The following is a 72,089-nucleotide window of genomic DNA, read 5'->3' as shown; positions in this document are numbered from 1 at the left end:
TCTTTAAGTTTTATAAATTACATTATTTGATTTTATTTCTTAGTTTTTAAGACTGGGACTTATGTAGCCCATTGCTGGCTTGGAACTCATTATGTAGACCAGTGTCTGCCTGCCTTTGTGGTATGGGAAGTCCCTCAATATACAGTTTCTTTTATTGGTTAATGAATTAATATATAGAAAGAATAGACAAAGTCAGAGAGAAGCCATGTAGCTGCCACCAGAGACTGATGCCTCAAACTTCTGGGATTAAAGGCATATACCACAAAACCCAAGTATGAATTAAATCCATTAAGCTATCTGACAAATATTTAAGCGTCTATTGTAAGGACACCTAAGCACAGTGTCTCTCTCTATGTATTATCTATCTTAGTTATACATACTTTTTTCCTCTATGTCTTTTTGAATTTTGATGAAAATGGTTTTCTCTTGTGTAGCCAAGGATTTAATTTTACCCAAGTGGTGGTTCCTAAGTAGAAATCTCCCCAAGGGATTGGTAGCAACGCTGGACTGAATCTCCCCCCACTGTAGTTGATACACAAAGATTCCCAAGGGGAAGTTACCACTGCTCATAGATATCTTCTGAGCAGGCATGATTCAGGGCTGGCAGCAGTGTGGCTATGCTACTTTTATTCAGTCTCTGACAAGATACCATCTTCACTTACACACTTAGTGAATCAGCTTTTCTTGATCATGTGCCTATTGTTAACTAAGAAGTGGCAGGGGTACTAAATCAATATAAACTTCTTACACAGTAATTGGGATATGAACAGAGGACCTTAAAATGTCAGATCTTTTAATCCTTCCCAGCCATCACTAGGAATCTAGTTTAAGAAAAAATGAAGGGCACATGTATAGGATGATGGTGCATAACTATAGTTCTCATAGTTAGGAGACAGAGATAGAGAGATTAGAAGTAAAAGAAACTCAACAAGCACAAAGCAAGGTTGAGATCAGCCTGGAATACATGAAATACATTCACACATACACATGTGTCCACATGTGCACATATGTACACACCCAGAGAGACATGGAAAAAAGATATGGTTAATTCAATGATTAATATGTACAAATTTTACTTACAGCACAAAATATGTTAATCCACATTACAAAAAATAATGGAAATTTGATGTGCAATTTAAAAAGAATGTTAAAATAAATTTCTGTGACATTCAATGGTTGTTTTCAACAGATATGAAAAAACATTTTAAAAGAAATATTGGATTATAGCAAATTATCACAGCATAATTAATGGGAGGGGAAAAAGGCAAATCATCAAATATTCCATTATCTTCTGTCCTAATCTTATTTTATAAATTATCTCTCCCATGAAAGTCTGGAGAAAATTGTCAAAAATTGTGATGAGATGCTAACAGTTGCTTCCACTCTGCACAAAGATAACTACTCTTCTTTTTTCCTTTTCAATACTGTTAGATATTTCTGTCTGGTTCATGTATTGAAGAGCTACTAGGCTCTATTGCAAAGCAGCTGCCTAATTTTCCAACTCAGTAACTGTGTGTAAGATTTCTGGCCCCTTGGAATTCATAAAGACATCTTTAAATGTTCCTTGGCATTTTTCTTTTTAATATTTTGAGCAGTTTATGAGCAATTGGTATTGTTTCTTTAAATGTTGGGTAAATTGACCAGAAAAGTAACTGGGCTTCTGTTTTTTATTATTGCCAATTCAACCTTTTTATTGAGGATAAGTTAGCCTAGTTTGCTCCTAACTGCTTTGAGGAAACAACATGCCCACAAAGAACATGGGGAAAAAAGAACTTATTCCATGTTCTCAATGCAGGAACTGACGCAGGGGCCATGGTAGTGTGCTGCTTACTAGATTTCTCCTCGGGGTTTACGGCACCCAGGGTCACCAGAACAGGAATTAAACCACCCACAATGACGTGGGCCTTTCCTAATAAGTCATTAATCAAGAAAATGCCCTACAGAATTGTCTTCAGTCTATCTGATAGACGTGTTTTCTCAATTAGGTTTCTTTACCGAGATAACCCTAGTTTGTGCCAAGCTAATGGACAATTAATCAGAACAAAGTCTACTCAGAATTTCTATTTCTTCTCGGTGAGTTTGAGTGTGCATAACATGCATATGCATAAGTGTGACTGTATGTGTGTGAACGCTGTTGTTTGTGAACAACAGCTCCAGAAGAAAAGTGTTCTAACTTGTCAGGATGTCAGGTTATCCCTGAAAGTGTTACAACTCTGGAGAAAATGGTATCCTAACTTGTTGGGAAGTCCAGATATGCCTACAAGTGTTATAGATATGGAACTAAAGGTATCTTCACATCTCAGTCAGTCATGCTGTACCTACAGCTGTAAGGGATTGTGTTCTGGGTACATACAGCTATAAGAAGAAAGATATCTTGACTTGTAAGAAAGTCAGGCAATATGAACAGCTATGGAGGGAAATATCCTGTGTATGCCTACAGCTGTGAGGAGAAAGGTATCCTGATTTATGAGGAAGTGAGGCTATACCTACAGCTGTGAAGGGAAAGTATCCAGTCCTGATTTGTCAGGATGTCAGGCTATAACTGCAGCTGGGATCCAGTGTAGAATGGTCTAACAACAAAATATGGCAAGCCTGCTTTTCTCTGAGAGAGAGCCATTTACAGCTGATCTCTGCTTTGCTCCCAAGGGAGATTCACATCAGAAGTATCCTTTCATCTCAGCTACTGCCCAAGTTGTTACTTCTGCTTCACTCTGCTAAGAAGAATTTCCTGTGGAAATGTAGCAATCCACTGTGGTTATAGGAAAAAAGTTATTACTTCAGCTATGTTCCTGTGAAGGACCTGCCAAGAAGAGATTCTGATCTGTGTCAGCAAAAGAAAATCTTCACCCAAAATTATTTCAAGATTCATTAATCCAGGAATTTGAATGACTCTACAAGAGTGTAGAAGGAAAACTCTGAACTAAACAGACACAGAAACTTTTTTAGGGATCCTTAGGGGTAGAGTTTCTCCAGGGAGAAGATTTTCAGGGAGAGAACTGGTCTGGTTTCAATTTCCTTGATCTTAGACAAACTCAGTTATTGATGATTTCCCTGCTAAGAGAGTGTTTACTTTTATGTATTGTTGGTCAGAGGATTATTTGGTTCTAGTTCCAGTGTATTCTTTGGCTCAGATTTTAGGGTAAGGATGTGTTCTTTAGTTCTGGTTTCAGGGCTAGGGTGTATTTCTTTCACTGGTTCTGGTTTCAGGACCAGGGTTAGTTTATTTCACTGAATCAGGGCTCAGAGTTAGGGTGTTGTTTCATTCACTGGTTATGGTTTGAGTGTCAGGGTGGTTTTATTTCACTGGCACTGTGTTTAAAGTCAGGATGTCTCCCTTTTATCAACTCTGGATTCAAGGCCAGAGTGGGCTTTTTTCACTGGTTCTGGTGGCAAGGTTGGATTTTTCTGGTTCCAGGGCCAGGGATGGTTTCTTTCACTAATTCTTATTTTGGGGCCATAGTAGGGCTGCTGTTTTTTTTTTATTGGTCATTTCACTCTACATGCACCTTGACACATGTGTATAGGTCAAAGGACAAGCTTAGATGTGAATCTTTAACTTTCACCTTGTTTGAGATGTGGCCTCTTAGCTGTGTTCCTCTGCTACTTATCCCAAACATCCTGGCTGACCAGCTCTCAGGATCCTTCTGTGTCCACTTCCTAACTCCCTGGACAGACAGAAATTGGGGGTATAGACATGAGAAGTACAGTCAGGATTTTTAGTGTGGGTTTTGATAACTCATAGTTATGGACACTATATTTATTTGGCAAGTGCTTTGACCCATCGAGCCATGTCCACAGACCTTCTACACTTTTCTTTCTTGGTGTGAGGACTGAAGCTGAGTTCTCATTCTTACTTGGTAAGAACCTTCCTAATGATCTGTATGTCAAGCCCAGTTTTCTACTTTTTATTTGAGAAAGGCCCTAACTGATTCATTCAAGACTGTCTTATATTCACTCTGTAGCCCAGGAAGGTTTTTAAGATAGAATCCTCCTGCCTTCCAAAGCAGCAGATGTTGAAGATTTCTCTTGAGGCTTAAGCTTAAGAATTTGTTTGTGAGCCGGGCGGTGGTGGCACACGCCTTTAATCCCAGCACTTGGGAGGCAGAGGCAGGCGGATCTCTGTGAGTTCGAGACCAGCCTGGTCTACAAGAGCTAGTGCCAGGACAGGCTCCAAAACCACAGAGAAACCCTGTCTCGAAAAACCAAAAAAAAAAAAAGGAAGAATTTGTTTGTGTTTTGTGGTTGTTTTGTAGACCAGACCAATCTCGAACTCACAGGGATCCGCCTGCTGCTGTCTCCCAAGTGCTGGGATTAAAGGCCTGCGCCACCACCGCCTGGCGATCTTTTTTTTTTTGTTTGATTGTTTGTTTGTTTTTTGAGACAAGGTTTCTCTGTAGCTTTGGTGCCTGTCCCGGAACTAGCTCTTGTAGACCAGGCTGGCCTTGAACCTCGAACTCCTAGGGGTCTGCCTGCCTCCTCCTTCCGAGTGTTGGTATTAAAGGCCTGCGCCACCACCGCCCAGCTGGATTAGTGTGATCTTTTTGTTGTTGTTGTTGGTTTTTTTTTGTTTGTTTTTTATTGAAAAAAAAATTTCCCACTTCCTCCTCGCCTCCCATTTCCCTCCCCCTCCTCCCGCCCCTCTCCTTCTCCTCCCACTCCTCTTCTCCTCCCTCTCCAGTCCCAAGAGCAGTCAGGGTTCCCTGCCCTGTGGAAAGTCCAAGGTCCTCCCACCTCTATCCAGGTCTAGGAAGGTGACCATCCAAACTGTCTAGACTCCCACCAAGCCAGAACATGAAGTAGGATCAAAACCCCGTGCCATTCTCCTTGGCCTCTCGTCAGCTCTCATTGTCTGCCATGTTCAGAGAGTCCAGTTTTATCCCATGCTTTTTCAGTCGCAGTCCAGCTGGCCTTGGTGAGCTCCCAATAGATCAGCCCCACTGTCTCAGTGGGTGGGTGCACCCCTCATGGTCCTGACTTCCTTGTTCATGTTCTCCCTCCTTCTGCTCCTCATTAGAACCTTGGGAGCTCAGTTCGGTGCTCCAGTGTGGGTCTCTGTCTCTATCTCCATCCATCGCTAGATGAAGTTTCTATGGTGATATGCAAGATATTCATCAGTATGGTTATAGGATAGGTTCATTTCAGGTTCCCTATCCTCAGGTGCCCCAATGAACTAACTGGGGACATTGCCCTGGGCACCTGGTAACCATTCCAAGTTCAAGTCTCTTGCCAACCCTTAGGTGGCTCCCTTAACTAAGATATGAGTTTCCCTGCTCCCCTATCCAACCTTCCTTTATCCCCAATCACCCCGATTCCCCCAGTTCCCCGCATCCTCTCCTTCACACTTTTCTCTCCCCATCTCCCCTCACCCTCATCCAACCCCACCCCCAAGATTTCCATTTTTTGCCCAGCAATCTTGTCTATTTCCTATAGCTGGGAGGATATCTATATAGGAAGGAGATTGCTTCCTATGTATAACCCCAGCAGCACAGACATTAAGGGCAACATTGAATAAATGGAACCTCCTGAAACTAAGAAGCTTCTGTAAAGCAAAGGACACTGTCATTAAGACAAAAAGGCAACCTACTGACTGGGAGAAGATCTTCACCAACCCCGCAACAGACAAAGGTCTGTTCTCCAAAATATATAAAGAACTCAAGAAACTAGACTTTAAAATGATAATTAACCCAATTAAAAAATGGGGCACTGAACTGAACAGAGAATTCTCAACAGAAGAAGTTCAAATGGCCAAAAGATACTTAAGGTCATGCTCAACCTCCTTAGTGATAAGAGAAATGCAAATCAAAACAACTTTGAGATACCATCTTACACCTGTCAGAATGGCTAAAATCAGAAACGCCAAGGATAGCCTTTGCTGGAGAGGTTGTGGAGAAAGGGGTACCCTCATCCATTGCTGGTGGGACTGCAAACTTGTGCAACCACTTTGGAAATCAGTGTGGTGGTTTCTCAGAAAAATTGTGATCAACCTACCCCTGGACCCAGCAATACCACTCTTGGGAATATACCCAAGAGATGCCCTATCATATGACAAAAGCATTTGTTCAACTATGTTCATAGCAGCATTATTTGTAACAGCCAGAACCTGGAAGCAATCTAGATGTCCTTCAATGGAAGAATGGATGAAGAAAGTGTGGAATATATACACACTAGAGTACTACTCTGTGGTAAAAAACAATGACTTCTCGAATTTGGCATGCAAATGGATGGAAATAGAAAATACTATCCTGAGTGAGGTAACCCAGACCCAAAAAGAAGATCATGGGATGTACTCACTCATAATTGGTTTCTAGCCATGGATATGGGCCACTGAGTCTATAATTTGTGATCCTAAAGAAGCTAAACAAGAGGGTAAACCCAAGGAAAAACATATAGATATCCTCCCAGCTATGGGAAATAGACAAGATTGCCGGGCAAAAAATAGTGTGATCTTTAGAGTATAGTTGGAGGAAGTAGGTCACTGGAGATGTGCCATGTAAGTTATATATTTTCCTGGCCTTTCCTGTATTCCTTCTCTCTGCTTTCTAGTCCCCATGTCATAAAGAAACTTCTCAGTAACCTTTCCAGTCATTGTGAATTTCTGCCTAATGACACAGGACTAAAAAACTGTTAACAGTTGTTCCCAGAAGAACGCCACACCTATGCTGGGCCTTCTGCAAGAACAATCAATTGATTAGAACTTTTGTGATTGTGGAGAGGTTTGGATGATGTAGGTTTAGAGCATAATTATAGTGTGTCTTAGATTATCTTTAGCCCCTTTAATAGTTATTTGTCTTAGTGTTCTATTTTCTGTACTAAGGGATTTAAAGGACTTCTCAACATAGTTATTGATTTGCAATATGCAAAAAGAGTAATTTTGCATATTGAAACCACAGAATTTATACCCCATGATGCAGAATTGACTCCATTGTTTCTTCAGGTTCAAGATATAATAAGGAATTGGCTTTTTCTTATATACATAACACACATTAGATCCCACATGGGTCTGTCAGGTCCTCTAGCATAAGGAAATGTAGAAACTGAATAATTATGGTTTGGAAATGTGATGATGACATCAGGATTCATAAAAATATCATGTCAATAGCAGAGGATTGAAAAAATTCTTTTCTATTACATGGCAACAAGCTGTATAAACAAATACCACTGTGCTTGAGAACTAACATATGTCATGACTTTGTCTTTTTCTACTTCCCATATTAGATTCATGTATGCCTCTTTTAGGTTCCTCATATTGTCTAGATTCTCTGGAATTGTGAATTTTAGGGTGGTTTTTCTTCACTTTATGTCTAACCGTTACTTATGAGTGAGTACATACAATATTTCTTTCTGGGTCTGGGTTACCTCAACCAGTATAGTGTTTTCTAGATCCATCCATTTACCTGCAAATTTCAAGATTTCATTATTTTACTGTGTAGTACTCAGTTGTGTAAATGTACCACACTTTCCTTGTTCATTCTTTGGTCAAGGGACATATAAGTATTTTTCACTACCTGCTACCTAGTGATTTAGATGTAGCGCTCTCAGCTCTTTCTTTAGTACCAAGTCTGCATGCACACCACCATGCTTCCTATTGAAGTGAGAACCCACAAAAGTGTATTTAACAATTTATTCACGGTTCAAAGGAAAAATAAACTCAGAAATAGAGAACTAGGTAGAGGCCACTGTTATAGATGTTCCTGTCATGTAATTCTCCCAGGAGCTATGATGACCAACAGCCAGGATTGCACCAGCTCTGACTAACAAAGAGAGAACATAAACTTCTACTCCCTTTTTTGGTCATATTTACAGATAAAACCATACCCATGGTAAGTCATGCCCAATTGTCATAGGCTATCTAAAATATATCTCAGCTTGACCTTGAAAATATACCTACAAGATGGATTGTATTTGATGACTACTAATTTATATTTCATGATATTCTAATTAGTTGATAATAATAGCTTTTGAGGTGTACAAATTTGCATTAAATTGTTAAATAGGGTTTTTGGTACAATACTTTGATCGAGATTAGAAACATATATATATGTAATTTTCTAACGAAACAACTGTAAATTTGTATCAATTTACAAAAATCCATATCAATATAAACTGAGATTACCCAAGAACCACTGAAAATAGACCATCCAAAGGAAATGCTTAACATTCCAAAAGCTGTAGATAGGATCATCTGCCAGCACACACTCACCAGGACACCCCTAGGCAAATGTCAGCCAATCAAGGGTCCTGAAACTTAGAAACCCCTCACCCCCACATTTACGACTATAAAACCCCAACTCTAACTCAGCTCAGGCCTCTCCAGTTATTCCAATACGCTGGACATGCAGAGAGACCGAGTTTGTAAACTTGCATAAAATAAAGACTCTTTGCTTTTATATATAGGACTTGATCTCCTTGTTGGCTTTCTGGAGACTTTGCAGATTTGGGCATGACACATTTATGTATTTCAGCATACTTATTTACCCAAACTTAACAAGGTTGAAGATGGAGTAAAGAGATAAAAAATGATGTATTGTCTTTGATTAACAATTTTTAAAGATTAATTATGAATTAAAAAGAAGGGCTAGATAAATGGCCCAGCAATTAGAGCACTGGCTGTTTTCACAGAGGATCCTGTTTCCATTCTTCATCCCTGCATGCTAGCTCACCATTTGTTCTGATTCAAGTCCCAGGTATCTCATCCCTTCTTCTGCCCTCTATAGGTACTGTGCATAGACGCATGCAAGCAAAATACTATATATCTAAAGATTTTTTAAGGTTAGAAAAAAGAAAGATTGAAATTCTCTACAGTGATGTCCTGACCCTAAGACAGACAGCAAGCCAGGGCTAGTTAAAATGGGCTCCTTCTTATGTTTCTTGGAAGCAGCTGTGGCCTTCTGCCTTGCTACCCTGCTCAGAGCAAAAGCAGCTTTGCTCTGAGAGTAACAGAGATCATCATAACCATTCATCCAGGAGCACTATTTAGAGGGCTCTTAGGTGACTTTTCCTTGAAGTTTTCTGGTTTTGTGTTCTCTATCTTTTGTGTCTGTGAAATATATGGTGTTGGTACCGTTATCTTTTAGATCAAACATCAAGATTGACAATCAGCTTTTCACAGTGTCATCTACTCGATTTTCAAGTAAGACCTTATGGTAAAATATGAACATGCCAGAGACATTTCTTTCCATCATTTGTCTAATTTAAATATGTTCCTACAAGACTTCATGGTAAGAATGTCCCTAAATATCTGTTTTTACATTGTAATCATGTTCACTAGTGGATTTGTTAATTTATCATGCTTAAGGAAAGGGAGAATATTACATGAGCATGTTCAGACGTCCTAAGTAAAATCCCCATTCTTCCTTTGTTGAGGAAAAACACTATTTTGAAAATAACTCCAGGGCACTTTGTGCCTCCTTCAAGCTATAATTTTTTCTCATTTCTTTTGTCTTGGCTGTTATAATGGCTATTTTTGGTAGTCCAACTGACTACCTCTGGAATTAACTAATACACAATGGATTAATTATACCTGAAAGAGATTTTACTTAAAGGTTTTGTTTTTTGTTTTTGTTTTAAAGCCAGGGTTTCACATTTATTTTAATGGTTCAGAAAATATATATGCACATATATACACATACATACATGTCATATATACATAGGTGGAGATTAAGACACAAAGAAAGCATAATAAAACATTAAAATTGAGAATTGATGAACAGAATGTGGAAAAGTTCATTGTATTGCCTCACCACCTTTCTATAGCTTTTGGATTTTAAGCATACACACACATTCAGCAATCACACAAAGCTAACCTACACTGTCCACAAGTAGAACCACCGGCAGCAAAGTGAGAATTCAGAGCAATGTAATAGCTTACATGGAAGAGCATCACTGGAGCGTCTGACACTGCGAGTATCTCCATTGAGTATGAAGGCTAGTTTCCTTTCCAGTTATTAATTATATACTCCACACATTTTTTTCTGAGTATGTATTTCCAAACTGGAAAAGGTAAAAACAATGGAATGGCATATATAAAAATATTTTGAAGGAAAATCACTATACCTGATTTTATGTGCGTTTGTGTATAAAAATAAATGGTTTTGCTTTGTAAGATATGAGGGGGCTTTTGCTAAGGAAGTTACACACGTGAGGTCAGGTTATAAAAATGTACTCACTATGAGTTAATCATCTTAATTTTCCAAGAGATAGTTCTGTACAACCAGCAATTCTCAACACCGGATAGTTTGACATTAGATAATATGCTTTTCTAAACAATTTCCATAGATTGTACAACAGACCACAGGAAGTTTCCATACATATTCTGTATATGCAGCTCAAGTTTTATTGTGAAAACCTGAAAGTTTCTGTTATTCAAATGTTATAAATAATTTATACTGCTCATGCGTCAGCTCTGCCTGTTTTGGACAGCCTTTTCGGACTTCCACATTGGATGTCTCTGTGTCTGCCAACCCTCTGCAGTCGCCTCGGTGCTGTCAGGTCACCTAAGAGTCCCCATCTTCCCCATCTGAGTCAGTGCCAGCGTCTAAATCCTCGTCACTGTCTTCCTCCCCTCTGCAGCTTCGTCTACAGGTAGAACCTTGATTTTCAGTATTTTCTGGTTCTTTATTAAAGGGAATAACAATGTCTTCTTTCTTTCCAAATTTTGCTCAAACTTCAAGCTCACAGGCACATGGTCTACATATTATGTGATAAGAGTCCTTTACTGTCGTCTGTAAACATTTAACACACTTCTTAGGCTTTGACAGCGGTTTGTATTTGCTGTATTTTACACGCCACTCGAGAACTTCTTTGCAGCGCTGACATACTCCATCATGAAGTTTTGCATTAATTTTCTTGGTCTGAGCACACTTATCAAACTTGTCATTTTTGAAGGTGAACATATTCTGGTGTTTCTGAGGCCTGGAGCGAGCCACGTTGCCTTTCTGGGAACTCATCACCAAATCACAAGCCTACTTAAAGGTTTTGAAATGGGAAACTCTTCCATTAATCTGGATAGTTTGAGATAATTGGTCCCACCTTTAGCTGCTTGGTGGCCATGTACACTTTTAACACCATGACTCAGGAGCAAGAGGTGTGGTACCCTCATCCCTTATTATCAAAGGGCAAGAAGAAATTTCCTAGCAGAATGTTTTCTCAGGAAGATAGTGACCTTCCCCTCTCCCACCTGCAAGAGTTCAAGCAGAAGGTCACTTAGGTCAGCCCAGCCATCCACCTGGTACAGGCTGTTAAAGATGGCCTAACTCAAGAACAGTTTCCTTGCTCTAAGAACAAGGAGAAAGCTGACATAACAGAATGGGAGGGAGCAAAACTCCTTGTACCCATGCCAAAGCAGCATCAAAGATTCTCTTTGTAGTTATGCCTTTAAAAGCTTACCCCACAGAGGAGATACAACTCCTCTCTACCTTGCTGTAAGGGGATGGAGATGAGTTCCAAACATGCTTACATTATGCTGACTAAACCTTGCTTATTACAGTCTGGGCCTCTCTGGTGGTCTATCTCTCTGGGGGTCATAATCTGGGCACAACAAAAGGCACTGGGATTTTTTGAGTTTGAGACCAGTCTGGCCTACCGAACGAGTTCCACACCTACACAGAAAATATCCTGTCTTGAAATCACCAAAACAAGAAAATCTGAATCAAACAAGACTATGATCTAACTTTAACCTTCTCACCTTCTGGTAGCAGCAATTACATAGAAAGTATATTGAAGCAGAAAAGTCTCTTTTTTGTCACCTTGCTCTGGCTACCAAGCTCATTCCTTTACTAGTACTAGAGACTACTTCTTTTAAATTTTGGTGAATACTTAAAACCAGCTGAGACATCAAACCTCATCGGCTGAACAACTACTGGATTCTTCACTTAATCTTTGGGAAAAGGCTGAAAAGCAATCTACCGGATTCTTCAATTGTCATTTATAAGTAGGTATTTTTAGACAATCTGAAACACATCTTGTGAGACATTCTAATAAGCCCACTTTTTAAGTACATGTTGAGATTCATTCTATGTTTCCTGTTCATGTAGAGAATCTTGAATACCACAGTTGTATATTTTATCCACCATGGAGGAAGATGTGCTAGCTAACAATAACGCTCATGAAGACATTCCTTCTAGTTCCAATATTCTCTACATATTCACATTTCCATGAACAGTACTCTTTTTATTACTATTCATTTCCCTGGAGTTTGCTTTGAATTTCAGTAATAAAACCCATAAAGCAATGGAGCCATCATCCAGTCTTCTGATGGGGTAAAGACCTATCATTTTGTTTGAGATCTGGCTCCTGCTTTTCTCTTTTCTGTTGTGTGAATCCTTGTGAAAACCATGTAAAAAGTACCTTCAATTCATCTGACCTCAACATGAAACCACAGAACAAACATCTCACCTGTTGGGTAGCACTGCACTTCTAAACTGCAACATAGAAGAGGAGAATTGCTGATGCAAAGGATTCGCCAATGCCTTGGAAATAGTTTAGTCTCACATAGTAGAATTTAGCTGAGAGAAGACTGCCTCTAAATCACCCAAAAGATAAATGTATTTTAATCAGGGCTGTTAGAGTTTAGGATGCTAAGGTACACATTGTTCAACTGGATTGTCCAGATATTTGGCTACAAACCATTACAAAGAATCCACTGTTGATTTAAAACCAGACACCAGGCACAACCCCATAACAAAAAACAACCTCTATCAAGCCTTTCAAGGAGGCATTACAGTCTGGCACCGTAAGTGTGTGAAGTGATTTCTCAATACAAGTTATATTAATACTAGAACAGCTGTATTTCCATCCTGTTAGAAGAACAGTTTCTGAGACAAATTTTTTTTAATATTTATTTATTTATTATGTATACAATATTCTTTCTGTGTGTATGCCTGAAGGCCAGAAGAGGGCACCAGACCTCATTACAGATGGTTGTGAGCCACCATGTGGTTGCTGGGAATTGAACTCGGGACCTTTGGAAGAGCAGGCAATGCTCTTAACCACTGAGCCATCTCTCCAGCTCCCTGAGACAAGTTCTCTTATGTTGATTCAGGTGCCCTAGGTCTGCTGCTGCCCAGGGCAATGACCTTGCTGTCCTGTATATTACACTTTCAAAATTCCTATAAAAAATGACTGTACAACCTCACAGTTTTAAAATTATGCATGTGAGTCATGCAGTTGAAGATGCATTGCAGTACAGGGCAAGGATTTGCATATGGAGCATTCCTTCTGTCCTCAGACTACAATAGGAGGAAGAGTTTATTGAAGCTGGTGGAGACACAGTGCAGAAAAGGAGAGGCTGGACTGAGGGTGAAAACTTCCCCCTTCATAAGCAGTTGAGATTAGCTATGTGGATTCAGGTAGTCAATTGTAGATGTTCTATGAATGTCCTGATTGACCATTGTTGACAGTCCACAGACCAACGCAAAAAGGAATCTGGGAAGGGACTGACCATATTTACATTTTCCTTGCTGCTTCCAACCCCTAAGATCCCTGGATTGTTTTCTAATTCCTGGTCTGTTCTTCTTTAACAACAGTTACAAAGTAACCACAGTTACACAGTAAAAGTAGTTAATTTATGAATGTGACCTGTTTGTCTGCAGGATTTCCTGTCTCTGAACCAATGGGATGGCTGAACTGGAAAGTGGGTATGTAATGGAATGTGGACACAAAAGACCCTGTGCTTTAGATGAGGAAGAGGGTGTGCTCTAGTAGAGTGGAGAAATGTGTACTAAATACAAACTGTCTAAACTGGGGCCCTGTCTGCTGGGCTGGGAGGGCAGGACTGGAATGATTGTGCTGTCTGAGTCATTTGATCTCTGATCCTCCTGTAGAGGAGCTGCTAATATTGAGAGGACCAGCTGGGTGGCCCTAGCCAGTGAGGGATTCTGGGAAGGGTTAAAAATCAAGAGTACTAGTGGGAGACTGTTTGTGAGTTCATTTCATGATTCTCTTCTGTCTCTGCTGTATGGGGTGGTAAGAAAGACCATAAGCAATCCTGTAATAAGTGGGTGGGGGGTGTTCAGAGCAGGTCTGTTGAAATGTCATTTCTGCTGATCCTTGGAAGTACCATGAGCTAGACTGTAGTTTTGTTGGTCCATGTGGTTCATGTTGGCAGTGGCCCTTGTTCTCTGAGCCTCTTTGTGTATAGAAATACTGCAGCCCTGGAATAGAAGGAAATGATGCTGGTTGTATCTCTGTCCAGAGTACACACATGGGCGCTGCTTTTGTTCTGCATTGGGAAGAGAGATTAGAAAATTGAAGGTTTAGTTTCTAGAAGTTCTGAATATTGCATTTCAATTTCAGGTTTGTGTTATAAAGATTACAAATTGTTTAGGACCTGGTAGAGCAATAGTTGAGTAGAGTGCTTTTAACATGGTGTTACCACTAGCTGCAATGGTGTGATCCAGTGAAGCTTAGTTCCAGGGGACAAAAAGAGTTTCTGATGTGCAGAGATTTCTCAGTGTGCAATGTGTTAGACAGGTAGATAGGGCACAATCCACATATGCTGCTCTATGCCATGTAGCAGGAAGCAGATTTTAAATCATTTTTAGGTTGTTTTGATATTGAAAAAAATTAGTTAGTTTAACACTTCATCAGGCATCCTAAAATATGTGCTCAGTTAACAGAAAGGAGGAATTAAGACCACAGAGATAGGTTACACAATAGATTATTAACTTTTACAGTTTTAAATGCTAGTAAAAAGGAAACAGAAGCTGTGGGGAGACATTAGATAATAAAAAAGCCCTGCTCTATTAAACCAACCTGTATGCTTTAAAGATTCATTGCATTCAGAATAAAAACCACGATATGTATTAAATTGGGGAATAAAGTTATAGAGACCACTTCAATCCTTAAAGATTAGATTCAAACAAAAAGATCTTTTGAATAAAAGAGACAATAGTTTATCAGAGAGCATTATCATTCAATCTTAACTAACTCATAAGATTAACAGATGTTTTCCTTTTGATTAAATATAATTTCCAACAATAAATCCTCATAAAGTTAGTGTTACAGCAGAGTTTTGTTTTGTCTTTACAAAAGTATGAAAACATTGAACTAAAGAATCTAAAAACAACTAGACAACTGAGGTATCTAAAAAAATAACACATCGTCCAAATAAAATATACCCCTTCAAAAGAATAAATTGGTCTAACAGTAACTTATTATAATCATGTTAGGTGTGTTTTCAAGGTGAAACAAAAAGACATTTTGTTTCCTTTTTTAAAGACAGATTCCTCCATGTTGCTCTGGCTTTCATGGAACTCACTTTGCAGGTCAGGCTGGCCTCTAATTTAGTGAGATCTACCTGCCTCTGCTATAAAGTGATGGGATTAAGGGCATGCACCACTACAACCTGACAAAAAATTATTTTACATAGACAGGTAGTGTTGTTTCTTCATTTTAAATGTTGTTTGCTTTATACTTCCTGTTTACTCAGGTAATATTATATCTCTCTGAGTTCTCTGATGGAGCTAAAGACTCGATAATTATAATTATGCATGTTAACAAATTGAAAAAAATGAACTAAAAATGTATAAAAAGTAATTTATGTACAACACCTTGGGTTTACTAAGATAGGATAGATGATCAAACGTTTTCTCTAAATTTACCAGATGCAAATAGATTGGACATTATTAGTATAATTCTTTATTGTATATATTATATATAGTTATTGTATTTAGTGTATATAGCTTTACTGTGTTAGTTAAAACCTTCACTTTTTAATTAGACATATAGGGAAATGTGTGATATTTTGATTATATTCTGATAATAAACCTTCCTTAGGGTCATAGCAGAGTTAATCATTACTTGAGCAAAAATTACCATAGAGGTTTTCTGGAGGACTCTGGACAGATAGGAGTCAGGATTCCTAAGGCAGGCCCAAGAGAATATTAGCACTTTACTAACATGGAGAAACTGAAGAGGTGGTAGTCACTATTTGCTGGTTAACTGCTTCTCTGATCTTTCAGTTAGTTACCCTGCTCTCTGACTCCTCATTTCTTCTTGTTTAATATTAATTAGATTAGTGCTTCAGCATGGATAGAACTTTCTAAGCCCTTTGAAAATGAAGTCCATGTACCTGAGATAGAGCCACAGGATTTGTCATTTGCCCCACTAAATTTTTATCTTTCCTTGACCCACTTTTTAAAAATATTTATTTATTTATTTATTTATTTATTTATTATGTATACAATATTCTGTCTGTGTGTATGCCTGCAGGCCAAAAGAGTGCACCAGACCCCATTACCGATGGTTGTGGGCCACAACATGGTGGCTGGGAATTGAACTCAGGACTTTTGGAAGAGCAGGCAATGCTCTTAACCTTTGAGCCATATCTCCAGCCCCCCGTGACACACTCTTCCCTCAGTTTTTCTCATTCCTCTCTTTCATTTATCTTTTATTTAGTTTTTCATCCTGACTGCTGTGTTTCCTCCCACCGTTGCTGTCTGTACCAACCTTCCCCCAAATCTCTCTTCTTTGTTTAACTTTAGAGAAGAGCAGGTCTCTCATACATATCAACCAAACATGGTGTCTTAATTAGGGTTTCTGTTGTTGTGATGAAACACGATGAGCAAAACACAAGATTGGGAGAAAAGGGATAATTTGGCTTATACTGCCCTACTGTTGTTACCTATTAAAGGATGTCATGGTAGGAACTTAAAGAGGGAAGGATCCTGAATAGATTTCTGTATGCTGAACCACTCTTACTTCTCTGAGATGAAGCTGACTTCATCATGGTAGATGATTTTTTTGATGTGTTCTTGGATTTGATTTGCTAGTATTTTATTGAGTATTTTTGCATTTATGTTCATCAGTGAGATGGGTCTGGAATTCTCCTTGTTTGAATCTTTGTGTGGTTTGGTATAAGGGCAACTGTAGCTTCATAAAAGGGGTTTGGTAATCTTACTTCTGTTTCTATTATGTGGAACCCTTTGAGGAGTATAGTTATTACTTCTTGGTTCTGACAGAATTTTGAACTGAAACTGTCTTTCCATGGGCTTTTTTTGGTTGGAAGGCTTTTGATGACTTCTCTTTCCTTGCAGGTAATAAGCTGATTTGAATTGTTCATCTGGTCTTAATTTAATTTTGGTATTTTATTGACTTCAGCACTCAATTTGATTATTTCCTATCTTCTATTCCTCCTGGGTGAGTCTGCTTCTTTTTGTTCTAGAGCTTTCAGATGTGCTGGTAAGTCACTGGTGTGAGTTTTGTCCAGTTTCTTTATGTAGGCACTTAGTGCTATGAACTTTCATCTTAGCACTGCTTTCATAGTGTCCCATAGATTTGGGTATTCTGTCCCATCATTTTTGTTGAATTCTACAAAGTCTTTAATTTCTTTCTTTATTTCTTCCTTGACCTAGGGGTGGTTTAATAGAGCACTGTTCAATTTCCATGAGTTTTTAGGCTTTCTGTGATTAGTGTTGTTAAATCCTAACTTTAAAACATGGTGATCTGATAAGACACAGGGGGTTATTTTATTTTTGTGTGTGTTGAGGTTTGCTCTGTTACCATGTTTGTGGTACATGTTAGAAAGGTTCCGTGAGGTACTGAGAAGAAGGTATATTCTTTGGTGTTTTGATGGAATGTTCTGTAGATGTCTTTTGAGTCCATTTAAGTCAAGACATATGTTAGTTGTCTCATTTTTTTGTTTAGTTTCGGTCTGGATGAACTGCCCACTGGGGACAGTGGGTGTTGAAGTCCCCTACTATTCTTGTAAAGCGATTTAAGCTTTAGTAATGTTTCTTTTACATGTGTGAATATTCTTATATTTGGGGAATAGATGTTCAGGATTGAGCCGTCATCTTTTTTTTTTTTAAATATTTATTTATTATGTATACAATGGTCTATCTGTGTGTATGCCGAAGGCCAAAAGAGGGCACCAGACCTTATTACAGACAGTTATGAGCCACCATGTGGTTGCTGGGAATTGAACTCAGGACCTTTGGAAGAGAAGACAATGCTCTTAACCACTGAGCCATCTCTCCAGCCCGATGGATTGTTCTTGTTATGAGAATGAAATGTCCTTTTTCATCTATTCTTATCAGCGTTACTTTGAAGTCTATTTTGTTCACTATTAGAATACCTATACATGTGTGCTGCTTAGGTCCATTTGATTGGAAAATCTTTTTCCAACACTTTACTCTTCGGCAATGTTTGTCTTTGAGGTTTAGGTGTGTTTCTTGTATAAAGCAAAAGGATGGATCCTGCTTTTGTATCCATTTTCTTAGTCTGTGCCATTTTATAGGTTAATTGAGTCTATTGATATTAAGAGTTGTAAATAACGAGTGATTGCTAGTTCCTGGTATTTTTCAATAGTGCTGTTTGTGTGTTTCCCTTCTTTGGGGTTTGCGGATGTTAGGTTATCTGTTGCCTGTGTTTATAGTTAGCTTCCTTGGGTTGAAGTTTTTCCTGTAGTACTTTCTGTGTGACTGAATTTGTGGATAGGTATTATTTAAATCTGGTTTTGCCATGGAATATCTTGTTTTTTCCATTTATGGTGATTGAAAGCTTTGGTGGGTCTGGTGTCTGTGGTCTCTTAGCACATCTGTCCAGGGCCTTCTTGGTTTCATGGTTTTCATGGAGAATTCCATGGAGAATTCTGATAGGTCTGTCTTTATATTATACCTGACCATTATCTTTTGCAGCTCTTAATATTCTTTCTTCATTCTCTGTGTTTCGCATTTTGATAATTATACCTTGGTGAGCTTTTTTTGGTCTGCTCTATTTGGTGTTCTCTAAGCTTCTTGTTCCTTCATAGCAATATTCTTCTTTGGTTTGGGAAAGTTTTTTTCTATGATTTTTTTTGTTGTTGTTGAATACAGTTTCTGAGTCTTTGAGTTGGTGTTCTTCTCTTTCTTTTATTCCTATTGTTCTTAGGTTTTAATTTTTTTCATGGTGTCCCAGATTTCCAGGATGTTTTGTGTAAGGAATGTTGGATTTATTGGGTTTTTTTTTTGACCAATGATTCGATTTCCTCTATAGTATCTTCAGCACCTGGGATTCTCTCTTTTATCTCTTGTATTCTGTTGGTTATACATCCTGCTGTAGTTCCCGTTTATTTACTCAGATTTTCCATATACAGAATTCCCTTCATTCATGTTTTCTTTATTGCCTCTATTTCATCTTCGAGTCCTGAGCTGTTTGTTTCAGCTGTTTGACTGTTTTTTCTTGCTTTCTTTGAGAGATTTATTGATGTCTTTCAATTTTTTGTTTGTCTTTTCCTTAATTTCTTTAAGGGAATTTTTATTTCCTACATCCTCGTCCTATAGCTATATTTGGGACCCCATCATCCTCACAAAGATACATTGAAAATCATTTTCTTTGCTTCTCCTGGGTTAAGATGATTAAGTCTTCCTGTTGTATGACCACTGGGTTCTGGTGTTACTATGTTGCTTTCTATATTGTTGGATAAATTCTTGCATTGGCACCTACACATCTCATCCTTCAACTGGTGCCAGCAGTGTCTTTTCCTCTTGGTCCAATCCTTAAAGTGGTTGTTTGTGTCTTTGAGACCTGTTCTTGGCCAACCCTGTGTTCCAGAGAGCTGTGCCACTGAGGTCTGTCTTTGCACTCTCTCTTGGCCTGCTCTTTTGGTCTGCACTCCTGGGTCACTTTCTTGGTCCAGTGTGTGCAGTCACAGCATGTGCTTCAGGGTCCCTGTCTTGTTCCACCCTGTGAAGCTGCATCTTGTGTTTTAATGTTCCTCTGAAGTTGCAAGGGGCTGGGAGGTTTTGGGGGTGCAGTGAGACTTGTAGCTTTTAGGGTCTGATGGATGGTGTGGAGGTGTTTGAGCAACACACCTGGAGGAAACTTGCCTGTTGACTGGCTAGAGAACTGAATAGGTGGGGTTTGGTCTCAGGGTTTTGCCCCGGTATGGTGGTCCTAGAGAGGTTGTCCTTCTGGTCGGGTCATCACTTACCTCTTTGTCCTTTCTGTGTAATAGCAGACTGTGTTGCAGAGTTCCACTTAGGTTGTGGGTGCATGGATAGGAGGGCTTGGGGCAGAGTGGGACTTGTAGCTTTCAAGGTTCAATGGATGGTATGGGGGTATTGGAGCAGCCTACTTTCAGGAAACTCACAGGCTATCTGGCTAGGGAAGCTGAGGCCACTGGAGGGGTATCCTGGGATTTTGCTCTGGTATGGAGGGCATAGAGAGTGGGGTGTCCTGCTGCATGGGTAATCACTCACCTCTTGGTCCCCTCTGAGTAGTATCAGGCTGTGTTTCAGAGTTCCACTGAGGTTGTGGCAGGGGGTTTGTAGGGGTGTAATTGGAGATTTGGAGCAGAGTGGAACTTGTAGAATATAGGGTCCAATGGATCATGAATATATTTCTTAAACTTCAGTTTTTAAGTTTCTTCACTTATTGCTCATTTGTTTGCTTTTCACTTTCACAAGACTGGGGTTTCTGTATCTTTGAAGTCTTTTTTTTTTGTTTTTGGTGGTTTGGTTTTCTTTGTTTCTTTTTTTTTATTTTTCCATTCATAAAATTTACACTTCGTCCCTTTCTCTCCTTCCCCTCCCACTTCCCCCACCCTTTATTCCTTCCCCATCACTCATTAAGAGAGGGCAGGGAATCCTTCTGTGTGGGAAGTCCACCCCCCATCCAGTCCTAGAAAGCTTTGCATCCAAATAGACAAATGGGCTAGGATCCCAAAAAGCCAGTACATAGAGTAGAAACAAGTCCCAGTGCCTTTATCAATGGCTTCTCAGTCAGCCCCCATTTTTAGCCACTTTCAGAGAGTCTGGTTTGATCACATGCTCATTCAGTTCAGGTTCCTCTCAATTTGTTGAACTCCCATTAGAACAGTCACACTGTCTCAGTGGGTCGACCAACCCCTTGCAGTCCAACTTCCTTTCTCATCTTCTCCCTCCTTCTGCTCTTCAACTGGACCTTTGGGGCTCAGTCCATTGCTCTGATGAGGGACTTTGTCTCTATCTCCATCTGTTGCCAGATGATGACTCTTTCCGATGGGTCTTCTGGTATAGGATCTGTTTTTTTTTTTTTTTTTCCTTTGGTTTTTCAAGACAGGATTTTAGGTAGTTTTAGAGCCTGGCCTGTAACTAGCTCTTGTAGACCATGTTGGCCTCAAACTCACAGAGATACACCTGTCTCTGCTTCCCTGGTGCTGGGATTAAAGGTGTACATCACCCTTCTCTGGCCAACAAGGCTTTAGTGGGTTTTTCAAGATAGGGTTTCTCTGTATATCTGGCTCTGCTGGCACACAAAACATACAGCAGGTTGTTCTCAAACTCACAGAGATCTGCCTGTCTCTTCTTCCCAGGTGCAGGAGTTTAAAGCATGCACCACTATTTCCTGGCCAAACTTGTATTTCTTTATATCCTTTTTTGTGTGTGAAAATATGGTAATATTTTATTGTGTGATTTCATACAATAGAAACTATCTTTACACTTGCATAACCACACAGGAGAAATGGGTTCAATGCTGTACTAGCTATTCTAAGTAATTCATTCTGAATTAAAGAGGATGGTTTCCACTGACTGAGTTTTCAGATGTAATTTTGCATGAATTAGAATTAGTGTGTTCTCGTAAACTTCTTTATGAAACACAAAATCTAGGGAGAGTTGATGCACTGGTACTAGATTTGAAGAAAGTTTACAATCTTCCCATTCATTTCGTGTCTTTGCTGTCACTGTCTCATTCTATCACCATGGTGAATTCCTCTCAGCTTCCATTACATTTCCAAAGAAAATTTCAGGGAAAACTATGTGTCTTCTATGGAAAGGGACATATGGACATTCCCAATTGACTCCATTCTGTTTTTTTTTTTGAAATGTGTTTCTTTTTTTTAGTGTAATAGACAAAAATACTAATAAGAGTTTAAAAACCAAAATTCTGATCTCTTTGTATCAAGAACTAAGAGCAATTGACCAGGTCCCTTCAGGGACTATTATTTATACTTCTCTTGCTACTTTTTCTGCTAGACTGAAATCAGGTACAAGTATTTGATCATGTAACATGGGTACTTTTGAACTGTTCCTTACCTATTCCTTTGATTCTAAATTAGATGAAGTTTGCTGTGGGGCAATGGTCATAGACTTTTTAGTACAGGCGCTTTTTTTTCCCTTTGGTTTTTTGAGACAGGGTTTCTCTGTGGTTTTGGAGCCTGTCCTGGAACTAGCTCTTGTAGACCAGACTGGTCTCGAACTCACAGAGATCCGCCTGCCTCTGCCTCCCAAGTGCTGGGATTAAAGGCATGCGCTACCACCGCCCGGCTTGTCATGGACTTTTTAAAGATTTGTCAATTGTATTGTTTTAACAAAATGCTTATTGGCCATTAGCCATGCAGGAAGTATATGCTGGGTGACCAAGCAGGAAGTATAGGCAAGGCAGATCAGAGCAGGAGAATTCTGGGAAGAGGAAAGGTTCAGCCTGTAGTTATCACCTAGAGGCAGAGGACAAAAGATGAGATTGCCTTGCTGATTAAAGGTGCCAAGCCATGTGGCTGACACAGACAAGAATTATGGGTGATTGTAGGATGTAAGGGTTAATAGAAAGCATGATCTAATAGGCACACCAGTTTAAAATCAATATAGACCTCTGTATGTTTTGGGGGGACTGAATGGCTATAGAACCAGGTGAAACAGAAACCTCTGTTAACTAATGTTGTCAACATGGATAACTAAATCCAATTGAAACCTGAGAAAGCTTGGAAATTAATGCTAGACACAAAAGAACAGCGTTAAGCATGGTTTCTTGGTATCAGCATTTTCTTAGCTGGGCTCTGTTTGATAGAGGCAAGCATTTCTCATTTGAGAAGCTTCCTGATTCAGTTTTAGCTGTAAAAACCTTGCAGAACTTTTAAGAAGCACCACATCAAACACTTAAATGGTGTCATATGTACAGTCACCCTCATGCTTCTTGGTGGTGATAGGGACCTTGAAACTATAGAATTATGGCAATAAGAATGGCTCCTGCCAGTACCTCATCCATGAGGCTAGACTCTCAGAAATCTAAGAAATCAGGTGGATACAGCTGTCAAAGCCAAGGTTTTATCTGTAGCCATATTGCTTAGCAAATTATAGACTCATTTGGTCAGAAAAAGAGAGATATACATTAAAGATAAATTCAAATGAAAAAACCTTTAAATGGTTTCTTGTGTATTTAAAGATATATGTAGACTTGGGGTAGAAATAAAATGATAAAGTCCTAAAAAAAAGGAAGGGAGTAGTTGGTCATGGGGACAAATGGCTTCATATCCAATACTGGGTGGCAGAGATGATGGAGGAGTTAATTTCATTGCTTAAATAAAGAAACTGCCTAGGCCCATTTGATAGGCCAACCCTTAGGTGGGTGGAGTAAACAGAACAAAATGCTGGGAGAAAAGAAGCCGAGTCAGGAGTCGCCATGATTCTCCCACTCCAGACAGATGCAGGTTAAGATCTTTCCTGGTAAGCCAGCTCATGGTGCTACACAGAATATTAAAAATGAGTTAGATCAATATGTAAAAGCTTGCCAATAAGAGGTTATAACTAATGGGCCAGGCAGTGTTTTAAAGAATACAGTTTCCGTGTAATTAATTTGGGTAAAGCCGTGCGGGCGGCCAGGCATCAGGAACGCAGCCCGCAGCTCATATTACTACAGCAGAGGCAAGCAGACCTGATTCAAGAACAACCTGGTCTACAGAATGAGATCTATGACAGCCAGATATATACAGAGAAACCCTTTGTCAAAAAAAAATTAAAAAGGAAAAGTAAAAATAGAGTTTAAAATAAAACCACAAATAAAGATGAAAAATACACAGAGAGTCTGGATACTGTATGTTATTTTGTTGTCTTTCAATTGTTGGAATGCTGAGGAAGGAGCAACAACCGCTAAAAGACTTTTGATTATAAATGCTACAGGATTAATCCAAAATATATGTCGGCAATACCTTCCAGGAATTTTTAAAAGTCATTAGAAGCCCATAGTTGATCTCTCCTAATTTGTAACTTTTGGCATCAAATTTTTATAGGTGTATTTTATGTCCTAAATAGTTAATAGAATCTCTTTGTATATTTTCAGTACTAATTTGTAATAACCAAAGATATAAAATTTTCTTCACTTCATCTAACATTTTCTCTAAAGTATCTACATTTGAATCAGCTAATAAAATTCTGTGTAACTTCATAAATAGCTAACTTGAGTATAATTTCAATTGTAATAAATGACAAACTACTAACATGCAGTACTTTATACCCTAATTAGTTGATAATAATATCTTTCAAGGACTAGATATTTTCATTACATTGTTAAGTAAGTTGTATTAGGTACAATATCTTGAACAAGAATATAAATGTATAGACAGTATGTTTGAACAAAAATAATGTCAAATTTGTATGAAATGCAAAGATCCATATCAATGTAAAATATTTAAAATAAGTAGTTTTTAAAAGGAGATTTAACAATCTACCGTTTTGTCTCATAATATCTATGTCCCCCTTTTTTCTTGGTAGAGAAGATTCAATAATCTCCACTTTTGTTCTATCATTTCATTGGGTGCCTTTTTAGGTGGATGTTTCTGCCCCACCAAAAACTCCCAAATACACAACAGCCACTTCATAAACAATTGATCCAGAAGATTAATAAAACTTATGAATGTTTGTGCCATACCTTAGGCTCATTAACTCACTCTTAGACTAAATATTGACATCAAAACAATCATTCTACCCTTTAAAGCTTATTTTATTCATTTTTCTCTCATTCAATAATATGTCCTTTAAAATACATATTTCAACTGGAATTAGAGGTGTAAGGCTGTAATCACTTTACACAGGAGTGTGTGTGGGGCCAATCTCAGTGAGTTTGAGGGGTAGAGGCCATCTTATTCCTCATAATAAGTTCCTGGCATCCATGTTTATGTAGACATATCTATCTCAAAAAAGTCCCAGAAGAAAGCCTACTTCAAATTATGGAACCTTTCCTAATAAAATTTGGCTGGACTTAGACTGAATTCAACCATCTTTTTTTATCTTTACTCACATAGAGAGAGCTATCTTAGCAATGAAAATAAGAAGGAATATACAAATGCCATTCACATTCTGCCCATTGGATCCTTTGACAACCATCCAGAGGTGACTTTATCTTTCAAGTGATAAGAGACAGAAAGAAGAGTGGGTCACCTTCACCTTCAGCATTGTAATGACATCTGTGGGATCCAGAGAGTTGTCTCATGAGTACTGGTCTTCTTGGGTACCCATCTTTGATTCATAGCACACACCTCAGATTTGTCAGAACTCCCTGTAATTGTGGGTCTTGAAGATCTGGTACATTTTTTCTGGTCTTAGGGCACCAGAATGGCAAATGTTGAAGAAAAACATATGTAGGTGACTCTATGTTTTAAATAGGTTTTCTTCAAGTTTACATATTCTTTTTTTTTTTTTGGTTTTTTGAGACAGGGTTTCTCTGTGGCTTTGGAGCCTGTCTTGGAACTAGCTCTGTAGACCAGGCTGGTCTCAAACTCACAGAGATCCACCTGCCTCTGCCTCCCGAGTGCTGGGATTAAAGGCATGCGCCACCATTGCCCGGCCCCATATTCTTAATTATATTAAAAATACATAAATATTAATAAATACCCCTAACATAGTTTTAATAATGTTTTCTGTCAAAGGCAGTAGGACACTTAAGGATCAGAATCATGTTGCTCAATAACAAGTAAAACTTTACTTCAAGTGAGTGAATTAGCTTCAGACATGGCTGATCACCTTATTTGTGTTCAAATAAATATGCTCAGTCCTGAAAGCCTAACACACAACCAACAGAAATAGACCCAGCAGATTCTATTCACAAATTTGTCCATACTTATTAGTACATACTTAACAATGAAGGAATTGGAAGAGAAATATTTGGAAAGGGATAGAGAGACAACACAAGACGGGTAAAGAGATGTAATATATTTTAATTAAAATGTGTGAAAATAGATTTTTAATAAAAATGTGGCTTGAGAGATAGCTTAGAAATTAAGAGCAATGGTTGTTTTTGAAGACGGCAGAGGTTATGTTGCTAGACCTCCTGTAACTGAGGTTCAAGGGATCTGATTCCCTCTTCTGGCCTCTGCAGGTCTTGACACAGACACATTTGGGCAAACATCCATACGTATAAAATGAAGCTTAAAGAACAAAATCCTTTAGAGTAAATTTCACAGCCTTGAAACAGATAGTAGTGAGGGCTAGTTAAAATGAACTATTCTTGGTTCTTCTTACAAGTATGTCTGGTCTTCCTTTGAACCACCATTTTCAGTGTCAAAAGATGCCTTATTCTGAAGTTGAAAGAACTCAAAATAGCTGTTCATTTAAGGTAATCTTTTATAATGTGGACAAGACTTGCCCATATTTTTGTATTTGTGTTCTATTTCCTATGTATGTTGATATATCTTTTAAATATATCTTTTAGATCTTGCCTGATCAGAACAATAGATTTGCTCTGTAAATCTCCATCTGCCTACATGTTTAGACATGCCTTCTCCCGTCTCCCTCTCCTTTTTGTTGTTTTGATTTTCAAGACTCGGTTTCTCTGTAATTTTGAAGCCTGACCTGCAACTACCTCTTGTAGATGAGTCTGGCCTTGAACTCACAGAGGTCTGTCTGCCTCTGACTCCCTAGAGTTCAGATTAAAGATGTGTGCTACCACCACCTGACTTCTCCTGTCCCTTTTTATGTTTTTCACAGTATAACCTTTGTCCTGAACTAAAAAGAAACTTCATGATGACAGCTTATGTGGAATGCAAAATGTGTTCCAGGCTGGCTCCTTTTTTTAACATTAACCAATAGTAAATGCAGCCTGTTGCTACAGCAATTTATGTTAATTAAATATTTAAGTTTGTGGAAGATTTATTCCTGGGAAGGCATATTAATTCTAGAACATCAGTCTTGTAGAAAAATGTTTCTGAGACAAAAATTCTTTTGTTCGCTCAGGTAGCCTTAATCCCACGCCATTGCTCCCCAAGGAATTGACCTGGCTCTCCTGATGATTAAACTAAATAAATTTTTAGATTAAAGATCTCAGTCACCACCAAGTTGTGAAATTTCGAATTTTGTCATAAAGTCAATTGTTCATTTCAGTAACAGAAAAAGAATTTGTGTGGAGCATGGTTTTGGCCTTCAGACCTTAATAGTATAGACAAACTATGTATACTATAGGGGAATCACTAAAGGCAAACAGCTTTAAATTCTCCATTATGAAATAAGATATGATTGTACATGGATAAGTGATTTTGTAATTTCCTAGCATGTATTGATCCATGTCATGTAATGAAGGCAGGCCCAATTTGGGTGTCCCATGTTTGAAGGTTAATTGAGCCAATGAATGTTGAAATTCCAAAATGGAGCTCTCGTATACAGACATCAATCTTTTTTGTCATATTTGTATCCATTGGCTCTACCTGTGTTTGTCAGGTGACAGGTCCCAGCAGCTAACATTACATTTAAGGACAGGGTGGAATAATATCTTATTAATGCCATTTCCTCTGCCAGATAATGGTTTTGTGTTTTTCAAAGTCAATCTACCTATATGTTTTTTTCAGCTACATGGTTTTTAAAACAAATTATGAGTTTCAATTTTTAACTTAGAATTTCTTTAAATGCATCTTTGCTCTAATCTCTTATTTCTTCCTATTCCCCATTGTTTCCAGGTTATTAAGGATTTGTTTCTATATTTTATTGAGTCTGGTTTACTTATTTATGTTTAGAACAATATCTCCTGTAACTTGGGCTGGCCACACACTATGCCATTGAGAATTCCATTGGACACCTAATCCCACTTCTGCTTCCAAGTGCTGAAAAGTCATGCAACTGCTTCATGTCTGGGCCTTAACTGGTCAGTGAGAAAAAAATAGACTGGTAAATGGAAGCCCTCCTTCTTCTCTGGATTATAATGCAAAATTCCAAATGAAGATGGATTGTGTACAAATTGAGTTCAAGGACCAACTTTAAAGAATGCATAGTCCCAGCAGAGAAAGGGCTGGACAAGAAGAACCATGAAAACTTACTCAAGTAGTGCCCTTTAGAAATAAGTAGTAAGGTAATGCATTCTAGATGATTGTTGAAATGTGATCCTAATTAGTAGTATTAATAAAAACCCAGAGTCAGATATTGGGTAAAGATGACAGAACAGAGAAGCAACACATTATCCACATTCACTCTTGCCTCTCCAAATCCCCATGGATATGGGGAATAGAACTGAGATCATCCTTTTGGCAGTGAGTGATTTTATCCTCTCAGCGATCTCCCCAGCTCAAGGCTGAGGGCCTTAAAACCAATTAGAGCTTGACAAATGAGACAGATTTTGCTGGGCACATTGTTCCCCACCAATAATCCCAATACATTGAATATGGGGACAGGAGGATTTTGCCTTTCAGGTCCAGTTAGTATACATAGCAAAAACCTGTATCAAAAAAAAAAAAACCATTAAACAAACATCCTTCATGCTGATTTTGGTGGTTCGTACTTTAGATTTCATTCAGTACATAGCAAGTTGAGGCAGGAGTATCACCAATAGATGTAAACCAGGCTAAGGTGTCTTGTGAGACCCTGGTCAACAAAACTTCCCCTCCCCAAACCTTTCAACCTGCTTTTCTTTTTAATGTTTCCTAAACCTAACAAAGGTCTACCCATTTATTTGGGAATGTTGAAATCAATACCTAAAATAAAAACAGAGAACTGATTAACACTTATTGTAGATCCCAACTTCATAATTCTCAAGGGAAGAAATACTATCTAAGCACTTTTCCCTCTTTTAAATAAGTGAGCCTGTTAAAATAATCTGAAAATGTTTGTATTAAATAAACAATGATTTACTAGCTAGGGACTTGAGAAATTACGAGTAGAATCTATCTCAGAAAAAAATTTCAGATTGTTAATTCAACACATCAAATACAAAATATCAGTGGGTTTTACCTTGCTGTGGTTTAAGATTTAATAGTGGTATATTCCTTTCAAGCATCCATTTACTTAATTTTAAATTTTAATAGACTTGAATAAATGGCAGCAAGATAAAATTTAAAGATAAATAGAAAGAACAAGCACCTTCAACTTGATCAAAACAAATGATTAATTCTTGCCATAGATCTAATGGCTCATATTGTTTGATAAATTTTTCATCAGAAATAACACTCAATATTACACTTCATTTTTCCCATACTCTTTTGACTGTTACTGCATGAAAGGTTATTTTCTTCATATGCATATAATGTGATACTGAAGTATTTGGTAAAAGTGTTTCTGGTGTGTAATTATGGCATAAATAAAAAGCTGGGAACTAGAAGTTTAAAAATTATATTGACTAAAAATCACAGTATATTAGTCAGGGTTCTCTAGAGTAACAGAACTTAAGAACTAAATCTCTCTCTCTCTCCATCTATATATCTGTCTGTTGTCTGTCTGTCTAAGTGTGTGTGCATATCGCAATTTACTGAAATAACTTAAAGGCTGCACTCCAACAATTGCTGTCAGTGACTGGAAAGTGCAAGTTCTAGTAGTTATTCAGTCCCACAAGACTGGGTGTCTCAGGTGTTTAGTGTATATGCTGGAATCTCAAAGAAGTAGACTTCAATAATAATGAGTACATGTACTGACAAGGTAAGGGAAAGCAGAGAGAGAAATAACAGCCCACATTCCTTCTAGCAAAAGGTGTGACCCAGACTTAATTTTGATGGTATCCACAATTTTTCTACTCCTGGAATTAAGAGCAAAACACCTTCCTTAACGTAGCACATCTCCTGGCTTCCATTGAGAGGTCAGCACATCTTTGAAATAAATCAGTTGATTTAGTTCAGCAGACTTTTCCATTATCCAAAGTCTTTCTGCTGCTGTCATTCCTTTCTCTTTAGCATTAAGAAAATTCAAGGTTAGGGAGTGCGGTCCCCTGCTGCTGGGGCTGCAGGGTCTGCTGTGCTCTTCTGGACCTGCCCTGCCTGCCTCCTTCTTCCCTTGGTCCCTGGCTCTTTGGGCTACCAGGTGTCCCTGTGTAGGTGGTGAGAAGTTCCATCTGGACGGGTGAGTGTGTGCTATCCTGGGGCGGACTGTCCCGGAAGAGAGCACAAACCCCCTCCCCCCAGTTCCTGCTGCAGGGCTTTCTTTCCTACACATGCGCCCCCTCTCCCCCAAGCCTGCCTTGTCTGCAAGGTCCTTTGCTGAGGATCAGCTTCCTGCTCCTACACTAAGGTTACCCACCCAGAGCAGTGAGTACCTGACTAGCAGGCAGGCCTCAAGGTCCCCGCCAGGGAGTGCGGGGCCCCTGCTGCTGGGGCTGCAGGGTCTGCTGTGCTCTCCTGGACCTGCCCTGCCTACTCCTTCTTCCCTTGGTCCCTGGCTCTTTGGGCTACCAGGTGTCCCTGTGTAGGTGCTGAGAAGTTCCATCTGGACGGGTGAGTGTGTGCTATCCCGGGGCGGACTGTTCCAGAAGAGAGCACAACCCCCCTTCCCCCAGATCCTGCTGCAGGGCTTTCTTTCCTACATACACGCCCCCCTCCCCCAAAGCCTGCCTTGTCTGCAAGGTCCTTTGCTGAGGATCAGCTTCCTGCTCCTACACTAAGGTTACCCACCCAGAGCAGTGAGTGCCTGCCTACCGGGCAGGCCTCAACAACCCCAAAAGGGAGCACAGGCACCTCCAGCCTGTGCTGCAGGGTTGCCTGTGTTCTATTCAAACCTGACCTACCCCCTGCATTCGCTCTTTTGTCTGCGGGTCATTGGACTACCAGACGTTCATGTTTTGGTGTTGAGGAGTCCATCTGGAAGTGAATGGTTCCTGCCCCTACACTGAGGAGATACACCCAGAGAGTTAGTCACAGCAAAGACTGGACCAAGACACCAGTCCTCTCCTGGCTCCATTTGAAGGAAAAGATGGGCAGGCACCAATGCAAGAATTCCTCCAACAGCCTGAAAGGGAACGTGACATCACCAGAATCCAGGAATCCCGATATAAGAAGAATTGTACACCCTATTCCAGAAGAATTAGAAGAATTCGACCCAAAAGTGAATTATATGAAAATAATAGAGGACCTTAAACAGGAGGTGAAAAACTGCCATATTCAATTAGAGATTACAAACAAAAAGGTAGAGGAAATGAATAAATCTCTCAAAGATACCCAAGAAAACCAAGAGAAACAAGAAAAAGTAATCAAACAGGTAAGGGAAACGGTTCAAGACTTGAAGAATGAAGTGGAAGTAATAAAGAAAACACAAACCGAGGGAAGGATGGAGATGGAAAATCTGGATAAACGAACTGGAACTACAGAGACAAGTACTACCAACAGATTACAAGAAATAGAAGAAAGAATCTCAGACACTGAAGATACCATAGAGAAAATAAACACACTGATCAAAGAAAACAACAAAACCAACAAATTCTCATCACAAAACATTCAGGAAATCTGGGACACAATAAAAAGACCAAACCTAAGAATAATAGGGATGGAAGAAAGAGAAGAAGTACAGCTCAATGGTCCAGAAAATATGCTTAATAAAATTATAGAAGAAAATTTTCCCAACCTTAAAAAAGATATTCCTTTGAAGGTCCAAGAAGCATACAGAACACCGAATCGACTGGATCAAAAAAACACATCTCCTCATCATATAATAATCAAGACACAAAACATACAGAATAAAGAAAGAATATTAAGAGCTGCAAAGGAAAAAGGTCAAGTTACCTATAAAGGTAAACCTATCAGACTTACACCTGACTTCTCTATGGAAACCATGAAAGCCAGAAGGTCCTGGATAGATGTACTGCAGAAACTAAGAGACCATGGATGCAAGCCCAGACTACTATACCCAGCCAAGCTTTCATGCACTATAAATGGAGAAAACAAAATTTTCCAGGATAAAAACAAATTTAAACAATACATAGGCACAAATCCAGCCTTACAGAAAGTAATTGAAGGAAAATCACAACCCAAGGAGTCCAACAATGCCCACAATAACTCAGACATCTAATGACCCTTCACCAGCACAACTTGATGAAGGGAAACACACAAACCCTACTACGAAAAGAAAGAAAGAAAGAAAGAAAGAAAGAAAGAAAGAAAGAAAGAAAGAAGAAAGGAAAAATGACCAGAGTTAACAACCACTGGTCATTAATATCACTTAATATCAATGGACTCAACTCACCTATAAAGAGGCACAGGCTAAGAGATTGGATATGAAAACAGGATCCAACATTCTGCTGTTTACAAGAAACACACCTCAATTACAAAGACAGACATCTACTCAGAGTAAAGGGCTGAGAAAAGGTTTATCAAGCAAACGGACCTAAGAAACAAGCAGGTGTGGCCATACTAATTTCTAAGAAAGTTGACTTCAAACTAAAATCAATCAGAAGAGATGGAGAGGGACATTTTTTTACTCATAACAGGAACAATTCATCAGGATGAAGTCTCAATCCTGAATATCTATGTCCCTAATATAAAAGCACCCACTTATGTAAAAGAAACATTACTAAAACTCAAGGCAGTCATCAAACCACACACAATAATAGTAGGAGTTTTCAACACTCCTCTCTCACCAATGGACAGGTCAATCAGACAGAAACCTAACAGAGAAATAAGAGAATTAATGAAGGTAATGAATCAAATGGACTTAACAGACATCTATAGAACATTCCACTCAAATAGGAAAGAATATACCTTCTTCTCTGCAGCGCATGGAACCTTCTCGAAAATAGTCCACATACTCGGTAACAAAGCAAACTTACACAGTTACAAAAAAATATCAGTAACCACCTGTGTCTTATCAGATCACCATGGATTAAAGTTTGAATTCAACAACAATGCTATCTCCAGAAAGCCTACAAACTCATGGAAACTGGACAGTCAACTACTGAACCACACCTGGATCAAGGAAGAAATAAAGAAAGAAATTAAAGTCTTTCTTGAATTCAATGAAAACGAAGACTCAACATACTCAAACATATGGGACACTATGAAAGCAGTGCTAAAAGGAAAGTTCATAGCATTAAGCACCCACTTAAAGAAAACGGAGAAAGCACACATTGGAGACTTAATAGCCCACCTGAAAGCTCTAGAAAAAAAAGAAGCAGACTCACCTAGGAGAAGTAGAAGACTGGAAATAATCAAACTGAGGGCTGAAATCAACAAAATAGAAACACAGAAAACAATTCAAGAATCAATGAAACAAAAAGCTGGTTCTTGGAGAAAATCAATAAGATTGATAAACCCCTATCTAAACTAATCAAACAGCGGAGAGAGAATATGCAAATTAACAAGATCAGAAACGAAAAGAGAGACATAACCACAGACACAGAGGAAATTCAGAGAATCATTAGATCTTACTACAAAAACCTGTATGCCACAAAATTGGAAAATGTAAAAGAAAGGGACACGTTTTTAGATAAGTACCATATACCAAAGTTAAACCAGGACCAGGTGAACAACTTAAATAGACCTGTTAGTCGCGAAGAATTAGAAGTTGTTATAAAAAACCTCCCTACCATAAAAAGCCCAGGTCCAGACAGCTTCAATGAAGAATTCTACCAGAACTTCCAAGAAGACCTAATACCTATACTCCTTAAGGTATTTCACAATATAGAAACAAAGAAGTCATTGTCAAATTCCTTTTATGAAGCTGCAGTTACTCTGATACCAAAACCACACAAAGATACAACCAAGAAAGAGAACTGCAGGCCAATCTCACTCATGAACATCGACGCAAAGATACTCAATAAAATACTGGCAAACCAAATCCAAGAACATTTCAGAAAAATTATCCATTATGATCAAGTAGGCTTCATCCCAGAGATGCAGGGCTGGTTCAACATACGAAAATCTATCAATGTAATCCATCATATAAATAAACTGAAAGAAAAAAACCATATGATCATTTCATTAGATGCTGAAAAAGCATTTGACAAAATTCAACATTCCTTTATGATAAAGGTCTTAGAGAGATTAGGGATACAAGGGTCATACCTAAGTATAATAAAAGCTATTTATAGCAAGCTGACAGCTAACATCAAACTAAATGGACAGAAACTCAAAGCTATTCCACTAAAATCAGGAACATGACAAGGCTGTCCACTCTCTCCATACCTCTTTAATATAGTGCTTGAAATGCTTGCGATAGCAATAAGACAACATAAGGGGATCAAAGGGATTCAAATTGGAATGGAAGAAGTTAAACTTTCCTTATTTGCAGACGATATGATAGTGTACATAAGCGACCCCAAAAACTCCAGCAAAGAACTCCTACAGCTGATAAACACCTTTAGTAGCGTTGCAGGATACAAGATCAATTCCAAAAAATCAGTTGCCCACCTATACACAAAGGATAAGGAAGCAGAGAGGGAAATCAGAGAAGCATCACCCTTCACGATAGCCACAAATAGCCTAAAATATCTTGGGGTAACCCTAACCAAGGAAGTGAAAGATCTATTTGACAAGAACTTTAAATCTTTGAAGAAAGAAATTGAGGAGGATACCAGAAAATGGAAGGATCTCCCTTGCTCTTGGATTGGGAGGATCAACATAGTAAAAATGGCAATTCTACCAAGGGCAGTTTATAGATTCAATGCAATCTCCATTAAAATCCCAACTTTATATGGAAAAACAAAAAACCCAGGATAGCAAAACAATCTTATATAATAAAGGATTGTCTGGAGGCATTACCATCCCTGACTTCAAACTCTATTACAGAGCTTCAGTATTGAAAACAGCTTGGTATTGGCATAAAAACAGAGAAGTCGATCAATGGAACCAAGTAGAAGACCCTGATTTTAACCCACAAACATATGAACACCTGATTTTTGATAAAGGAGCTAAAAGTATTCAATGGAAAAAAGAGAGCATCTTCAACAAATGGTGCTGGCAGAACTGGTTGTCAACGTGTAGAAGAATGAAAATAGATCTATATCTATCGCCATGCACAAATCTCAAGTCCAAATGGATTAAAGACCTCAATATCAGTCTGAACACACTGAACCTGATAGAAGAAAAAGTGGGAAGTACTCTACAACATATGGGTACAGGAGATCACTTTCTTCGTTTATCCCCAGCAGCACAGACATTAAGGACAACATTGAATAAATGGGACCTCCTGAAAATGAGTAGCTTCTATAAAGCAAAGGACACTGTCACTAAGACAAAAAGGCATCCCAGTGACTGGGAGAAGATCTTCACCAACCCTGCAACAGACAAAGGTCTGATTTCCAAAATATATAAAGAACTCAAGAAACTAGACTTTAAAATGCTAATTAACCCAATTAAAAAATGGGGCACTGAGAAGCGCGGGATTTGCACCTCCGGAGGCCGGGTCCGGGTGAAGCCGTCCGCAGCATCCTTTCCGCGGGAGCTCCAGCCCGGAGTCCACCACCGGTGGTGACTCCGCCCGTGGTTCCCCGCCAGCGTGTGGGCCGAAAGGGGAGGGAAGACGAATTCCCGCTCCGTGTAGCCTCTTTAAGTGACTGCTGTGAGGTTCCTGTTTCAGAAACCATGACCGAGGAGCTGGATCTCCATGGACAGGACTCTGATGGGGGTAGTGAGGAGGTGGTCCTAACTCCTGCTGAGCTTATTGAAAGGCTGGAACAGGCGTGGATGAATGAGAAGTTTGCGCCTGAGCTACTGGAAAGCAAGTCTGAAATTGTTGAGTGTGTCATGGAACAGCTAGAGCACATGGAAGACAATCTCAGAAGAGCCCAAAGGGGGGATCTGAAGGTCAGCATTCATCGGATGGAGATGGAGAGGATCCGCTATGTCTTTAGCAGCTACTTGCGGTGTCGACTCATGAAGATAGAGAAGTTTTTCCCGCACATTCTAGAAAAGGAGAAAACTCGCTCTATGGGGGAGCCTTCCATCCTTTCTCCATAGGAGTTTGTCTTTGTCAAAGAGTATATGGATCACACAGAGACCCATCTTAGAAATGTTGCCTTAAAGCACATGCCTCCCAACCTGCAGAAAGTGGACCTCTTGAGGGCAGTTCCCAAACCAGACCTAGACTCATACGTGTTTCTGAGAGTGAAGCAGCGACAAGAAAACATCCTCATAGAACCAGAAGCAGATGAGCAGAGAGACTGTTATTTACTTGAAGGAGGGTTCACAGCACTTGATCCGGTACAAAACCATTGCACCTCTTGTTGCTTCTGGAGCCGTTCAGTTAATATAAAACAACTAACAAGCCTGAGGATGTGGAATCATGGACAATATTAGAAACCCCATTTCCTTTTGTGCCATGCTCCATACAATAGATTTTTCTTAGCAACATGCGGTCTACTTGGCCATGGAAAAGATCAGTGCGGGTTCCCTTCATCACCACAGCCTTCTCTAACACCCTGCTGTTCTAGCCAGCACCAGCAGATGGGGCGCTTGCTCTGTCTGGCTTCTCAGCAAATAAATGGACTGTCAGAAAAAAAATGAGGCACTGAACTGAACAGAGAATTCTCAACAAAAGAAATTCAAATGGCCAAAAGATACTGAAGGTCATGCTCAACCTCCTTAGCGATAAGGGAAATGCAAATTAAAACAACTTTGAGATACCATCTTACACCTGTCAGAATGGCTAAAATCAAAAACACCAATGATCACCTTTGCTGGAGAGGTTGTGGAGGAAGGGGCACACTCATTCATTGCTGGTGGGAATGCAAACTTGTGCAACCACTTTGGAAATCAGTGTGGCGATTTCTCAGGAAATTTGGGATCAACCTACCCCAAGATCCAGTAATACCACTCTTGGGAATATACCCAAGAGATGCCCTATCATATGACAAAAGTATCTGTTCATAGCAGCATTGTTTGTAATAGCCAGAACCTGGAAACAACCTAGATGCCCTTCAATGGAAGAATGAATGAAGAAAGTGTGGAATATATACATATTAGAGTACTACTCAGCAGTAAAAAACAATGACTTCTAGAATTTTGCATGCAAATGGATGGAAATAGAAAATACTATCCTGAGTGAGGTATCCCAGACCCAAAGAGAGGAACTTGGGATGTACTCACTCATAATTGGTTTCTAGCCATAAATAAAGGACATTGAGCATATAATTTGTGATCCTAGAGAAGCTAAATAAGAAAGTGAACCCAAAGAAAATCGTATACTCATCCGCCTGGAAAGGGGAAGTAGACAAGATTGCCGGGCAAAAACTGGGAACTAGCGGGTGAGGTGGCTTGGGGCTAATGGGAAACGGGATGAGAAACATGAGAAGGGGAGGATGGGAGGACCTTGAGGGATTGGGATGGTTAGGATACAGGAAGGATGAATACGGGAGCAGCGAAGTATATATCCTAACTAAGGGAGCCATCTTAGGGTTGGCAAGAGACTTGACTCTAGAGGGGCTTGCAGGTGTCCAGGGAGATGTCCCCAGCCGGTACCTTGGGCAACTGAGGAGAGGGAACCTGAAATGATCCTATCCTATACTGATGAATATCTTACATATCACTTTAGAACCTTCATCTGGCGATGAATCGAGATAGAGACAGAGACTCAATTTGGAGCAATGGTCTGAGTTCTTAAGGTCCAAATGAGGAGCAGAAGGAGGGAGAACATGAGCAAGGAAGTCAGGACCACGAAGGGTGCACCCACCCACTGTGACATTGGAACTGATTTATTGGGAGCCCACCAAGGCCAGCTGGACTGGGGCTGAATAAGCATGGGTTGAAACTGGACTCTCTGAACATGGCGGACAATGAAGGCTGATGAGAAGCCAAGGATAATGGCACTAGGTTTTGATCCTAATACATGAACTGGCTATGTGGGAGCTTAGCCTGTTTGGACGATCACCTTCCTGGACCTAGATAGAAGTGGGAGGACCTTGGTCTTCCCGCAGGGCAGGGAATTTGTACTGCTCTTCAGTATCGAGAGGGAGAGGGAATGGAGTGGGGGTAGGAGAAGAGGAGTGGGGATAGGGAAAGGGGAGTGGGGGGAGGGGCAATATCTGGGAGGAGGGGAGGGAAATGGGAAATGGGGACCGGTGGAAATTTTAATTAAAAAAGAATAAAAATAATAATAATAATAAAAAATTCAAGGTTAATAAAGCATTATGTAATCTATTACTGGGGATATTTTCGGTCCCTTTCTGTTTATTCAGCATATCCTTTATAGTATGATTTGAACTTTCTATAACTGCCTGACCTGTAGGATTATTTGGTATACCTGTAATGTGTTTTATATTATAATAATCAAAAAATGTTTCATTTTCTTAGATACATATGCTGGACCATTATCTGTCTTTATTTGTGCAGGTATACCCATGATGGCCATAACTTCCAATAAATGTGTGATTCCTGAATCAGCCTTTTCTGAGCTCAGGGCAGTAACCCATTGAAAACCTGAATACGTGTCTATGGTGTGGTGTACATATTTTAATTTACCAAATTCCATAAAGTGGAACACATCCATCTGCCAGATTTCATTTCTCTTAGTACCCTTTGGGTTACTCCCTGCAGGCAACAGTGTTTGATTATAGAAAGAACAAGTAGGACATCTCTTTATAATGTCCTTAGCTTGTTGCCATGTAATGGAAAATTGTTTCTTAAGCTTTTACTATTGACATGATGCCTTTCATGAAATTCTGAGGCCTGCAACACGCTTCCAATTAATAATTGATCAATCTCAGCGTTACCTTGTGCTAGAGGACCAGGCAGACCTGTATGGGACTGGATGTGTGTTATGTACATCGGACAAAGCCTGTTCCTGATTATGTTTTGTACCTGGATAAACAGTGAAGTCAACTCTGTGTCATCTGGTATAAATTCAGCAGTTTCAATATGCAAGATAACTCTTTCTGCACATTGTGGATCTGTAACTATATTAAGAGGTTCTTTAAAATCCCTTAGCACTATAAGAATGGCATATAATTCTGCCTTCTGGACAGAATTATAAGGGTTTTGTTCCACCTTACTCAATTCATCTGACTTGTAACCTGCTTTCCCTGATTTATTTGCATCAGCACAGAATGTATGGGCTTCAGTTATTGGAGCATCATGTACAATTCTAGGAAGAATCCAAGAAGTTCTCTTTATGAGGTCAAGTCTACCACTTTTGGGATAGTTGCTGTTAATTTCTCCCAAAAAATTAGCACAAGCTCTTTGCCATGGTTCATTGTCTTCCCATAACTTTTTTATTTCTTCAGTAGTAAAAGGCACTATAATTTCTGCTGGGTGTATACCTGCTAGTTGACGAAGTCTCAGCTTACCTTTTATAATTAATTCAGAGACTTTTTCCACATAAGTTTTTAATTTTTTACTTGGTTTATTAGGTATAAATATCCACTCTAAAATAATATCTTCCCTCTGCATTAGAATCCCTGTAGGAGAAATTCTGGAAGGCAATATGAGTAGGATGCAGCTAAGGTTTGGGTTCACCCTATCCACATGTGCGTCCTGTAATTTTTCCTCAATCATTGTCAGTTTCTTTTCTGCTTCAGCTGTCAGTTTTCTTGGACTATTCAAATTTTATCACTATCTAAGGTTTTGTTTAAATGAACCATTAGATCAGGTGTTATCCCAACATCTGGTCATAGACTGGAAATGTCTCCTAACAATCTTTGGAAATCATTAAGAGTCTTTAATCAGTCTCTCCTAATTTGTGCCTTTTGCATTTTAATTTTCTCTAACCCTATTCTGTAACCTAGGTAATTAATAGAATTTCCTCTTTGAATCTTTTCACAGCAATTTGAAACCCCCACCTAGGCAAGATGTTCTTTACTTCTTCAAACATCCTTTCCAAAGTATCTTTATTTGTTTCTTTCTTTTTTTTTTTTTTTTTTTTTTTTTTTTTTGGTTTTTCGAGACAGGGTTTCTCCATGGTTTTGGAGCCTATCCTGAGACTAGCTCTTAGACCAGGCTGGTCTCAAACTCACAGAGATCCGCCTGCCTCTGCCTCCCAATTGCTGGGATTAAAGGCGTGCGCCACCACCTCCTGGCAAAGTATCTATTTGAATCAGATAACAAGATGTCATTCATGTAATGATAAATTATGGACTTGGGGAATTGTTTACAAATTATTTCCAATGGCTTACTTACAAAATATTGGCACAATGTAGGACTAATGAGCATCCCCTGTGGAAGGATAGTCCATTGATATCTCCTATTAGGCTGAGAATTATTATAAGTAGCACTGTGAAGGCAAATTTTTCTCTATCCTTTTCTTGTAAAGGTATAGTGAAAAAACAATCTTTCAAATCAATAACTATAAGAGGCCATCCTTTTGGTAATAGAGAAGGCAAAGGAATTTCAGATTGTAGTGGGCCCATAGGTTGAATTACCTTGTTGACAGCTCTTAAATATGTCACCATTCTCCATTTACCAGATTTCTTTTTTATAATAAACACAGGAGAATTCCAAGGGCCGGTTGATTCTTCAATATGCTAAGCATCTAGTTGCTCTAGCACCAGCTGTTCCAATGCCTGTAATTTATCTACAGCTAGAGGCCACTGTTTGATCCATATTGGCTTCTCAGTTAGCCATTTTAAAGGTAGGGCTGTTGGAACTCTAAAGTTTTGGTATTTTCTGTATGTTCTTGTACTGCCTGAATGATTGCTGACCTTTTTCCATAATACCTCATCATATCCTTCCCAGCATTATGAGTTCCTGGAACTACAGGAATGTTAATCTGGGTATTCCAATGCTGTAGCAGGTCACGGCCGCATAAATTTATTGTAATTTTGGCTATATATGGCCTTAGTCTTCATATTTACCCTTCGGGCCCTATGCATTCAACCCACCTTGTGCTTTGTTTCACACGAGATAGGGTTCCAATTCTCAGGAACTAAACATCTACCTCTTGAAGAGGCCAATTCGGATGCCAAGATTCTGGAGTAGTGATACCTACATCCACACCAGTGTCTAATAAGCCTTCAATAAAAGTGCCATTTATACAGACTCTTAGCTTTGGTCTTTGATCGTTAATAGAAGTCTGCCAAAATATATGTTTACTCGTCTTACTGGGTTTTTTGACTCATCCTCCATGCATAATTCATTATTTAGACCAGTATTACTTTTTACAGCAGAAACTGGAGATTTTAATTTTCTTGGTGAGGCACGTTCTCCACTGTGACTGGGAATGTCTGTGCCACTGTTGGCTTGGGGGCCTGCGAGAGGCCCTTCAAGGAGTTTCCCGATGGTATCGGGTTGCCTTGTCTGTCTGTTGTTGACCTGTATTCGTTGGACCAATGTCGGCCTTTACCACATCTCCTACATATACCTGAAGGCTGAGGTCTCCTATTTTTGTCATTCCCAGAAGAAATATTATTCCTAGAAATTCTTTGCCTGCAATCCCTTTGCAAATGTCCTAATTTACCACAATTAAAACACCTGGCAGTTTGATGTCTCCTCATTGCTTTGGAAATCGCTTCTCCTACCCAAGATTCATCATTATAGCTAAACGTTTCAACATTCATCCCACGCTGAATCCATTCATCCATAAGTGCCGATCTAGACCTTAAATGCCCAATTATGTTTTTGCAATCTATGTTTGCATTTTCGAAAGCTAGAGATTCAAGAAGTATTTGTCTAGCCTCTGGGTCAGTTACCCCTATATCCAGAGCCTTAATTAATCTTTGCAAAAAATCAGTAAAGGGTTCTCTCTGTCCCTGCCTAATCCTGGTATATGATTCAACCCTTTTTGCTGGATCTTGTATTCTATTCCAAGCATTTAAAGCTGCTTGGTGACATAGACACAGTGCTTCATCATCATAAAGAGCTTGGACCTGTGGATCAGCGTATTCTCCTGCACCAAGAATTTGATCTTGGGAAACCTCCACACCTTTTGTTCTTCCTTGTTGTTCCATATGTTTGGATTCTTCTCTGAAATAGATTCCAAACACCAAGGAAAGTCCATCATCTAAAACTGCAGACAGTAACTGATGGAAATCATGGGGGTTAGCTCTAGCATTAGAAGCCCAAGTCCTTATCATTTCCTTAACATATGCAGAGTGCAAGCCAAAGGTAACAATAGCTTGCTTAATTTCTTTTAGATCATTCATTGCTATTGGCGTCCATCTAGCTTCTCTGACTCCCTTTGAGCCTTTAGAAGATGAGGCTTTGTCAGAATAAATTACAGGGTATGTCGCTAAAACCCTGGGTAAGCCAGTTCTAATAGCTGATGATGGCATTGTATCCTGTCCTTGTGCCTCCTTACTCTGTTCACCAGCTCCAATAATTTCTTCAATCATTTCAAATCTTTTTATTATTGTCTCTTTTGAATCCTGAATGTCCTGACCTGCATGAGTTTCTAGTAAAGATTGTATGGTTCTTAACTGCCTTCCAGCTTCAAGGTCTAGATTAAAGGCAGGAGTCATCCATCCTCAGTATCTGGATCAGAGTCATGTTTTCTTGCCTTAAGGTCCAGATCACAACTGTGTTCTCCTTTTTGGAATTATAGTTCATTCCAAATGTAGCAAAGTTAACAACCAAAAGCAGCTATCATAATCAATCACTTGTCAACTTGGCATAAATTATATCAACTTATTAATTACTAAATGAAAATTAATAACCAGGTTGTAATTATGCCTAAACATAAGTATATCAAATACAATTGCAAATGCAATTTTTAAAAGAATGGCAATGTCCCTTGGAGAATATTTTTCTATTATTTCAAAATTATTTCTAATACCACAGATATACTCATAATTGATATTGAAAATATGATTAAAAACTAAAAGAACATATCAATAACTGTACAAATGCATTGCCAACAAAACAACAGAAGCACTCACATCAGTTAAAGTTATCCTTTCTGCAATGGTCACACGGCCTTAGATGGTATTTAGAACTGCCATCTCTACTACACATTCTTTATTTCTTTCACCCTCTGCAAGCACCTCACATGGTCTTGTGCCTTTTCTGAGAGAAGTGACCTATCCCTTCATTCCTGATGAATATGTGACCTTTGTCATACTTATTGTATTAGATTGTTGTCATCTCCTACTAACTTTAGTCACAAGGCACAATTTCAGATAGAGACACCAAAAAGGATCTGCTGCATCCCAGACATAATCCTTGTTACTTCCCTCACATTGAGGTAATTCAATTTCCTCACAGTAATCTGGAAATACCACCCTGCCAAAGGTTGTTATTCCTTTCTTAGTCTGTTGGTTTAATATCATTTGAACCCATCCCCCCTTCTCACTTTTTTCTTCCCATCTCCCCTTACCCCAACCCCACTCCCACCCCCAAGTTTCCAATTTTTGCCTGGGAATCTTGTCTCCTTCCAATATCCAGGAGGATATCTATATGTTATTCTTTGGGTTCACTTTCTTATTTAGCTTCTCTAGGATCACAATTTATAGGCTCAATGCCCCTCATTTATGGCTAGACTCCACTTATAAGTGAGTACATACCATATTCATCTTTTTTTGGTCTGGGTTACCTCACTCAGGATAGTGTTTTCTATTTACATCCATTTGCATGCAAAATTCAAGATGTCATTGTTTTTTACCAGTGAGTAATACTCTAAAATGCATACATATTCCACATTTTCTTTATCCATTCTTCTATTGAGGGGCATCTAGGTTGTTTCCAAGTTCTGGCTGTTACAAATAATACTGCTATGAACATAGTTGAACAAATGCTTTTGTAGTATGATACAACATCTCTTGGGTATATTCCCAAGTGTGGTATTGTTGGATCCTGGGGTAGGTTGATCCCAAATTTTCTAAGAAACTGCCACACTGATTTCCAAAGTGGTTGCACAAGTTTGCATTCCCACCAGCAATGGATAAGTGTTCCCCTTACTCTACATTCTCTCCAGCAAAGGCTATCATTGGTGTTTTTGATTTTAGCCATTCTGACAGGTATAAGATGGTATCTCAAAGTTGTCTTGATTTGCATTTCCCTGATGGCTAAGGAGGTTGAGCATGACCTTAACTGTCTTTTGGCCATTTCAACTTCTGTTGAGAATTCTCTGTTCAGTTCAGTACCCCATTTTTAATTGGGTTAATTAGCATTTTAAGGTCTAGTTTCTTGGATAGAGTCCATCAATCAGTGTATAGTTGCACATTAGGCCATTTCTCCTAGCAAATAAAATTTATGAGAATGTTTACTGCCTGCTCTTCTGCCCACTGTGAAGGTTTCCCTTCACTAGTATCTTTCAGGGTTGTCCCAAAATGGGATTGAAATCCTGAAACTATCCAATACTTTTTTGTGCCAGGATGATGTGAAGGACCATCAGTCAGGGTCTAGCCTTCTCTTCCTCATTCAACCAGTCATAGTGAATAGGCTATAGATATATGCTTGGCAGCAGAAGTCATTGTAACAGGAGTAGAAACCTTTGGCATTTGGCCACTTTTTCATGTAGCTTCTTTGTACCTTCAGAAACTACTTGGTCCTGATCTCTTTTATGCCATTTCTTTTTGATAATAGATTGCTGCTGTGAATGTCCTAATTTATTACTTGATGGGTCTCATAATACCCAGTTCATGATGGGCCCATTGTACATTGTTCAGTTTGTCCCAGTGCCTGGAATTAATAGAACATGATTATCTGCTTGACTATATTTAGTTTAGGAAATGATTATTTGGGCACCAGTAGCAGACACTTAAGATGACTTCAAGAAAAATCTTGTTCCAATTCTCCAGGGCTCCTTTTCTTGTATATTATTCAGGTTTTTTTGTGTGTGTCTTTATGTTTGCATGTAGACTATGTAGCACAGGCTATAATGTGCATAGTGATCTTCCTGCCTCTGTGTCCAGATTACTGGCATGAAAAGAATTTACTACCACACACAGTATGGAAAATGAATTTTATGGTGCAAGTCTCCTCTTCTTACAGAAGCCAGGGAATCTGAGAGAAGGTCTCAGAACCCCTGATTTTGGAGGTAAAGATAGTATAAAGCTTCTGTATGTACTTGGGATGGAAGCTGGATGTTCTGAAAGAATACCTAGTGACCTTAACTGCAGGTAGAATACCTCTTAGCTGAGGTAATCTCTATCCTATGTTTTCTATTCTTGTTTATATTTCCTGTCCAAGGTTGCCTAGTCAGGATCTGAAACCTGAAGATGATTAAAAAGTACAATTCTTTTCCATTTGAGAGAATTAGCCAGAAGAAGGGAGTAGTTCCTTAATTGTTTATCCAATATGAGTAGTCAGTGCATTATATATACATATCCAACTAAAAACAGAAGCAGGAGGTTGTATTCATGTATTTCAGCATACTTATTCACCCATACTTGACAGGGGTGAAGTTGAAAGGTTTTGGGGGCAGGGATGGAATGAAGAGATGAAAGCAAAAAGTGATATAATATTTTTTAAATTAAGAATTCATGAGGATTACTTTTAAATTAAAATGGGGACTTGATAGGTGGCTCAGCAATTAGAGCACTGAGTTATTTTACAGAAGACCTTGATTCCATTCTTGGACCCTGCATTTTAGCTAGCCATTTGCTCTAATTTCAGCCCCAGGCATCTTCTCCCTTCTGCCATCTTTAGGTACTGTGCACAGGCACATTCAGTGAGAACACCAATTAACCAAATATTTTTAAAAGTTAGAAAACAGAATGAATGAAATTCTCTACACTGATGTCATACCCTTGAGACAAACTACAAGCCAGGGCTTGTTAAAAATGGACTGCTTCTTGTCTTGCATGGAAACAACTGTGGCCTTCTGCTTAGTAACCCTGCTCAGAACAAAAGCAGTTTGTACTCGAATTAATAGAGGTCATCATAACCGTTCATCCAAGAGCACTATATAGAGGGCTGTTAGGTAACTTTTCCTTGAAGTTTTCTGGTTTTTTTTATCTCTATCTTTTATGTCTGTGAGAATTATGATGTTGGCACATTTCTCTTTGGTCAAGCATCAAGATTGACAATCTACTTTTCACAGTGTCAATTACTTGATTTTCAACTAAGACCTTATGGTACAATATGAACAAAGAGACATTTCTTCCATTGTTTCTGTAATTTTCATATGTTCCTCCATGACTCTGATGTAAGAATGCCCCTAAATGACTCTACATTATGATCATGTGCAGAGGTACATTTGTTAACGGAGCATGCCAAAGAAAAGGAAGAACATTATATGAGCATGCTCAGACTCCCTAAGTAAAATCCCCATGCTCCATTGTCAAGGGAAAAAGCTGCTTTTGAAACAACTCCCATGCAGGAAAGAGGTTTTTCTCATTTCTTCTCACTTGGCAATTGAGATGGTTATATTTGGTAGTCAAACTGACTACCTCTGGGATTAATTCATACACACACAAAAATGGTTATATCTGAGTGGGGTTATACTTAATTGAAGTTTTTGAAATGGATAGACCTTTTATCATTCTAGATTATTTGACATGATAGGATCCACGCTTAGCTGCTTGGTGGCAGTGCACACCTTTAACACTATCACTGAAGAGGCAGAGCAAGTCTGGTCGACACAATGAGTTCCACAGCAAAATAGATAAATCCTGTGTTGAAAACAAAACAAAAAAATAATGAACCAAACAAAGACTACGATCCACCTTTAACCTGGATCTCACCTTCTCATGGCAGCAGACACATATAAAGGATATTAAAGAAGAAGGTTCTCTCTTTTTGCCTCCTTCCAGTAGCTCTGGCTACCATATTCATTCCATTACTAACATTAGAGCTGACTTCTTTGGAATAGTGGTGTATTCTGTAAACCAGCTTAGACATGGAGTCTCATGAACTGAACTGCTGCATTCTTCACTTGATCTTAGAGAAAAGACTGAGAAGCAATCTCCTGTACCCTTTAAATTTCCATTGCTTGGCAGCTATTTTTAGGTGACCCGGAACACAGCTTGGGAGACATTCTAATAAAACCACTTTGTACTTTAATGGTGAGATTCATTCTACCAGTCCTGTTCATGTGGAGAATCTTGAATAATGCAACTGCACATTTTTATGTAACAGTCCATGGAGGAAGATGTGCTGGCTAACAACAGTACACATAAAGTCATTCTTCCTGGCTCCATTATTTTCTACATATTCAAGTTTCCACATTGCTCTGCATTTCAGTATTAAACTTGAAACACCATGGAGCCATCATCCAGCCTTCAGATGGGGGTAAGATCTTGGTTGAGATCTGGTTCTTGCTTTTCTCTCATGGTTGTCTGAAATTGCTGATAACAGGTAAAAATTACCTTCAGTACATCCGATCTCAGCATGAAGCCACAGAACAAACATCTCCTTTTGTGACCTGAAAACTTCTTTGTTTGTTAATATTCAGTGTTTCCTTCCACCTGTTCTACAGGGAATAACTCCAGCCATGTAACAGAGTGCACTGTACAATCTAGCTAACCACATTTTGTCCAGGAGTAAAAATGGAAAGTTCTTATGGAGTGCAAGATTACAGAAGTGTCTGATTTAGAGTCAGGGGCAAGTGTTATTGAAATGCATATCTTGGGAGATCTGGAAAAGATCTTTGATGGGGGAGGGAATGGCAAGAAACCACTGTGCTGTGTTTTGAAGCACACTATACTGCCATGGGATAACTTATGTTCCTACATGACTTTCAGGTAAGAAGGTGCCTAAATGTCCCTGCTTTTATATTGTGATTATGTTTAGAAGTGGATTTGTTAATTGAGCATGTTTAAGAAAAGGGCAAATTCTGTATAATGTTGAAAACATAACTTGAGTATAATTTCAATTGTAATAAATAAACTATTAACACGCAGTACTTTATATCCTAATTGGCTTATAATAATAAGTTTCAAGGACTAGAAATTTTCATTACATGTTTAAGTGAGATGCATTAGATAAAATAGCTTGAGTAAGAATAGAAAATCATCAACAGTATTTTAACAAAAATAATGTCAAGTTTGGATTAAAAGAAAATTTCCATATCTATATCAATGTAAAATTATAAATAAGTGGTTACTTTTTAAATTAATTTTAATAACCTACCCATTTATCTCATCATACATATATATGCCCCTTTATTCTTTTTAGAGCAGATTCAGTAATCTACACTTTTATCCTATCATTTCCTTTGGTGCTTTTGTAGGTGGATGTATATTTATGAATATACAGAGATGGCTTTGTAGTTGGACATTGACACTGTCCCTCTATAAATATAAGCATGTTGTTAAAATAAAAATTCAGCACTTTGCTGGGCAGTGGTGGCACACACCTTTAATCTCAACACTAGGGAGGCAGAGGCAGGTGGATCTCTGTGAGTTCAAGACCAGCCTGGTTTAGAAGAGCTAGTTCCAGGACAGGAACCAAAAAAGCCACAGAGAAACCCTGTCTCGAAAAAAAAAATCAGCACTTTGTCTCATGTCAGGAGCATGGGATGGAAAGAAAAAAGAATTTAGAAAACTTTTCACTTTTCTCCATATCTATTTTTGTCTGACTTGTACATGCCATTGAATATATATGTCTGTATATGTCTATAGACTCAATGTTTAAGTTTAGCACAATGAACAATGAATTTTCCTGAAGTAATCTTTGAAATTTCCAGGAAGAAGTTGGGGTCCCACAACAACAACTCAACCTGGTTGATATGATGGCATGATGATGATAGTGCTACTATTAGACCTGTTTTGCGTACCAGCTGCTCAAGATGGTTCTGACTTGCTTAGCTGAAATGGTGCACTTTTTTACAACATTCTGGACAGACCTTCTAATAGGACGCTCAGAAAAACCTTACCAAATACTCAGAGACTATTTGCAATTATACTAGACAATAATCTTGGAACTTAAACATCATTTTATTTTCACAGGATCCCAGACAAAGAACATGGCCCCTATACAGCTGGAAGTATTTCTAAAAGACTATATCCTCTCTCCCAACAAAGTTTGTCCTCAGGGTTAGGGACATCATTTAAGGGTTGATTATAATTTTTATAGGATTTTGGGTTGGAGGTAAAATTTTAGAGGCTGAGGGATCTCTTTGGAAAAAAAAATGGGGCTGGGCGGTGGTGGCACATGCCTTTAATCCCAGCACTCGGGAGGCAGAGGCAAGTGAATCTCTGTGAGTTCGAGACCAGCATGGTTTACAAGAGCTAGTTCCAGAACAGGCTCCAAAACCACAGAGAAACCCTGTCTCGGAAAACCAAAAAAAAAAAAAAAAAAAAAAAAGAAAAGAAAAAAATATGGGAAAATTGGATGGAATAATAGATTAGTGTGAGTGGCTGTAGAGATGGCTCAGTGGTTAAGAGCATTGCCTGCTCTTCCAAAGGTACTGAGTTCAATTCCCAGCAACCACATGGTGGCTCACAACCATCTGTAATGAGGTCTGGTGCCCTCTTCTGGCCTGCAGGCAGACACACAAACTGAATATTGTATACATAATAAATAAATATTTTTTTTAAAAAAACTGCTACTTTGGCTCCGCACCCATAATGTTATTTCCCAGCAGAGGTGTCCCTTGTTTCTCCACTCTGCTCAACTAAAAAGAAATAGATTAGTGTGAGCTTACATACACTAATAATAATAGTGACTAACAGAGTGAATACTAACAGAGTGAGTTATAATTTATAGGCAATTGCATTGATATAGATTTTTGTATATTGATATAATGTTAAATTATATTGAATGTTGTGTGCATTCATGCTTCTACATCTGCTTAAAATATTTTATATATTACCCTGTCTCGAAAAAAAAAATTTTATATATTGATAAATATATTTATCAAATTGCAATGTACATTTCTACCACTGATCAAGATACATATTCATTGGTTTCATTTTGAACCCATTGTCTCATTTGTTGTGCAGTTGTTTATTGTACAATATTCTAATATGAAGTCTTAGTCTTTAAGTTATATAGGTATTAAGAATTATAGATCAATAGTCATCTATGTTTGTCATAGTTGGAATAATCAGGTCCTTTAGATACATCAAGAACATATTTTGCATAGATAGGTAATCTTCAACCACTTCAAAGAGCTGTAAAATATGGAATTTAAATAACAGTGTATTGTTGAAGTGAGACGTGATTACTACTGGTAGCATTGATCTATTTCCCAGTGAATGTTAAGCACCAAAGACACTCAGAGCTTGTTTTCTTGTTGTCAAAACTGACCTTTGGGCAAAGACATGGTCATGTCTCAACCACTGACAAGATACATGGTATAAAAAAATGGATAATTAAATTTGTGAAATCTTGACAAGACAGTGTAAGATGGTTTTGAAAAGATTCCTACCTCTGAAAATGGTCTGTCGGTTATTCTAGGTCTTAGCCAAAGTTGGTTGCTTCATTGTTGCAAATGAGAATTTGGATGATTGCCCAGGTAGCCAGTTGCCTCTGTAATTTGCACATTTTGAAAGTTGCTTGATTAAACTTTCTGCTTGCTCAAGTAATATTATGTCCTTTCTCAGATCGTCGATGGGGTTGAAGACTAGATAGTTACAGTAAATTTTCTCTCATGACTTGGCCAAGTTATTTATTATACAAGACTTAAACTAGTTAGGATAGGATAATTATTGAATATATTTTTCTTATTGTATATAATTGTGTATTGGGCTTAGAACTCTTCTTTAAACAAAAGGAGGGGTGCTGTAGGAAGTCTTACAGCAAGTGGTTTCCCACCCATTGGTGCATGGCCTCATATACTATATATGCCAATGTAGAGCATGAGTCTGGCCTCTTTTCTGGCTGTGTGATTTGGTTTTTGATCTCTGTTCAAGCATAGGATTCTGCTTTGTGAGTCTACCACTAAATAAATAAACATCCATTTCTCAATTCTGAGCAGGTGTTGGGTTTCTTTTAACCACCCTTCTTCAAGCATCATTAAATGTGAATCATTGCAATGACTAAATGTATTTTTTCCATTGTTGACCATGAGCCAATAGTGACTGGGTTCAGAATGTACTTGACTGAATGAACAACCTCCCAGAAATGATCATGTATTTGAACAAATTTCTTTCCTTAGTGGTTTGCTTTCAATTTTCTGTGGATCTTCAGTAGGAGAAGCCTTTCTAGATGAAATTCCTCATTATATACTATGAGTCTCAATACCCTCAAGTAATTTTCCGACATTTAAATCTACCGTGTTGTGCATGATATTAGTCAGCCATCTTTCTACTTATACTGAAATGCTTTTACCATCATTATAGGCTCAATCTCTAAATCACACAAGATATAGCAGAAACAGTTGTTGTTCAGTGCTCAGGAGTTTGGTAACCTACTGTTTTAATTGTTTTGTTTGCTTATCTGAGTCATTGTGTGGCTCTAAATTTCTGAAAGTAAAGGGAGGCATCATTCCTGGGTGTATATGTTTTTATGTTATAGGATGATGGCCCTGAAATGCAGGTATTTTTGTGCCAAGTATATGCTGCTGTGCTGAGCTTCATGCTTATCTTGAATTTTAAAATTTGACAGAGAGTATCACTCAGATTGCTAGGATGCCATTCCATGGATTGATAACATTAATACTGCCTGAGTATTTTGAGTCAATAAATTGCAGCTGGATGAACATCTTCTTGCTTGTTATGCTTGCTTTAGTTTTTTTTTAAATCAATATGACTGTTCTATATGTCTGCATGGATATGTACTATATGGATATCTGGTCATGAGAGTGATCAAAAGATATCAGAAATCCTAACCCTGGAAAAATGGAAAGTTGTAATTCCCATAAGAACTGGCAAATGTGTCCACCTCCATTGAAGATCAGCAAGAGCGCTGTATTACTCTGCCCTCTCTCCAGCTCTGTGTTGATTATTTATGACCAACATTTATATTTCTAGTGCTTTCATCTGTCCACTTGTAACTGTATTATACACGCAGTTCTTTTTCTACAAAATGTTATTGGTATTCTAGTTTGTGTTAGGGTAATTCAGGTTTCACGAAGATGAATACAGACGTGGAGTGAAAACAATTCTTTGTAGGGACTTCAATAAAAGCATCTTATTTTTTCTATGACATTGTTTGTTTCACTGAAGTTTGCAATGGAGACAGGGTCTTAATGTGTACTTCTACCACTTCTGGACCTGATTGCATAGACTTGACTGTCATTCATCTCAGAGACAAATATACCCACCTCTGTTTTCTGAGTGTTGTGGTTATAGGCAAAATACATCAATGCACCATGTTTGTCCATCTACTTTTTCTTTCTGTAGTCATTAATTTTCTATATAAGTTTCTCATGCATACAATGTACTGTTGATCTTTTCTCTTTTTCTCCCCCTGTGAATAGATATTACTCTTACAAGGTGGTATCCTATACAAAGGGTATAGAAATAACAGAACTGATTCTCCTTTTCAAATTCCTTCTAAAGTGGCTGTCTATGTTATGGAATAATAATGGGAAACACCAGAATCATAAAACTATACTTTCATAGAAGTATAAATTTAACTGTCATGCTTACACTGTAAACATGTGTGGTATATTTTTGAAGGCAGTGACCTATGATGATGTGCATATCAACTTCACTCAGGAAGAGTGGGATTTGCTGAATCCTTCCCAGAAAAATCTCTACAAAGATATGATGCTGGAGACCTATAGGAACATCACTGCTGCAGGTAAAAATGAATTTCCTTCATGTTTCAAAATATGGAGACAACTGTTCCTTGGTTTATGATTTTGTTCTGTAATTTGTTTTAGATAAAGAAGAATGAGGTGAATAATACAGTTATAGTTCTTAGGTGCACTTAAGATACATTAATTGTTGCACAATTTTAAATAATATAACATAAATATTCTGATACTGTATTTTAGGAAACATTTGGGAAGACCTTAACACCAATGAACATTGTCAATGTTCTAGAAGACATGCAAGGTAATTTTCTTGTGCAAGTTCATAACAATTTCCCTTGAATAGTTTGTAATCTATTGTGGAACTTTTAAACAAAAGCAACAGTGTAAATAAGCACAGCTTTAAATGCATTGATGGTTATTAAATTCTCACAAATCCATATACCTCAATTTCATGTATGTCAATTGCATCTGCAAAGCCTTCATTTAAGAAAAAGTCTAGGAAGCAATGCCTAAACAGATATCACCATTTGATTCATAGCACCATGAGAGCTATGTTGTAGAACTGCTGGTTCAATTGTTTCATGACAGAAAATGTATACATATTTCAGTGATGATGAGTATAGCCACAAAACTTTCTACTAATTCAATAGCCCATGGTAAGCCTTTTATTACCCTTATACTTTTGGTGACTATGCTAAATTTAATGAGAACAGGTGAGTCAAGGTTCAAGGGGCAGTTGTTGTAGAAAAACCTTAAGATCTATACCACAAGTCTCTGAAAGTCAAACCTTGAGGATTCATTGTGGAAAGCTTTTATTAACTATTCTTCCTTTCATATGTCACTCCTGACACAAGTGTATGAGCATACGGTTATGAAAAGATTTAGCATACTTCTCCTTAAGAACAATTAAGAAGAAAAACTGTAGTTCTCATGTAGAGTGTACATATTCAATTTTATCCAAAAATACAAAGTTAATTTATTTTCTATCCTCATGGCTAATACATAAATACAAACTTACATTACAAAAAAAATGAGTTCTAGGTCTATGCAAATACTTCCAGATGTCTCAGTTCACTTACCATATGTATAATGATTCATAGTATAGTAGAATTATGAAGCAGTAAAGTTGGTAAAGCACTAGTGTATGCAGTTCTCTTAAAAATGTAAAAAATGTCCTAGAAAAAATACAGGTATAGTTATAGATGAAAAGATAAACCATGGCACAATGAAATTTATCATCACAAATATTTTTCTTGACGCAAAATGACTCCTAATGAGAGAACAAAACATGATTTTAAACAAAGTTATAAAACCTTGATATTTGATTCCTTTTTACAATTGGAAAAAATATGAAACTAATTCATATAGATATGAGGTTCAACAGTGTACTGAATGTGGTAAAGATTTTACATGTGTAAATTATCTTTGCAGGATTGAAAGAAATCAAATTGCAGAGAAGTTTTCAGTATATTCTCAATGTGCTAAAGCCTTGTCTTATAACATTCATCTTCTAAGGAATGAAGAAACACATAGCAGAGAAAAATGCTGTGAAATTAAGCAATGGGATGAAGTCTTTTCTTATTACAATCATCTTGAAATGCATAAAATAACACACACTGGAGAGAAACCCTATGAATGTAATCAGTGTGGTAAGGCCTTTGCTCGACCCAGTACCCTTCAAATACATAAAAGAACACATACTGGGGAAAAACCGTATGAATGTAATCAGTGTGGTAAGGTCTTTGCTGAAAACAGTACTCTTCAAAAGCATAAAAGAACACATACTGGAGAGAAACCCTATGAATGTAATCACTGTGGTAAGGACTTTGCACGTCATGATTGTCTTAACGTGCATAAAAGAACACATACTGGAGAGAAACCCTATGTATGTAATCAGTGTGGTAAGGCCTTTGCTTCTCACAGTGCTCTTCATTTGCATAAAAGAACACATACTGGAGAGAAACCCTATGAATGTAATCAGTGTGGTAAAGCATTTGCTCTACAAGGTACTCTTCAAAACCATAAAAGAACACATACTGGAGAGAAACCCTATGAATGTAATCAGTGTGGTAAAGCATTTGCTCTACAAGGTACTCTTCAAAACCATAAAAGAACACATACTGGAGAGAAACCTTATGAATGTAATCAGTGTGGTAAGGCCTTCGCTCGTCATGATTATTTTCAAGTGCATAAAAGAACACATACTGGAGAGAAACTCTATGAATGTAATCACTGTGGTAAGGCCTTTGTAACTCAGACTAATCTTCAAAATCATAAGAGAACACATACTGGAGAGAAACCCTATGAATGTAATCAGTGTGGTAAAACATTTACTCTCCAAGGTACCCTTCAAAACCATAAAAGAACACATACTGGAGAGAAACCTTATGAATGTATTCAGTGTGGTAAGGCCTTTACACAACACAGTACTCTTCAAAGCCATAAGTGAACACATACCGTAGAGAAACTATGAATGTAATCAATATGGTAAGGCCTTTGCATATCAAAATAGTCTTCTCTGTAATAAAAGACAAGATATTGGAGAGAATGAAACCCTATGAATGTAATCACTGTGTTAAGGCCTTTGTAACTCAGACTAATCTTCAAAATCATAAAAGAACACATACTGGAGAGAAACCCTATGAATGTAACCAGTGTGATAAGGGCTTTGCATGTCATTGTCACCTTCAGTACCACATAGGAACACATACCAGAGAGAATCCCTGTGAATGTAATCAGTGTGGTAAAGCCTTTGCTCATCACAGTCATCTTCAAAATCATAAAAGAACACATAATGGAGAGAAACCCCATGAATGTATTCAGTGTGGTAAGGCCTTTGCACAACATGGTTCTCTTCAAATATATAGAAGAACACATACTTGAAAGAAACCAGATGAACGAAATCAGTGTGATAAGGCCTTTGAAGACCCACGTACTCTTACAAAGCTTAAAAGGAAACATACATTAGAGATACCCGTGAGTGGAATCTGTGGTAAATCCTTTTTTACAATCATCTCCAAATACACAATATGAGCCCTCCTGTAGAGAAATTCTGAAGTTAATTAGTATATTCTTCAAAAACATGAGAAAAAATCATACTGTAGTGTGACGGAACAAGGTCAATGGTTAAATAAAGAAACTGCCTTGGCCCTGATAGGGCAGAAAATTAGGTAGGCAGAGTAGACAGAAGAGAATACTGGGAAGAAGGGAAGTGAGCTCAGGCGCCATGCTGCTGCTCTCCAGGACAGACATGATGATGCAAGACGCCAGGTCAGACATGATGAATCTTTCCCAGTAAGACTGGTGCTACACAGACTACTAAATATGGGTTTAGGCAAGATGTTAGAGTTAGCCAGAAGAGGCTAGATATAATGGGCCAGGCAGTGTTTATATGAATACAGTTTGTGTGTTGTTATTTTGGGACCTCCAATCTAGGCTATCAACTCTCAAATGCTGTTTGCAGGTCTCTTCTGGGGGATAGGACAAGAGGTGAAGTGGACATAAGTTCAGATATGTTTGCAAGTGCATAGTCTACAGGTCTTTTGGAGAGCCACTGATAAACATTAGCCATTTAAAGGTTTCAAGAATTCCCACAGTAAAGACCCTTATTTCTCATTCAGGATTGGCTCTGTATGATTCTTCAGTCTGCATATTCATACTTCCATAAATACCCTCTTAGGGATATCATCCTCACCATTCACATGGATGTGCTGTAACCTACTGAAGATGAAGAGATTGTCCCCAAGTCACAGAATATGTTTCCATGTTGGAAAAGACCTTAACAATTTTTTTGTTGTCAATACCCTGCATCCTCTGTCCTTTTACTCTACTGTGTATCCAGGCATAACTCTGTGTTATGTAGCTCAGAGGCAGGACAAAAGTCTCTGCATTTATCTCAAAGGAATTTTCTGACTACTCATCCCTGGAGCACCTACTCTTTCTTCTGTGCTCAGTTATGTACCTGGTGACCCTGCTTGGAACACTGCCTTCATGGCCATGTGCATGCTGGATCTTTGCCTACACACACCCATATACAATTTCTGAGTAATATTTCCATTTAGAGAATCTGCTACACATCTCCTTTGTGCCTCTGATGCTGTTCCACATTCTCTAATCCCAGAAGACCATCTTCTCTAATGGCTGTGACATCCAGATACATCTGAGACATTCCACAGGCTCCACAGAGTACCTGCTGCTTGTCATCATGGACTGTGATCACTACCTTGCTATTTGTCAGCAACTCAAGTACCCGTGCACATGAGCCAAAGCTTTTTCTTCATGCCTCCAAGAGTTCTCTGAGTACTCTACCTCTTCGGGTTGTTTACAGAAACAGTCATTGTCATGAGACTGCCATTGTATGGCCAAAAAGTATTCAGACACTTCACCTGCAAGGTCCTGGATGTGCTGAAGCTGGCCTGTGGTGATACATCAGTCAGGAATGACTTTGTCCTCGTGGGTGCCATCCTTCTGCTGCCTCTACTCAAGTAACTCATTTGCCTTTCCGACATGCCAAACCTGGTCACATTCCTAAAGGTGCCCTCAGCCAGCAGGCCATGTAAATGCTTTTCCACCTGCTTGGAGCACCTTGCTGTGGTCCTATTTTTCTATAGCATCATCATGTTCATGTACATGAAACCCATGAACACAAAGGGCTATATCTCTAACATGGTCTTCACAGTCCTATTTTGGTTCCATAATAAGTTCTTTTTTCCCAGGTCTTGAGTCCCTAGTCTGTTGATGCTACAAATGTGCACTCACTATGCTTACCAATTTTTAATATGATATTTTGTTCTTGTTCAGACAAATAAATCTTGCCTGGATATTAGAGGGCAGAGCTAACAATCACTAGTTGACCACAGGATCAAGCAGGAAGTGGATCAGGACTTTAATCCCAGCATTTGGGAGATGAAAAAAGAATCTAGTCCCCCATTTGGTTTGAGGATTTGGGGAGGTAAGAGGTAAATGTGGCTGCTGTGTTGCTTATCTGTTCTGTCATGTTTACCCCAAAATCTGACTCTGGGATTTTATTAATAATACTAATTAGAATAACACTCCAAACAATCATCATTTTATTTGAATAATGATTTCTTTATTTTTATTTTTTAAAAAGAAAACAAACTATCTTTATCCATTATACATATCAATCCAAGTTTCCACTCCCTCCCCTCCTCTCATTTTCTCCAGTTATCCTCCCACCCAATCCCATATTCATTTCACATAGAGTAGGCACATTGCTTTGTAAAAGGTCCAAGGCCCTCCCTACTATATCAAGGCTGAGCAAGGCATCCATCCAAAGAGTATGGACACTGGATTTTTGACAAAGTAGCTAAAGTTATACAATTACAACCTCTGTCTTCTTCAAAAAACACACATTGCTCATAATTGCTAAGCTATCTCTAGCCACATTTTTATTAAAAATTATTCTTATACATTTTAAGTAGAATATATTCCATTACATTACCCCTTCCTTGTCCTATCTACATGCCTTTCCAAATTCTTCTTTCAATTTCTTCCTTGTTAAGTGTGAGCAAATAGTAGGTTTTAAAAAGTGAGTAATACACAGATAGAGAGAGATCATCCATGCATGTGGATAAATCATCCACTTGCAGCAGAATTCTTAACTTTATTGACCAACAGGAGTTTGAGCTTTATGTTATCTAGACTGCCTTTGACAGAAAACATTAGTAAGAATAGGAAACTTGGAAGAGTGATTACCTAAGCCAACACTCCCTGATGCCATGCCCTTGAAGTTGTGCAGCCTCAGAGAAGACTATGGACATTGTCCTCCACCAATCACAGTATCTCCATGTCCCAATGGGGATTTTATTAGGAAAATTCCACATAGCCGGGGATTTCAATAATTCATGATGGGGAACAAGTTGACCTCAGACTTACTGAGATGGGCCCCACGCATACTCCTGTGTGGTATGATATAGCCATTCACCTCTAAGTCCAGCTGAAATAGGTGTTTTTAATGGACTTATTATTGAATCAGAGAAAGAAATAAAATAAGATTTAGAGGGAGCACCATTGTTTACATGAATAGGAAGGTTTATTTAAATTCTATAATTTTAATAGCCAAATCATTTCATATGTTCTCAATAATGGGTTATTTTCTTTGCATTGTTAATTCCATCCATTTAAAAATAAAGTGTGGCAGTGTGAATACACCTGTGCCATGATGTGTATGTAGCACTGAGAGGAAAACTAACAGGGGTCTATGATCTGCTTCCACTTTGTGAGTTCTAGTGATTTTACCTGGGGAAACATTTGGCTGCAAGTGACCTTAATGGCACTTCTTTGTATTTCAAAATTATTCACAAATGAGCTCATATAGAAGTGTACACATGGAACCACCCAAATGAAAATATGAGAAACACCTGTAGAAGTATTATTGGTAACACAGAGATGGAACTCAGGTTCTCAGAATTAGCAGCAATGAACATTACTAAATGAGGCAATTCTCTGAAGAATTAAATTCTTATTTTTTTTTAATATTTATATACTATGGATACAATATTCTGTCTGTGTGTATGTCTGCAAGCCAGAAGAGGGCACCAGACCTCATTAAAGAAGATTGTAAGCCACGAAGTGGTTACCGGGAATTGAACTCAGGACCTTTGGAAGAGCAGGCAATGCTCTTAACCACTGAGTCTTCTCTCCAGCCCACAATTCTTATGTGTTAAGAAAGTGTTATAAATAAATATTTAGCCCTCAGAATGAACAAATTAGATATGTATGATGGTGTAAATATTTTTTCTATGCAAAGAAGATTTATTATTCAAGATGTCCTGGGTCCTTATACTTTGAAAAAATTTACATTTACAATCTGAAAAAAGACAATAATTTACTGATGTACTATTTCTTCAAATCAAATTTGATCATCACTGATACAGTTCTGTGGGAAGAAACTGTTGTATACTAGGCAAGAAACCTAACCTTAATTCTGGTAGAACATCAAGTTATGGTATGAAATACACAACTGATTGCTGATTATCTTATTTTATTTTATTAATATCACATAAATGAAAACATTTTTTGAATACACACATGAGGTATTTAATGTTTCTTATAATTACATTTTCAGTCATTTTAACATTAACATTGTTAAATTATGTTGAGAAAACAGAACACATTGGGAGTTCCTCATCTACCCTTGAGCTTGTGCTTAGGTGGCAGACATATGAACAAATGTATCTCTAAATCATTCCTGACATTCAAGCCAGGATGAATAACAAACAACAAAACAACAAGGGATTTTGTGAAAAGATGAAAAACAAAACCATGAACAACAACTGACCACCCTTTCACTGACACCCTTACTTGAAAAGAATAAGACATGTTCTAATATTTTAATAACCAATGGGACACTTCAATGAGGGAAGGCCATGCTAAATATTACATCAGAAAAATACTTATTACTGGGTAAAGACACAATAGAAACTGAACAAAAGCCATAGAAGGAATAAAATGACTACAAAATAAATTTTAGTAAATGGAGTTGCCACAATGTAAAACTTTAGTACCTACCTCAAATGTTTCAAAATAGAAACCAAAATGCAATAATTTCCAGCATCAATCTTGAGTGAACATGTTACATAATTTACTTTCTCCAAGGCTATGATGAAAAATAATTTTTCTTCAAGCTGAAGACAACTTTGATGGCTAAAATCACTTTCTGCTTTATGAGTTTGTTCCTATTTCCAAAATTAAATGAGATATAAATAGATTTTAAAATATTTATAGCACTAGAGTCATAGCTAGATGACTAAGAAATCTTCATTCCAAGGACTCAGGTCAGATTTTTAATAGTTATCTGTAATTTCTGCTACAAGAAGATCTAAGGTGTTTAACTTTTCCAGGATTCAGAATGCACATTTACATTCCCCCCCCACACACATCACATCATTACAATAAAAGAAATTTTTAAAGCAATTTTCCACTCATGAAAATTTTTCTCTTGTAAGCATTTGTTAATGTAAAATAGAAGGAGAGGCATCTTACAGCTCACTTACAGAGTTTTCTTCATGAAGTATTGGTTCATGTAAAGAGAAAGCAAATTTAAACTTGAAGTAAGAGAAAATAATCCTTTTAAGTTAATGGTATCATTTGGGAAGATTTAGGCTACCAGAATTTACATCCATACACCAGTTCCAACACTCTGCTTCATGTGGAAGATTACAGCTGTGAGTTCTTAAGTTCCAACTTTAGTGCCATGTCTGACACTTTTTGTCGTGGCTCTTTCATGGTGATCCTGTTACCTCTAGAAACATGGCCTGAATAAAATGCTTTTATATTGTGAAATAGACATCATATCACAACCAAAAAGGAGGCAGTACACATCCATAAATATTTGCACCTGAATTACATATTCCATGCAGTTGAAGAGAAGTATAAAATCTAAGGGTTACATTATTGTTCAAATTCATCCTGCTAGTCTTAAAACACTGAAAGGAAGGATATATTGACTACCAAAAATTAGGCAATACCAACAACTGTGAAAAAAAGTTTGCCCCACTAGATGTAGCAATTCTGTTCCTCTCTGAGAGACAGTCATTACAGCTGGGCTCTGTTCCATTCTTCTATGAAAGCTTCCCAGCAGAAATGTCTGTTGCTTATTTGCTCCACTCTCCTAAGGGAGTCTCCCTTAAGAGGTCTCCATTGCGTCTGTGCTCTCCTGGGCTAAGTGAGTTTCCAAACAGTGGTGTCAACTGCATCTCAGTTCACCTCCACTAGGGATTTCCAGATCCATTCCAGTGAAAGAGGGTGTTCATATAAATCTCAGTCAAGAGATTTATTTGGGAGGGACGAATTCAGAGTGTGACTTCTTCAGCAAGGCTGGAAAGGGGAAGCTGCCAACTGAAGGAGCATATGACTCATATAGAGCTGCTTGGAGCCAGACTGCTTCTAAGGAGATTTAGAAGGCTGGAATTGGTCAGATTTAAATGCCTGGATTTGAATAACCTCAGAGAATGGCTGGATTTTGTGCTCTGGGATTGGTTTTGAGCTCAGAGAGACAAGGGTAAATTGTATTTCATTGGAACTGGTTTGAGAGCCAAAGCAGATTTCTTTCACTGATCATTTTTGATTTTTGACTGTGTTTTCAAGGTGATGTTGTATCTTTCACTAGTTCTGGATTTAGGGGCAAAGTGTTTTCCTTTGTATCTCATTTCAGTACCAGGTTGCGATTCTTATCCTGGCTCTATCTCCTTCCCATAAGACTTCATAAAATCACAAATTAGGTTTTGTCCATCAGTTTCCTGGTGCAAATAAAATAAAAGCTGGTATTGTTATTATTTTTTATGCGGGGTTGTTGTTCGGGAGGGGGAGACACGAGACACGCGGGGTTGGGGAAGGAGAGACGAGACACGCGGGGTCCCACGTGGGTAAACTTTAATGGGGGAGGGTAACATACAAGGAGCGGGAGTGAAGAGATGGAAGGGAAAGGAGAGGGGGGGGAGAGCGAGAGAGGGGGCGGGTTGGAACGCCCATTTTTAAAGGGCTCTGGGCATTCTGGGAGGAAATGTCCTGCACGTGCGTGGTTTTCCACTGTACCACTGGGGTTTGTAGTCCACTTGGAGACTGTATTTTCTGCGCATGCGTGGCCTTGTCTCCAAAAGAACAGCATTCCACCCTTTTGGTTTTATTAAAAAAAAAATTGAAGGGGGGGTTGAGGGTCTTAACGGGTAGGGAATAGGGGCGTAGCCCGGTCTCTCATGACTGCTTCCTGCTGACTTTGGGTGTCAGGGGTCCGGGGAGCGTCCTATTGTCCTGATGATGTCCTATCGATGGTTTGTCCGCTGGCATCAAGTGGCTGATTGAAGAAATCGCATCTGTCTGGAGATCGCATCTGCCTGGAGATTGTATCTGTCTGGCTCTTGAGTAGCTGGGTCACCCTTAGGATGCTGGAAAACAAAAGTCGCATTAGTAGAGAGAAAAAAGTTAGAGGGGAAATTTGGGGTGGAGGGGGTTGGGGTGGAGGGAGGGCTTTAGGAGGCCAGGGGTTAAGAATAAGAATAAAAAAGGTAAATGATACTTATTCCGTTAATTGAATGATACTTATTCCGTTCTGCTTGTGTCTGCTTTGTCCAGGTGGGTCAGGCTGGTGTCTTGGAGCTTAAAGAAAATGTCTCAAAAGAAATAGATTTTAATCATATATTCCTTAACATTTTAGGAGTCACTGCTGCAGTCAGTGACAAACCTGTTATGTCAGGAACTTGGTTAAGCATTTGCTTATCACCTGAACCTCTTGGCTCTGTGTTTGATGATGATTCCTGTAGAGACAACTGGATGGTTATTTAGGAATTTAGAAAAGGGAGGGTGTATTAGCACAGGAGGAAAAAATGAAAAATGAGACCATTGTTTTCCTTAGGGTGGAGTAGAGGGGGTTGGACCTGTTGTCCTTTGAAACTTGAGGGAACATGGTCCCGTCTGAGTTACCGTGTAAGGAGGAGTGTTTTGAGCTGTGGGGATGAACGGTTTCAGATGTGACAGGTGAATCCAGTGAGGAATTCCCTCGAGCTTGGCAGCTGTGGGAGTTAGAAGAATTACCCTGAGGGGACCCTGCCATTTAGGGGAAAGGGGTGAGGGACGTTGACCTGGAGGTGAGAATAAAACCTTATCTCCTATTTTAACCGGTGGTGGACATGTGTTAACACATGGTTGAGGTAGTGAGTGATCCGTGAAGTCCCACAGCAGTGAACGTAGGTGGAAAAGGAGGGGAGTGAGCAGGTGATCAGGAAGGGGAGAGGTTCCCGATGGGAGGCCAGGGGTTAAAACCGGCCGCCCATACATGAGTTCAAAGGGTGAAATGAAAAGAGGGCCCTTTGGGAGAGCCCGAAGCCTGAGAAGGGCCAGAGGCAGAAGCCTTACCCAGTCGAGGTGAAGTTCTTGTGACATCTTAATGAGGGCATCCTTTAAAGAGCGGTTAGTCCGTTCTACCTTACCTGAAGACTGGGGGTGGTATGGTATATGAAAATTCCAGGGGATTCCAAGTGCCCTAGACAGATTCTGAGAAATCTGGGAAGTAAACTCTGGGCCGTTATCTGACTGAAGAGAAGTTGGAAGCCCGAACCACGGAACAATTTCTCGGAGGAGGATATCAGAAACTGTCTGGGCTCTCTTGTTAGAGGTGGGGAAAGCTTCAACCCACCCAGACATTGTATCCACCAACACCAGGAGATATTTAATTTTTTTAACTGTGGGCATATGAGTAAAATCCAGCTGCCAGTCAGTTCCCGGAAGGGAGCCCCTGGCTTGGTGAGTAGGGAAAGGAAAGCTACGATATTTGGTCCTGGGATCTGACTTTTGGCAGATCTCACAGGAGGCAGTGGTAGCCTTTAGGAACCTGATATCCTCAGGTGTTGGTTTAATATATATTTTTACAAAATTAAGTAAAGCTTTTTCATTGGGATGAAATAGCTGGTGCAGGTAGGACAGGATCTGTTGGGTGTCAGGAGGTGTCTGTGAGGCCATGGGCTGTGCTGTTAGTACTCCCTGAGGTAGCTGAGGCAGACCTGGGCTCTGGAGTGCTGCTGTCTTAGCGGCTCTGTCAGCTCGATTGTTTCCTTTGGAGACAATAGAGCTGTCAGACTGATGAGACCTGCAGTGAATAATTCCTATAGCTTTAGGGAGATGGGAAGCTTTTAGTAAGTCCATGATATACTCTGAGTTGGTAATAGAGCCTCCCTTCGTTGTGAGAAGCCCGCGCTCCTTCCAGATGGCCACATGAGACAGCAGGATATGAAACGCATATTTAGAATCTGTGTAAACATTTAAAGATTGCCCCTCGGCCAACTGAAAGGCACGGGTGAGAGCTATCAGCTCAGCCTGCTGGTTAGTAGTATGAGCAGGGAGTGCCTTTGCCTCAACTATCTCCGTGTCTGATACTATGGCATAACCTGCTCTGTGAGTCCCATCACATAGAAAGGAGCTGCCATCTGTGTACCAGGTATGAGTAGCCTGGGACAGACTGCCCTCCTGAATATGTGAGGGGTGAGGCAGTAGGTCTTCCAGGACCTCGACGCAGGAATGGGATGGGGAATCATTCACATTAGGTTGAGGTAGAAGATTTGAAATATTAAGGGGTGGGCAGCATTGAAATGTGAGACTGGCATCTTCCACCAGTGCCACCTGAAGGGAAAGAACTCGAGAAGGGGATAGGTTCTGTAGACCTTTGTAAGTTAAGAGGTTGGACAGGTTATGATGAGAGAAGACTGTAGTGGGTGCTCCGAAGGTTAGTTTTTTTGACTCACGAATAAGAAGTTCAGCGGCCGCCAAGGCACGTATGCAGGATGCCCAGCCCTGAGTGGTGAGGTCCATTTTCTTTGACAGGTAAGCTACAGGTGCGAAGGAGGGTCCCAGTTGATGACCTAGGACTCCCAGAGCGTAACCTTCCTCCTCTGCTATGCAGAGAGAAAAGGGGCGGGTCAAATCTGGAAGATGGAGGGCTGGGGCCTGGACAAGGGCCCGCTGGAGTCTCCGGAAGGGCTTGGTGATGGGGTGGAGAAGGGGCTCATGCAGAGAGCCGAGAGCTGCTTCGCATAGAGGGCGGGCAAGGAGGGAGAAGGAGGGAATCCAGGAACGCAGGAAACCAGCCACTCCTAGGAATGACAAAACCTCCTCTTTGGTGGAAGGAACTGTAAGAGATTGAATTAGCTCCCCTCTGTCCAGAGTGATGGCCCCTTGGGCTGGGGCCACGGCCAATCCCAAATACGTTACCTGAGTGGTGGACAATTGAGCCCTAGAGGGGGAAACTCTGTAGCCCTTTTTGGATAAGAAACCTAATAAGGCGGCGGTATCAGTCCTACTAGTCTCCAGAGATGGGCTACACAGCAGAATGTCATCGACATAAAGTAGCAGTTTTGATTTAAGGAGGGACAGTGAGAGCAGGTCAGAGGCCAGGGCCTGGCCAAAGAGGTATGGGCTGTCCCGGAATCCCTGAGGGAGGACGGCCCAGGTTAGTTGTGTGGAGAAATCAGCATCCAGATCTGTCCAGGTGAAGGCAAAGGTGTTTTGAGATTGAGGGCTGAGAGGAATAGAGAAAAAGCATCCTTGAGGTCTAAAACTGAGAAGTGGGAGGTTCCTGAAGGAATGTTAGACAGAAGGGTGAGGGGATTAGTGGGTGGGATTTTTTTTTTAACTGAATAACGATGGGGGAATGGTGTTTAGCGACGGCAGGATTCTGGGTGTCCCACACGAGAGGGTCCACCTGGGAGGCTGGAAGAGGAAAGGGCGTGTTAGTATCAGGAGATTGTGGGGCCAGGAGAAGAAGCAGCTGCGTCACCAACGAATCTGGATTAAGGCGTGAGGCTGCAGAGCTTCCAATAGCTGTCTCAGGGGAGAAGAAGGGGGAATTGGTTTAGCAGGCTTAGCGCCCATGGCTAGAACCGTGAAAATATCCGCAGAAGGCACCCAAAAATGCTCCGAACACAGTTGCTCTGGACACAGGCATCAGAGTACCCAGGGGACCGTGCTATGGGCTAGCTGACCCAGTCCTAGTTTTCGAAGGGAGACGGGGGTCTCGGCTAGGAGGGGACAGTTAAGCCCGAAGGCTGCCCGTTGCAGCCGAAGCCGTAAATGGCATGAACACCCAGGCCCTGTGAAAATGCGTCCGATTCCACAGGGGGGGTGCTAGGACCTGGCTGAGTCGAATTCAGCCAAGGTCAGGCCGCACCGTAGCGGCGGTTACGATGAAAAGAAGGAAGAAAAGGAATGAAACGAGACGTACAGAGGACAGAGAACCAAAAGCACCAAACTTTTGGACGCGGATAAAAACAGGTCTAGCCTAGGGCGGAAGGCCGGGGGAAGGGGGGGGTTAGCAACCACACCCAGGACACGCCAGAGGAAGCCGGGAGCTCGGCCGGCCTCCTCCAGGTGAGAGGGGATGGTTAGCCAGCCCAGGTAAACTCACGAATTGGAGAGGGCCGTGTCGAGATGGCTGGAGCACGTGGAGTGGTTGCAGGTCGTCCGGTTCTGACCTTGTCCCAGGGGAGGCCCCGAGCTCCAGGAGGCGCCAAACCCCAGAGTCGAGGCCTCAGGTGAGGGCCCCGGGGCGAGAAGGTCCCCGAGCAGACGGCACCAAAATGTTATTATTTTTTATGCGGGGTTGTTGTTCGGGAGGGGGAGACATGAGACACGCGGGGTTGGGGAAGGAGAGACGAGACACGCGGGGTCCCACGTGGGTAAACTTTAATGGGGGAGGGTAACATACAAGGAGCGGGAGTGAAGAGACGGAAGGGAAAGGAGAGAGGGGGGGAGAGCGAGAGAGGGGGCGGGTTGGAACGCCCATTTTTAAAGGGCTCTGGGCATTCTGGAAGGAAATGTCCTGCGCATGCGTGGTTTTCCACTGTACCACTGGGGTTTGTAGTCCACTTGGAGACTGTATTTTCTGCGCATGCGTGGCCTTGTCTCCAAAAGAACAGCAGGTATCATAATGCTTGAACAGATTGTTGACACTATCATTTTTTTTTACAGAATAAATACTGTTGGTTAACAGACTGTAAGTGTGATGACTTCAGGTACCTAAAAACTATCAGATTACAGACAAAAAGTTGTACTCCTGTAAAAAGTACAAAACAGATTTTTTTCACTAAGGCTACCAACCCAGAGCAGTGAGTCCCTGACTAGAGGGCAGGCCTCAAGGTCCCTGCCAGGGAAAGCGGGCCCCCACTGCTGGGGCTGTAGTCTCTGCTGTGATCTGCTGGACCTGCTCTGCCTGCGCCCTACTTCCCTTAGTCCCTGGCTCATTGGGGCATCCAGGAGTTCCTGTGTAGGTGCCAAGAAGTTTCATCTGGACGGGTGAGTGTGTGCTATCCTGGGGCAGACTGTTCCGGTAGAGAGCACAAACACCCCTCCCCTAGCTCCTGCTGCAGGGCTCTCTCTCCTACACACCCGCCCCCACCCCCACCCCCAAGCCTGCCTTGTCTGCAAGGTCCATAGCTGTGGAACAGTTTCCTGCCATTTCACTAAGGCTACCAACCCAGAGCAGTGAGTCCCTGACTAGAGGGCAGGCCTCAAGGTCCCTGCCAGGGAAAGCGGGCCCCCGCTGCTGGGGCTGCAGTCTCTGCTGTGATCTGCTGGACCTGCTCTGCCTGCGCCCTACTTCCCTTAGTCCCTGGCTCATTGGGGCATCCAGGAGTTCCTGTGTAGGTGCCGAGAAGTTTCATCTGGACGGGAAAAGATGGGCAGGCACCAATGCAAGAATTCCCCCAACAACTTGAAAGGCAACATGACATCACCAGGATCCAGGAATCCCGAAATGAGAAGTGTACACCCTAATCCAGAAGAATTAGAAGAATTCGACTCAAAAGTGAATTTTATGAAAATAATAGAGGACCTTAAACAGGAGGTGAAAAACTGCCACAACCAATTAGAGATTACAAACAAAAAGGTAGAGGAAATGAATAAATCTCTCAAAGATACCCAAGAAAACCAAGAGAAACAAGAAAAAGTAATCAAACAGGTAAGGGAAACGGTTCAAGACTTGAAGAATGAAGTGGAAGTAATAAAGAAAACACAAACCGAGGGAAGGATGGAGATGGAAAATTTGAATAAACGAACAAGAACTACAGAGACAAGTACCACCAACAGATTACAAGAGATAGAAGAAAGAATCTCAGACACTGAAGATACCATAGAGAAAATAAACACTCTCATCAAAGAAAACAGCATAACCAACAAATTCTCATCACAAAACATTCAGGAAATCTGGGACACAATAAAAAGACCAAACCTAAGAATAATAGGGATAGAAGAAGGTGAAGAAGTACAGCTCAATGGTCCAGAAAATATATTTAATAAAATTATAGAAGAAAACTTTCGCTTTTCACTAAGGCTACCAGCCCAGAGCAGTGAGTGCCTGACTTGAGGGCAGGCCTCAAGGTCCCCGCCAGGGAAAGCGGGCCCCTGCTGCTGGGGCTGCAGTCTCTGCTGTGATCTCCTGGACCTGCTCTGCCTGCGCCCTACTTCCCTTTGTCCCTGGCTCATTGGGGCATCCAGGAGTTCCTGTGTAGGTGCCGAGAAGTTTCATCGGGACGGGTGAGTGTGTGCTATCCTGGGGCGGACTGTCCCGGTAGAGAGCACAAACGCCCCTCCCCCAGCGCCCCCACCCCCAAGCCTACCTTGTCTGCAAGGTCCTTAGCTGTGGAACAGTTTCCTGCCCTTTCACTAAGGCTACCAACCCAGACCAGTGAGTGCCTGACTAGAGGGCAGGCCTCAAGGTCCCCACCAGGGGAAGCAGGCCCCTGCTGCTGGGGTTGCAGTCTCTGCTTGTGATCTCCTGGACCTGCTCTCCCTGCCCCCTATTTCCCTTGGTCCCTGGCTCATTGGGGCTACCAGGAATCCCGGCATAGGTGCTGAGAAGTCCCACCTGGATGGGTGAGTGTGTGCTATCCTGGGGCGGACTGTCCCGGTAGAGAGCACAAACGCCCCCCCCAGCTCCTGCTGCAAGGCTTTCTTTCCTACACACCCGCCCCCCACCCCCACCCCCAAGCCTGCCTTGTCTGCAAGGTCCTTTACTGTGGAACAGTTTCCTGCCCTTTCACTAAGGCTACCAACCCAGAGCAGTGAGGGCCTGACTAGAGGGCAGGCCTCAAGGTCCCCGCCAGGGAAAGCGGCCCCCGCTGCTGGGGCTGCAGTCTCTGCTGTGATCTCCTGGACCTGCTCTTCCTGTGCCCTACTTCCCTTTGTCCCTGGCTCATTGGGGCATCCAGGAGTTCCTGTGTAGGTGCCAAGAAGTTTCATCGGGACCGGTGAGTGTGTGCTATCCTGGGGCGGACGGCCCCAGTAGAGAGCACAAACGCCCCTCCCCCAGCTCCTGCTGCAGGGCTTTCTCTCCTACACACCCGCCCCCGCCCCCACCCCCAAGCCTGCCTTTTCTGCAAGGTCCTTAGCTGTGGAACAGTTTCCTGCCCTTTCACTAAGGCTACCAGCCCAGAGCAGTGAGTGCCTGACTTGAGGGCAGGCCTCAAGGTCCCCTCCAGGGAAAGCGGGCCCCTGCTGCTGGGGCTGCAGTCTATGCTGTGATCTCCTGGACCTGCTCTGCCTGCGCCCTACTTCCCTTTGTCCCTGGCTCATTGGGGCATCCAGGAGTTCCTGTGTAGGTGCCGAGAAGTTTCATCGGGACGGGTGAGTGTGTACTATCCTGGGGCGGACGGTCCGGTAGAGAGCACAAACGCCCCTACACTAAGGCTACCCAACCAGAGCAGTGAGTGCCTGCCTAGCGGGCAGGCCTTAGCAACCCCCGAAAGGGAGCGCAGGCACCTCCAGCTAGTACTGCAGTGTCGCCTGTGTTCTACTCGACCCCGCCCGACCCCTTGCATTCGGCCTTCTTTACGCGGGTCATTGGAATAGCACGCATCCATGTTTTGGTGTTGAGGAGTTCATCTGGAAGGGAACGGTTCCTGCCCCTACACTGAGGAGATACACCTAGAGAGTTAGTCACAGCAAAGACTGGTCCAAGACATCAGGCCTCTCCTGGCTCCATTTGAAGGAAAAGATGGGCAGGCGCCAATGCAAGAATTCCCCCAACAACTTGAAAGGCAACGTGACATCACCAGGATCCAGGAATCCCGAAATGAGAAGTGTACACCCTAATCCAGAAGAATTAGAAGAATTCGACTCAAAAGTGAATTTTATGAAAATAATAGAGGACCTTAAACAGGAGGTGAAAAACTGCCACAACCAATTAGAGATTACAAACAAAAAGGTAGAGGAAATGAATAAATCTCTCAAAGATACCCAAGAAAACCAAGAGAAACAAGAAAAAGTAATCAAACAGGTAAGGGAAACGGTTCAAGACTTGAAGAATGAAGTGGAAGTAATGAAGAAAACACAAACCGAGGGAAGGATGGAGATGGAAAATTTGAATAAACGAACAGGAACTACAGAGACAAGTACCACCAACAGATTACAAGAGATAGAAGAAAGAATCTCAGACACTGAAGATACCATAGAGAAAATAAACACTCTCATCAAAGAAAACAGCATAACCAACAAATTCTCATCACAAAACATTCAGGAAATCTGGGACACAATAAAAAGACCAAACCTAAGAATAATAGGGATAGAAGAAGGAGAAGATCTACAGCTCAATGGTCCAGAAAATATATTTAATAAAATTATAGAAGAAAACTTTCCCAACCTTAAGAAAGATATTCCTTTGAAGGTCCAAGAAGCATACAGAACACCAAATCGACTGGATCAAAAAAAAATCTCCTCGTCATATAATAATCAAAACACAAAACATACAGAATAAAGAAAGAATATTAAGAGCTGCAAAGGAAAAAGGTCAAGTTACCTATAAAGGTAAACCTATCAGACTTACACCTGATTTCTCTATGGAAACCATGAAAGCCAGAAGGTCCTGGATAGATATACTGCAGAAACTACGAGACCATGGATGCAAGCCCAGACTACTATACTCAGCCAAGCTTTCGTTCACTATAAATGGAGAAAACAAAATTTTCCAGGATAAAAACAAATTTAAACAATACGTAGCCACAAATCCAGCCCTTCAGAAAGCAATTTAAGGAAAATCACAAACCAAGGAGTCCAACAATGCCCACAATAACTCAGACATCTAATGACCCTTCACCAGCACAACTTGAAGAAGGGAAACACACAAACTCTACTACCAAAGGAAAGAAAGAAAGAAAGGAAAAATGACCGGAGTTAACAACCACTGGTCATTAATATCACTTAATATCAATGGACTCAACTCACCTATAAAGAGGCACAGGCTAAGAGATTGGATACGAAAACAGGATCCAACATTCTGTTGCTTACAAGAAACACACCTCAACCACAAAGACAGACATCTACTCAGAGTAAAGGGCTGGGAAAAGGTTTATCAAGCAAACGGACCTAAGAAACAAGCAGGTGTGGCCATACTAATTTCTAAGAAAGTTGACTTCAAACTAAAATCAATCAAAAGAGATGGAGATGGACATTTTTTACTCATAACAGGAACAATTCACCAGGATGAAGTCTCAATCCTGAATATCTATGCCCCTAATATAAAAGCACCCACTTATGTAAAAGAAACGTTACTAAAACTCAAGGCAGTCATCAAACCACACACACTAATAGTAGGAGATTTCAACACTCCTCTCTCACCAATGGACAGGTCAATCAGACAGAAACCTAACAGAGAAATAAGAGGATTAAGTGAGGTAATGAATCAAATGGACTTAACAGACATCTATAGAACATTCCTCTAAAATAAGAAAGAATATACCTTCTTCTCTGCAGCTCATGGAACCTTCTCGAAAATAGACCACATACTCGGTAACAAAGCAAACTTACACAGTTACAAAAAAATATCGGTAACCACCTGTGTCTTATCAGATCACCATGGATTAAAGTTAGAATTCAACAACAATGCTATCCCCAGAAAGCCTATGAACTCATGGAAATTGGACAGTCAACTACTGAACCACACCTGGATCAAGGAAGAAATAAAGAAAGAAATTAAAGTCTTTCTTGAATTCAATGAAAACGAAGACTCAACATCCTCAAACCTATGGGACACTATGAAAGCAGTGCTAAGAGGAAAGTTCATAGCATTAAGTGCCCACATAAAGAAAACGGAGAAAGCACACATTGGAGACTTAATAGCCCACCTTAAAGCTTTAGAAAGAAAAGAAGCAGACTCACCTAGGAGAAGTAGAAGACTGGAAATAATCAAATTGAGGGATGAAATCAACAAAATAGAAACACAGAAAACAATCCAAAGAATCAATGAAACAAAAAGCTGGTTCTTGGAGAAAATCAATAAGATTGATAAACCCCTAT

The 72,089-nt window shown here is 39.9% G+C and overlaps 1 protein-coding gene and 2 pseudogenes across 1 annotated transcript; 2 read left to right on the top strand and 1 right to left on the bottom strand.

Moving 5' to 3' along the window:
• Positions 1–10,493: 10,493 nt before the first annotated feature.
• On the bottom strand, positions 10,494–10,946 carry LOC130867125 (uncharacterized protein C9orf85 homolog; annotated as a pseudogene).
• A 24,479-nt stretch (positions 10,947–35,425) lies between these two features.
• LOC130867077 (DNA replication complex GINS protein SLD5-like) lies at positions 35,426–36,125 on the top strand (annotated as a pseudogene).
• A 16,069-nt stretch (positions 36,126–52,194) lies between these two features.
• On the top strand, positions 52,195–56,556 carry LOC130866849 (zinc finger protein 431-like). The gene is made up of 5 exons (XM_057758464.1): positions 52,195–52,339; positions 52,536–52,596; positions 53,811–54,076; positions 54,245–54,672; positions 56,416–56,556. The coding sequence occupies exons 1-5, from the start codon at positions 52,195–52,197 to the stop codon at positions 56,554–56,556; spliced, it is 1,041 nt and encodes a 346-aa protein (XP_057614447.1).
• The last annotated feature ends 15,533 nt before the right edge of the window (positions 56,557–72,089 follow it).

The sequence above is a fragment of the Chionomys nivalis genome, chromosome 26 (assembly GCF_950005125.1).
Source record: "Chionomys nivalis chromosome 26, mChiNiv1.1, whole genome shotgun sequence".
NCBI lineage: Eukaryota > Metazoa > Chordata > Mammalia > Rodentia > Cricetidae > Chionomys > Chionomys nivalis.
Note: the sequence above shows the minus strand (reverse complement) of the source record. Positions and strands in the feature narration are given on the sequence as shown.

Bases quoted from the DNA above. Each gene is read 5' to 3' on its own strand.
- LOC130866849 (XM_057758464.1), top strand. From the start codon at position 52,195: ATGTGTGGTATATTTTTGAAGGCAGTGACCTATGATGATGTGCATATC. The intron at 52,340-52,535 runs GTAAAAATGAAT...ACTGTATTTTAG, and splicing joins TAGGAACATCACTGCTGCAG to GAAACATTTGGGAAGACCTT. The intron at 54,673-56,415 runs GAGAAACCTTAT...CTCTAATCCCAG, and splicing joins ATAAAAGAACACATACTGGA to AAGACCATCTTCTCTAATGG.